The sequence below is a fragment of the Miscanthus floridulus genome, chromosome 13, assembly GCF_019320115.1.
Source record: "Miscanthus floridulus cultivar M001 chromosome 13, ASM1932011v1, whole genome shotgun sequence".
NCBI classification, from domain to species: Eukaryota; Viridiplantae; Streptophyta; class Magnoliopsida; order Poales; family Poaceae; genus Miscanthus; species Miscanthus floridulus.
Genome location: NC_089592.1, coordinates 5,120,252 through 5,191,978, shown reverse-complemented (window position 1 = coordinate 5,191,978; position 71,727 = coordinate 5,120,252). Strand labels below are relative to the sequence as shown.

At 46.0% G+C, this 71,727-nt stretch overlaps 3 protein-coding genes across 7 annotated transcripts; 1 reads left to right on the top strand and 2 right to left on the bottom strand.

The window, feature by feature from the left end:
• Window positions 1-29,093: 29,093 nt before the first annotated feature.
• Window positions 29,094-29,561, bottom strand: LOC136499316 (peroxidase 73-like). The gene has a single exon (XM_066495019.1). It carries the CDS (start codon window positions 29,559-29,561, stop codon window positions 29,094-29,096), a length of 468 nt encoding a protein of 155 aa, XP_066351116.1.
• Window positions 29,562-37,233: 7,672 nt separating this feature from the next.
• Window positions 37,234-43,782, bottom strand: LOC136498860 (uncharacterized). Of its 5 annotated transcripts, none has more exons than XM_066494574.1 (11): window positions 43,585-43,782; window positions 43,313-43,444; window positions 42,925-43,152; window positions 42,131-42,227; window positions 41,668-41,727; window positions 40,894-40,956; window positions 40,742-40,795; window positions 40,559-40,642; window positions 39,239-39,329; window positions 38,042-38,119; window positions 37,234-37,583 (listed from the first exon to the last, which is right to left on the bottom strand). In XM_066494574.1, the coding sequence occupies exons 6-11, from the start codon at window positions 40,945-40,947 to the stop codon at window positions 37,555-37,557; spliced, it is 390 nt and encodes a 129-aa protein (XP_066350671.1). In that variant the 5' UTR covers window positions 40,948-40,956; window positions 41,668-41,727; window positions 42,131-42,227; window positions 42,925-43,152; window positions 43,313-43,444; window positions 43,585-43,782; the 3' UTR covers window positions 37,234-37,554. The 5 variants fall into 5 exon arrangements, with proteins under 5 accessions (XP_066350671.1, XP_066350670.1, XP_066350674.1 ...); XM_066494573.1 differs by having other exon boundaries at window positions 43,107-43,152; XM_066494577.1 differs by having other exon boundaries at window positions 38,042-38,112; window positions 43,107-43,152.
• Window positions 43,783-50,090: 6,308 nt separating this feature from the next.
• Window positions 50,091-53,122, top strand: LOC136501843 (putative FBD-associated F-box protein At5g53635). Its single transcript, XM_066497371.1, has 5 exons — window positions 50,091-50,421; window positions 50,601-50,716; window positions 51,372-52,193; window positions 52,308-52,457; window positions 52,550-53,122. The coding sequence occupies exons 2-5, from the start codon at window positions 50,621-50,623 to the stop codon at window positions 52,937-52,939; spliced, it is 1,458 nt and encodes a 485-aa protein (XP_066353468.1). The 5' UTR covers window positions 50,091-50,421; window positions 50,601-50,620; the 3' UTR covers window positions 52,940-53,122.
• Window positions 53,123-71,727: the final 18,605 nt, after the last annotated feature.

Here is a 71,727-nt window from a genome sequence, read left to right as displayed (position 1 = left end):
CTAATGATCCTGGATGAGGGCCATAACACAACCAACTCCCATTATACTTAAGTTTCATCCTATCGAGGTAGTTTGGTGTACTGTCGATACTTGTGTTGCAGTGACATTTTTCCTAACTGCTGTATCTCATTATTTCGGTACATTATTCTACTGAATGTGGACTTATGATGATGCCATTTAATCAAAGGGGAGAATGTTGGAATTAAGTGATCTTTGGCTCATGTCGTTACGAAGGGGTACGCGGTCAAGGACCGTTTCCCCTGGCCGAGTTAGTCGGGGGCTCGGGGGAAACCCCACACGCACGACGAACGGTAGCGCCCAAACCAACCAATGGTTGCGGCCCCGAGTCTAGCAGCGCCATATTAAAAGGGGTGGCCCGGCTTCTCTTTTGGCCAACGCACAACTGAGAAACAGTCCACCCTGATACTTTCCAATCCTAAAAGGGCGCTGGATCGACCCGAAGGCCGCCACTGGCGTCCTAAAGGTCGATGCTACACCACCAAATAGCATCGTCCTCATCCTCACATCCCTACTCCACCGATGGCAGAACCCCAAGGTTTGTGTTTCATGATCATGATGTGATCTTTTGACTAGGCTAGATCATCATTTGTGTTGATCTCGATCTAATACCATCTACTGTTAAGCTGACAGTGGTGGAGCACTATACTCGGTGCTATGCTGATAACTTATCTGAATAGGTTAGATTTGGATGAACCATGCTTTTCTTTCCTGGATTGCATGCCCTGTTCAATGTTTATCGCAGATTCACAGTAGCTGTGTAATATTCCTATAGATGGATGAACCATGCTTTGTATCTTGTGTTATTGTACCCCTTCAGTTCGATGTCGCTTTTCTTTGGTACATCAAGCACATACGTGGTTTTTTTTATTTAGTTATTAATTTTGGAGATGAGCTGGGTTTTGTCTGTGGTGATAAGCTGGCATCCTACGTGGATTCAGACCTGAAAGAATCAAGATGCCCAAGAGGGATGTGAATTGGGTTAATTCTAAGGCCTTGTTTGGTTGGGCTTTTGGCTTTGGCTTTTGGCCCCAAAAGCCAAAAGCCCAACCAAAGGGGCTGCTTTTGGAGGGTGCTTTTTCAGAAGCAGCTGCTTTTCCGTAGTTCATTTTTGAAAGCTGGTTTGACCCTGCTTTTAGCTTTTGGCTTTCTGCTTTTCGAAATTGGTGGAATAAAAAGCTCTTCCATAGTTGTTTCAAGAGAGATAAAGATAAAATGTATATTTTATACTTGTTTAACCAAACAGCTTTCAGCTTTTCTACAGCTCACAGCCCACAGCAGCTTTTCCACAGCTCACAGCCCACAGCAGCTTTTTCCCACAGCCACAGCTTAACCAAACAGGGCCTAAATTCTTTGCAATAATTAAACCCTACACTTAGTCCACTTCAATCCTGTGCCTAGAATGTGATTCTATTGTTCTACCGCATAAAAGTTTTGCACCCTAAATTTTAATCATACTCTAGCATGGCAATTCTAGGAATGTAAAGACATAAAATGAATTGCTCAAATGTAAATGCTTAAAGTAAAGAGAGGGAAAGGAACGCGGCGATGTTTTGCCGAGGTATCGGAGAGTCGCTACTCCCCACTAGTCCTTGTTGGAGCACCGCGCAAGGGTGTAGCTCCCCCTTGATCCGCGCAAGGATCAAGTGCTCTCTACGGGCTGATTCTTCAACACTCCGTCATGGTGAATCGCCCACAACCTCTCACAACTTGAGTTGGGTCATCCACAAGCTCCGTCGGATGATCACCAAACTCTCAATCACCACCGAGCCGTCTAGGTGATGCCGATCACCAAGAGTAACAAGCACAAACTCTCACTTGACCACGACAAGCCTAATGAGAAGGGTGGATACACACTTGCTACTCTCCTTACACTAATGAGGACCTTAATCTTAGATTCTCAAATCTCAATCACCTCACTAGGCTCTTGCTCTCCCTTGCACTCTCAAGGTGTTTCTTAGCGGAACAAATGGGCACGAGACCTCCCTTGGATGAGTGGAGTTAGTATTTATACCCTCTTATTCAAAACATAACGTTTGGAGGCTGAGTCATCACTCTACGGGGTGACCGAACACTCCGGTCAGGGTGACCGAGCACTTCGGTCAGTTATCCCCGCCACTGTGTCAGAAAGAGCCGTTATGCTCTGATCGGACTCTGACCAGCGTCCGGTCAAGAAAAAATGCTCTCTAGAACCTTACTGATGTTGACCGGACGATAGCACCCAGAGTCCGGTCACTTCACTGTTCAGCGTCCGGTCAGTTACAGGATCCTGACCAGCGTCAGGTTAGCACTGACCTGACGTGTCCGATCAAGAAATCCCCTCTCCGAAACCTCTCTGGAGTTGACCAGATGCAGGCACCCAGCGTCCGGTCACTTTTCACTCAGCGTCTGGTCTCAACCAGACGACTTCAGTTGATCAAATGAACTGACCGGACTCACCCTCCAGCGCCCGATCACAACCAGACCAGCGTCCGATCAGTCATTTGACTCTCCATTCACTTCCAACTCAAAATCCTATGTAAATGAAGTTTATTCCAATTGATCTTAGGGCTACTCCTGAGCTACCTAGTGCTAGATTTGATCAGTGTGCACCACACCTAACCCACTAGACTCACCTAGGTTAAACTACTAGTCCATACCCCCGTTAATAGTACGGCCAAAGGAAAAACAAAGTCCTAAACTATTCTAAGTGTCTCTTCAATATCAAACGACACTTAGAACTAGTTCGTCCTTAACCTTGTCGTCCATCCTTTGAAAACCGAAACGATTTCCATCGTCAGGGGAATGACCACCATGATTGCCCAATCAATTGACATTACCATGACCTAACTTAAATTGCCTCTCCAAAACACACGTTAGTTATAGTAATCTCGTATTGTCATTAATCACCAAAACCCAATTAGGGGCCTAGATGCTTTCAAGACCGATGTTTGAATGTTCATGATTGTGGTCAACAAAGAAAAATGTGTTGTGGTTTGGTTGCTTATAAACAAACGCATCGTAGCTAATTTGTGTAATGAGATGGAGATAAGCCTTTGTGTTTTCTTAATGCTGGAACCTGAGAAGGCTTATTGCCTCAACTGGTAAAAGAAAGTGATCGCGTTACAAGATGGCGATGGTGATTCGATCTAAAGCTTGGCAAAACGATGAGAACTTCAATCCTAGATGAACCTTTCTGAGGTACCGATCGGCTCCTTATTTGAAATTCAAATTCTGACGATGCATGCAGGATTAGATTGCCAGCGTATTTCACCGTGACTGCTCTCGTTGGCTCGGGCTAATTTTCTTTTACTATATATGTTAGCGTACATACTACATGTTATTATGATCTATAAATAAAAACAAGAAAAAATTGTTTAATGCCCCATTTGGTAACACTCCGGGAGTAGCTTGACAACTCCATCTAACAAACAGGGTAGGGAGTGTTTGCTCCACTCTGCTCCTTCCAATTTGTGTATCGAGCTGAGTAGAAAACCTCCGCAGGAACTAAAAAAAATGGCTTCGCCAGACTCCTTCATCAGGGCGCGTGGACCCACCCCAGATCGCCCCTCATTTGTGTGGGCGAGGCACGACGGACAAAGGTGCTGGGCGGGCGTGGGCTTTGTTGGGCTCCTTCATCAGGGTATGTGGGCCCACCTCGAATCGCCCTCATCCGTGCGGGCGAGGCACGACGGACAAAGGTGGATGTGGCGCTGCAGTCGGGCAGAGTTGTCAGGGGCAAAGTCATGGTGTCAGGGCAAAGTCACGGGGGTGAACCAAAGCGGAGTAGCTGGGTCAGGGCGGGTGTGGAGTCAAAGTCACTGACGGGAAGGTAGATACGGTGACGGGATAAGCAGGAAGCTAGGTGAAGAAGGAAGAGAAAGAGGATGGTGCGTGGGCCCAACGTGTCAGAGTTCTCAACCCTCATCTATATGTCTCCGAACCAAACAAAAAAACTAGGAGGATTCCATCTCTCGGGCCAACCATGAGATAAGATGAACCCAACCCTTGCCGGTTCAGTTTCAAAAAGATGAACCCAACCTAAAAAACCAGGATGGAACCAACCCATCCCATTTCGTACTTAGACGACACGTGCTAAGTGTATTTTGCGCAGCAACAACAGCCCTCTGTTTACTGCCACGTTTGTTGTGCATTCGGCAGCTATGACCTACACACTATTAAAAAAAATTCAAAGTTTCGTACTTACTATCGAAAAACATCTGGATCCTACCTGTCCATGGAGTCAAAATTCTTAACGTCCACCCTCCAAAAAAAATTCTTAACGTCCATCTTGCCTTTGGCTCACTATGGGAAGGAAAATCCCACTATTTCCTCCAATGCAAGACGGGTACACTCAACTGCATATCAAAATTTGACATAGGGGGGGGGGGGGGGGGGGGGGGTACAATCTCAACTCACGATGGTCGCATACAAAATATAGTCAAGATAAGTCGTACCTGTTGAGAAATCGTTCTGCCGATTAGCACACACAACACACACAGAGCACAACAAAGATACCAGAATTAAGGGGAATGGGAACTCACTCTCTATTTTTCTTGTGTATTGTATAGTGTACATCTAATAATTACACACGCCAGGGCCTCTCCCCATTATTGACAAGGAGGCTGCCGGATAGAATTTTTTTTATTTTTAACACTTTTTTAAACTAATTTTAAATCTAACACTGTTTATTTTTTAAAAAAAAACTAACACTTTTGGCCGCGCCTATTGCCATGGCGTGGCGAAACGCCTGTGCCGCGCCATGCATGGTGGCACGGCGAGAGGGGTGACGTGACGACGACCAAGGCGCTGACCGGTGACATTATAGGGTCTGCCGCGCCACCGATCTTGGCGTGGCACTGACGCGCCATAGCCCACGACGCGGCAGGCTCAGCTAAATATCGCCCGCGAGCCACCACCCTCCCTCTGTCTGCCTGCCCACCGCCGCCCCTGCCCGCCTAGCCACCTGCCCACATCGCCGCCGCACGCCGCACGCCGCGCCTGTCGCCGGCCGCCACACTGCACGCCGTTCGCCGCACCGCACGCCACTCCCGTCGCGCCCGCACGCGTCCGCCGCGCCGGCCGCGCCACGAACGCCGGCGCGTCACAGCCGCTGGACGCCCGCCGTGCTCGCACGCCACCACCACGACGACGCCCGCACGACGACGATGACGACGACGACGCACCCCGGCATCGAGTAAGATTGATTAAAGTCCTAATTAAGTGCTAATTTTGGTTTAGGCATTCCTGTAATTAGGTTAATTAAGATCTTGTCTAAGTATAAGTTCTAACAATTGGTATCCGAGAAGCCGCTTAGCCTAATTCTTGAACCCTTAGACCTAATTAGTGTTTGGTTAAGATCTAAATAGCCTCGGATTTGTCCGATTCAAAGTTCTTTAAGCCAAATCAGAATATAGGGTTTCGCTTAAGCACCGAGAAGGAGGGGAGTCGAATCAACTTCAACACTAAGCCCCAGTTTTTGCCCAAATCCGAACCCTAGGAATGCAAATTACCCAAATCCAGTAACAATTCCCAACCCTAAGATCAGTAAGACGCTTTCACTTACCTTAAGAACTAAGATGGCGCCGTCGGGCTCCTTCACGAGTTCGCCGGTGGCCACAAAAGAGAGCCATGCCGCCGCCCTGCTATGTGCGCGTGTGGTCTCCACGCCACGGATGCCCGTCGCGCCACGGACGCCCGCAGGCATAGAAGACGAGGGCAACAGGTCCATACATAGAAGTTGCTTATTTTCCAAGCAACAGGCCCGATAGATTTTTTTTTATTTTTAACACTTTTTGTAAACTAATTTTAAATCTAACACTGTTTATTTTTAAAAACAAAACTAACACTTTTGGCCGCGCCTATTGCCATGGCGCGGCGAAACGCCTGTGCCGCGCCATGCATGGTGGCGCGGCGAGAGGGGTGACGCGGCGACGACTAGTGCGCTGACCGGTGACGTGGTAGGGTATGTCGCGCCACCGATCTTGCCGTGGCACTGACGCGCCATAGCCCATGGCGTGGCTGGCCCAGCTAAATATCGCCCGCGAGCCACCACCCTCCCTCTGTCAGCCTGCCCGCCGCCGCCCCTGCTCGCTTGGCCACCTGCCCACCTCGCCGCCGCCCGCCGCGCCGCACGCCACTCCCGCCGCGCCGGCCGCGCCACGAATGTCGGCGCGTCACGGTCGCCATACGCCCGCCTTGGTCGCACGCCACCACGACGACACCCGCACGACCACGACGACGACGCGCCCCGGCAGCGAGTAAGATTGATTAAAGTCCTAATTAAGTGCTAATTTCGGTTTAGGCATTCCTGTAGTTAGGTTAATTAAGATCTTGTCTAAGTATAAGTTCTAACAATTGGTATCTGAGGAGCTGCTTAGCCTAATTCTTTAACCCTTAGACCTAATTAGTGTTTGGTTAAGATCTAAATAGCCTCAGATTTGTCCGATTCAAAGTTCTTTAAGCCAAATCATAATATAGGGTTTCGCTTAAGCACCGAGAAGGAGGGGAGTCGAATCAACTTCAACACTAAGCCCCAATTTTTGCCCAAACCCGAACCCTAAGATCAGTAAGACGCTTTTCACTTACCTTAAGAACTAAGATGGCGTCGTCGGGCTCCTTCACGAGTTCGCCGGTGGCCACAAAAGAGAGCCATGTCGCCGCCCTGCTATGTGCGCATGTGGTCTCCGCGCCACGGACGCCCGTAGCGCCACGGACGCCCACAAGCATAGAAGACGAGGGCAGCAGGTCCATACATAGAAGTTGCTTATTTTCCTAGTGAATTTGTTTAATATGTCTGTTAAGGTTACTTTGAATATATACATGTGCTTTCATATTGTGTTCGTATTGCATAACAAGTAGTTCAAATTTTGCAATGCTACATAATGTAAATTTGAATATTGTTAACTTGAATACTCTAACCCTTTGTTTATCAATTTGTAACAGGATGGCCCCTCCCACGCAGCACTAGTTGTACCCCCTTCTTGAGGTGGAGTACGACGAGCCACACCGAGCACACTTCTTGACTGACACCGACGTAGAGGTGCCCTTGCCTCCTTTGAGGCCCCGCACGCACACCAGGGCACACCAGTGGGACGAGCGTTACGTGTCATACATATGGCGTGCCGGCTTCCTCGAGCTTGTTCGTATTGTCAACTACGGTCTTCCGCCCCTTGACCCAGCACTACTTACTACGGTTGTAGATAGGTGCGAGTGCCTTCAATGTACGTAAACATTCTTATAACAAATTTGAGGTAACTAACAGTTGTTCTATTCTTATAACAGGTGGAGTCCTGAGACCCACACGTTCCACCTACCTTGCGGCGAGATGACCTTGACCATGCAGGACGTGAAGGCTATCTTTGGCCTTTGGTTGGGGGGACTAACAGTGACAGGTATAGTTGATAACAATCACTAGAGGGAGCTGGTGGCTCAGTTCACTGGCTTTCTTCCACCGGACGACGAGGTTTCCAAGAAAAATAAGTGAGCAATTCAAGCCTATTTAATACTTGCATTGCTTTCCTGCAGCCATCGGGTCTCATTTTCTTTGGTGAATTTCAGGAAAAGTTTTGGTGTTTCGTCTTCGTGGATCACAGAGCGCTTTGATTACTTGGACCCACAGGCTGACGAGGCTCAAATCGATAGGTTTGCTAGAGTGTGGCTCTGGCACTTCCTTGGTGCTTTCCTATTCCTAGATGCCTCGGGCAACACCATCAGCTGAATCTTCCTTGACATACTACGCCAGCCGTGGGATAACATAGCGGCGTACAGCTAGGGCAGCGCAGTTCTGGCATGGACGTATCGACAGCTATGCGTTGCCTGCCTGAAGGGTCAAGATGGCGACTAGAGGGGGGGTGAATAGTCTTTTCTAAAACTTAATCGCGTCGGCTAACCGATACAAATGCGGAATTAAAACTATCGGTCTAGCCAAGACTATACCCCACTATATATGTTCACTAGCACCTTGCAAAGATAACAATTATGCAACAAAGGTGCCGGGCTAGATAGAGCTCTCCTAACCAATTCTAGAAGCAAGGTCACACAAACCTATGCCACTAGTACTTTAAGCAACAAGGGAGCTCCTACACTTGCTAGTAAGCAAAAGCACAAAGCTAACTAAGCTCACTAGCAATGCTCAATAACAAGGCGACCAATGCCTAATTAGAGAGCGCAAATACTTAGCTACACAAACTAAGCAATGTGACTAACAAGGTTACTAAAACCAAATTAGCCACTCAATGGAGCTACTTCTATGCTACACAAGCAAGAAGATAATTAGCAAGCTACACAAGCTATCTAATTACAAGAGCAACTAAACAAGCTTAATATGTATAAAAGTAATTGCAAGCTTGTGTAACGGGGATGCAAACCAATGGGAAGAACAAGGTTGACACGATGATTTTTCTCCCGAGGTTCACGTGTTTGCCAACACGCTAGTCCCCGTTGTGTCGACCGCTCACTTGGTGGTTCGGCGGCTAATTAGCATCACCCGCTAAGCCCGCACGTCGGGCGCCGCAAGAACCTACCCCTTGAGTGAGGGTAGCTCAATGACACGCTTTACTAGAGTTGCTCTTCGCGGCTCCCGCGGGGCGAGCACAATGCCCCTCACAAGCACTTCTCCGGAGCGCCGCACAAGCTTCTTGCGCGCTTCGACGGAGACCACCACCAAGACGTCTAGGAGGTGGCAACCTCCAAGAGTAACAAGCACCACCGGCTTGCAACTCGATCACCTAGTGCCACTCGATGCAACCTCACGATGCAATCGCACTAGAATCGCTCACTCACACAATCGAATGATCACTATCAAGTATATGTGTGATGGAGGGCTCCTAAGCACTCACAAGCATGGACACTAAGTCCCTTGAGGTGCTCCACACCAGCCATGGCCGAAGGCCACTTCTATTTATAGCCCCAAGGGCTAAACTAGCCGTTACCCCTTCACTGGGCAACGGTCGGGCCGACCGGACGCTCTGGTCGTGTTGACCGGACGCTGGACCTCAGCGTCCGGTCGCCCACAGACGGACACGTGTCCTGACTCCAACGGTCACTAGACTTGACCGGACGCAGTAGCTTCAACTGACCGGACGCTGAACCCCCAGCGTCTGGTCGTTTCCAGTAAGCTCCCGAGCATGACCGGACGCGTCCGGTCGAACGCGATCGGACGCAGCCAGCGTCCGGTCACTCTCTAGCTACTGCTACACTCCACGTCAGCGCGACTGGACGCAGCCTGCCAGCGTCCGATGCATTCAGATCCAGCGTCCGGTCAGTTGACCGACGCCAGCATCTTCTCCATTCTCTTCACCCTTGCTCAAGTGTGCTAACCACAAGAACTTGCATCCGGCGCAATAGAAAATAGACATTTCATTTTCCCAACAGACGGACATGTGTCCCATCTCACCCCTACAAACACCACCTCCTTTATAAATGTGCCAACACCATCAAGTGTACACCACCATGTGTATGTGTGTTAGCATTTTCACAATCATTTCCCAAAGGATGTTAGCCACTCAACTTGCCACGCCACTCGATCCTAGCGACAATGCAAAGTTAGATCACTCGAGTGGCACTAGATGACCGATATGCAAACAAGTTTGCCCCTCTTGATAGTACGGCCATCTATCCTAAACCCGGTTATAAACTTCTCTACACACCTATGACCGGTGAAATGAAATGCCCTAGGTTATACCTTTGCCTTGCGCATTCCATTCCATCTCCTTCAATGTTGATGCAACACATGCACCAACACGATCAACAATGATATGATCCACTTCATATCATCACATGATCATATTGGTTCATCGATTGTGACTCTACTTGCTCTTCACCGTTGCCATCGTCCATCGGCGCCAAGTCTTGCTCAAGCTTCACCGCCACGCGGTCCATCACTCCAAAGCCTTCGACTTGCCCTTCACGCTTGCAACCGGTCCATCAAGCCAAGTCTTGTCTTGATCTTCTCCACCTTGATCATATGACTCAATGTCATGTCTCATGTGCAATAAGCTCCTTCATCATCACATGTGTGAGCTTTGCAACATCTCCAAGCCATTTTCACCTCCATGGCATATGTTGCTCACACACATGTACCTGTGGACTAATCACCTGTGTATCTCACATAAACATAATTAGTCCACCTAAGTTGTCACTCAATTATCAAAACCAAACAAGGACCTTTCACTGCCGTCGCACCTCAGGGTATGCGAACCTTGGGTGTTACTTTTACCTACTCCAGGTTTGGTGTTGGGAACGATGGCCCATTGGGAGGCCCCTTGTTATTGGTTTACCGGTAAGTACTTCGGTTCACTATATTCTTTGAGGTAGTTACATATGATGAAATTATTAATGGCTAATTCATTATCGTGTTCAATGTAGCATTGGAACGGGCAGGATACACTCCCTACAGCTCTATATATCTGGACGCAAGAAGAGTTAGTTAGAGGGAATGCGAAACGCAAGTACAGGGAGTACACAGACTGTCTCGACGTCCTGACACAGCACCAGGTTACGCTCTCTTTACTATCATACATGTGTCTTGTTTGATGTACACAATATCACAACCTAACTCAATTATGAAATGTTCAGGTGCATTGGTGTCCTTGGGATGCTCCGGAGCTCTAGTACTATCTGAGTCCTGTCACTAGGGATGAGTCAGACGAGTATCACTGCAACATCCCTCTTATTTTCTTCCACGTGGTCGAAATTCACTTGCCCATCAGGGTTTGCAGGCAGTTTGGAAGAATGACAGGCTACCCACCACCGCTTTACTCCACCAACCAAGAATTGCATGGGTGCGTTATCGATTAATAACAAAGCTACAATTCAGAGATGTGTATGGTACAACTAACAATCTTTTTATTGCAGATATGACCATAGGAAGAGGTATAAGACCAAGGATTGGCGCGTGACACACAACACATATATCCAGCTATGGCAGAATAGGGACCGGCAGCCGATCGACATGGGTCCCCCACATGACCAGCACACCTTCAATGAGTACCTGCGGTGGCTTCACAGGTCTACGAGGACACGTATCAAGCCCTCGTACACTGAGGAGGCAATTGACGAGGACGACGAGGAAGATGTGATCAAAGATGTGTACGATGTTGCCACTGGTACGGCCAAAGGAAAAACAAAGTCCTAAACTACTCTAAGTGTCTCTTCAACACCAAATGACACTTAGAACTAGTTCGTCCTTAACCTTATCGTCCATCCTTTGAAAACCGAAACGATTTCCATCGTCAGGGGCATGACCACCATGATTGCCAATCAATTGCCATTACCATGACCTAACTTAAATTGCCTCTACAAAACACACATTAGTCATAGTAATCTCGTGTTGTCATTAATCACCAAAACCCAACTAGGGGCCTAGATGCTTTCAATCTCCCCCTTTTTGGTGATTGATGACAATACAACCTCGAGTATGTAAAAGAGATGAGTGAGGTTTTCAACATGCTTGGTTCATATAAGCTTTTGACAATAAGAACAAAAGGGTTAGACAAGCTTATATGACCTAAGCCAACATGGTGTACTCAATAGATATGAATTAAGTAAGAGTACATGAAGTAAAGCTCATTTGAATCGGAGTAAAACGCGGAAGCAAAGCAAATGAGCATAATCAAGAGACATGACATATATATAAGTATCAATGTAGAGAGTACACATGTCACAAGTCTCACCATCACAAGTATGTAATGCAATGCATGAAGGTAAACATGAATGCATAATGTATCACACATAAAGAACCAAAAGAAATGAATCATATGCTCCCCCTAGATGTAACGGTCCCCCTAGATCTGACATACTCGCTCCCTCTCCCCCTTTAGCATCAAGTACCAAAACCTAAGGGTCGGACGGTGGGATAGGAGCAGATGAGTCAAGCACTGAGGTGCGGTGAGAAATCTAGAACTGAGCAGTAGCATCCTCTAACCCTGAACTCTGAGCGGTCTGACCCTTTGTCGCTGGAAGTGAAGGTGTAGCGGTCTGGGTCTGCTCAGTAACTGGTGCAGCATGTGACTCTAGAAGTATCACTATAGGAAGTGGAACCACATCTACCGCTGTCGCTGATGATGCAACAGACGAAGGGATCATCTCTGTAGTCCCGGTAACAGGAGCAATTATGGTAGGGACAGGGACTCATAACTCTAGAGGTGCAGGCTACCCTATAAGCTCACTGAAGGTAGCACTGAGACTCATAGAAACTGGGGTGTCCATCACTAGCACCGAGGAACTCTGAGGTGGAGTGAAGTCTATAACTATAGGAGTAAAGTGAGGACCCTAAGCTATCACTGGTGAAGCAAACCACTGGGACACCTGCTCTATAGGTGAAGCAAACTAAGTAGCTGGTGGTCCCTGACTCTAAAGCCCACTGGGCTGTATAGCTAGAGTCACTGAAGTGGTGGTAGGCTGGCCGATCTGAGGTGTAGACTACGGAGGAGGAGCCCCGATAGCAGTAAAGACATGCTGCATGAAGCCAAGTAACTGCTGCTGGATCGTAAGCTGCTGCTGCTATCTCTGGAACTCATCCTATCAAGCCTGAACCTGAGCAAGTGCAGCTACGGTCTCCTATGCCTGGTGTGCCTAGTCCTACCTCATCCGCTCAAGTACAGCTAGAAGAGCTGGGTCTGTCTGTGGTGGTTGTGGTGGAGCGGAGCTAGAGCCACTGGCCTCTCTGTCGTGTGGTCGAGGTGCCATCTATGGAATAGGCTAATAGTCATCATCAGAGCTATCACAAGGGTCACTCTCAATCACATTCGCCTGCTGTGCATCAAGCTCCTCCTCCTCTATAGCAGTAATGCCCCTGATGATCTCATCCTACTGGGCTGCTGTCTCTGGTACCTCTGGGCGATGGATCGGCTGGCGAGGTGTCCTCGCACTACTGTGGCGGAGCATCTAGGTCATGTTATATGGCAGAAACTCAGTAGTAGCACCTGTATACTCTGCCATCATCTCAGGAGACTTCTGTGTAACTACCTTGCGAATAAAGAAGGTGATCCAATGAGCATACAGCAGCTGATGGTGACCTCTAAAGCTCGTTGCTAGTGTATCCTCCATCTCTGAAAGTATCACATCCCAAATATCAAAGACTGACTGAGATACCAAGTGATATACTAGCCACAACTGAATGCGAGTCAAGCCCTCGTGGTAACCCATCCTTGGGAGCAGAGTCCTCCTCATAATAGCATCAAGAAGCCGACCTATAGAACTAAGGTCATGTGGTGTCCTGCTCAACCCCTCGCCAAATGGCTCTGTGAAGCAAGGTCTGACAATATCTATAGGTCGCACAAGTCCACCGTGAGGGCGTCTCGAAGGCTCTGTCTGACCATAGCAAACCTCATGAAGGTGAATAGGTGACTCTAGAATTCTGAGAATCTCTTTGACCCTTGAGCTCTAGAGCCTATAGTCATGGCCTCTGAATGCAAAGTGAATGAATCTGTGCCTCGGGTCAATCCAAAGAGAGGAGTAGAACTCACGGACCCACAAAGGAACAAAGCAACCAGTCTATCCAAGAAGATCTATCAAGCCTAGCAGATATGAGAGGTGTGGATGGATCTGCTCGCTTATAGCTACAACAAGTGACTCTATGGAGCAAACTCTCTGAGATCTGAAGGCAACTCTACTGTTAAGATATGTATTATAAAAATCCTCCTGTAGTACGGTGTAGAAGTGCTCTGACGCACGCTCATCCCGCCTCAGCAGAAACCAGTCCTCAAACTGCACAAAGCGGAGCTACTGCACCTGTCTGGCTGTGGCTGTCCTCAGGTCAAGGTGAACCACCGGAGGCGGACCTTGTGGTCTAGGAGGTGGACGAGAGCCCCTCCTCTGTGTCTTAGGCCTCGGTGACACCTAGGTATGTGTATGACTAGAGCATCGAAGATATGGCTGTGCTGCCTACTCTGTCTCCTCGCTCTGCTCTTCCTGCTGAGTATCCTCTATTTGCTCAACTGGCTATGTCTATTGCTTAATAGTCTCCCCCTAAGGCTGACTCTCCTCTAAAGCGACACGCCATCCTCCAAGCATAACAGTCCTAGGTGGACTACCATGACGACTATCAACCCTCTCGACAGTGGCCCTCTGAACTGGTGATAGCTGATCGGCAATACGGATACCACTCCTAGCTCCACCTCTCTCCACTTGCTCTATGGCAGCTGCCACTGCTGCTGCTCTCTCTATTTCCAAATCAGCAAACTTTCGCTTCTTTGTTGTGGTCTTTTTTGCCTTCCCCTTTTCTTGAGCAGTCAGGCGAGGCAGAGGCCTTGGATCCTCATCGTTGGGACCACCTCTTGCATTCTTGCAATGTGCCATTGTTGTAGCTAAAGAGAATTACTGCCACTGACAATGCCAACTGACACTCGCGAGGCTTGGCCTCGATCCGTACTCGTGGGCTTGGCCCTGAGTTTACTGACAACTGCAAAGACAATCACAAGAGCACCGACTCGCTGCATGATAGAATAGATAGGATATATAAATAATCACTATATTCATCTAGAGGTGCGAAACCCTAAGAAGCAAGCAGTAGATACGAAATTAAAAGCGATGGCTTGCTACCTGATAAAATCCGACGATCCGGCAACCAATGAGCAAAGGTGAGAATCACGGGGCACCACCGGGATCGGCAATCTGACGCATAGGGTTAGGGTTGATCGACGCGAAGTGGTGCGGTAGCTGAGGAGACGCGGTGGCAGTGCAATGTAGTCGCGGCGAGGCAGTGGATGGTGGCTAGGGCAATCGACAGTGCAGGCAAGCTAGGCACCGGCATGGAGCGCAATGGCAGGGACCACGGTGGTGCCACAGGCGGCGCTGGTGCACCCGGTGAAGCTGTGCGGGCGTGGATGTGGCGGCGCAATGGCTGAGGCATTGAGCGGGCGTGGCGGTGCAGGCGCGACTATGGAACAATGGCATGAAGAAGATGCGTGCGCTGGTGCGGTAGGTATAGGCGCGGCAAGGCTGCTGTGGTGCGGGCGTGGTAGGTACGGGTGCGACTATGGAGCGAGGCAGGCACGATGCGGTGGTGGCGCGGGCACGGCTGCGTGGCGGTGTTACGATGAGCGACGTTGCGGGCGCTGCTAGGTCAAGGCTGCACGAGTTCGGGCGATGCGAGGTCAAGGCGGCATATGGAGATAGATATATATATGGTGGCCCCCGTGTCAGATAAGAAAGGGAAAGAAATCTGGATCCACACGATTTTCACTAGTCGAATGCACCGGTGGCAATGACTGGACGCTGTCACCCGGAGTCCGGTCGACAATAGAGATGTCCAAAACCCCTCAAATCACGACTGAACGCGTCTGATTACTCTTGACCGGACGCTGCTAGAGTTTGGTCGATCTTGAGTTCGTCTTCTTCGTTTGATCGGACGTAGGGTCACCATCACACCAGACGCAGGATGAGTACTATTTCAGCGTCCGGTCACTCCTGTGCTGCTTCTGTTCACCTCCTGTGAACTGACCGAACGCTGGAAGCAGAGTCCAGTGCAGTGTTCAGTCACCCTTTTTTAGTGAATCTTCAAAGTTCCTTCGCACTACCTGTTCCCAATCAAGTCCCAACTTCAATAAATAGGGACTGATGTGAGTGACCTCTCTCAAACCCTCAATTTTTTCAAAATATTTTGCCTTGGACTATAATTCTTTTTAAGAAAATAGGGAATAAAGTGGCTAGGAGAAACATGTGGTCACACAATAGGGTTTTATGATCAATGGAAGCTTCAAATGCTCTCCCTATTTGTGGACAAACACAACGGGTGCTCAAAAGATAACCGAAAAGAAACTACAAAGCAACACACATGCATATGCAATGCAATACTTGAAAGTAATTCTAGTTGCTTATCAAGTTTGATCCAAGGTTAAGCTTCTTCACATGCTTTTTGGCTGTTATCTTAACCATGTTAGACAAGCCCAAAGTGCATTCCCAAAAATTAAACATGTTGTATATTACAATGCAATGCAAGGGACAACACAAGCTCATTTTTTAGTGAAGTTACTAAAGTCAAGCACATTGAGCTCATTCCTCAACCGACAAAATGTAGCCTCATCTAACGGTTTAGTGAAGATATCCGCCAATTGATCCTCAGTCCTTACACCTTCTCTTGATATATCATTTTTTGCAACATGATCTCTAAGAAAGTGATGGCGGATATCTATGTGCTTGGTGCGAGAGTGTTGAACCAGATTATTAGCAAGCTTTACCGCACTCTCATTGTCACACCACAAAAGAGGTACCTTTTCTAGAACTACATCATAGTCTAGCAAAGTTTGCTTTATGTAAAGAATTTGTGCACAGCAAGCACCTACAGCAATGTATTTCGCTTTGGCGGTGGACAATGCCACACTATTTTGCTTCTTGGAGGACCAAGACACTAGTGATCTACTAAGCAAATGGCGGCCTCCGGATGTGCTTTTTCTATCAATTTTGCAACCGGCATAATCCGAATCAGAATAGCCAACTAGTTGGAATCTAGCTCCTTTGGGATACCAAAGATCAATGCTTGGTGTGTGCTTAAGGTACCTAAGGATTCTTTTAACGGCAACCATGTGAGCCACCTTAGGACTAGCTTGAAATCTAGCACACATACACACACTAAACATAATGTCAGGCCTAGATGCGGTCAAGTATAGTAAACTACCAATCATAGAATGGTAGAGAGTTTGATCAACCGATTTACCTCCCTCGTCTAGGTCGAGATGTCCATTAGATGGCATTGGTGTCTTGATTGGCTTACATTCATCCATTTTGAACCTCTTGAGAAGATCATTGGTATATTTCTCTTGAGAGATGAAAATCCCCTCTCTCATTTGCTTGACTTGAAAACTAAGAAAAATATAAGCTCTCCAATCATTGCCATCTCAAACTCCTTCGACATCAATTCACCAAACTCTTTGCAATAATCTTCATTTGATGATCCAAATATGATATCATCAACATATACTTGACAAATGAAGATTTCTCCATCAAGCTTCTTGGTGAATAGTGTTGTGTCAACCTTCCCAATGGTGAAGCCTTTCTCAATAAGGAAATCCCGAAGGCACTCATACTAAGCTCTTGGGGCTTGCTTAAGCCCATATAGCACCTTGGACAACCTATAGACATAATTAGGATATCTAGGGTCTTCAAACCTAGGGGATTGATCAACATAGACTAGTTCATTTATGAAACCATTTAAAAATACACTCTTAACATCCATTTGATATAATTTCATTTCATGATGCGATGCATGTGCAAGGAGGATACGAATGGCTTCAAGTCTTGCAACCGATGCAAAGGTCTCTCCAAAATCCAACCCTTCAACTTAAGAGAACCCCTTTGCAACTAGTCTTGCTTTGTTCCTCACTACAATGCCTTGATCATCTTGCTTGTTGCAGGAACACCCACTTTGTTCCAATGACTCTTGCACCTTGTGGTCGCTCTTCAAGAGTTCAAACTTCATTGTGGGTGAAGTTGTTCAACTCTTCATGCATGGCATTTATCCAATCTGAATCTTGAAGAGCTTCTTCTACATTCTTAGGTTCAACGCAAGAGACAAAAGAGTGATGTTCAATAAATGAAGCAAGTTTTTGAGAGCGAGTCATTACACCCTTTGAAGGACTCTCTATGATGAGATCTTGTGGATATGCTTGTAGTAGAGGTGAATTTCTTCTATCAACCACTTGAGGGGGAGGTTGTGGAGCATCAATATCTTGAGCTTGTGCCACCATTTGATCATGAGAGACATGAGTATCTTCATTTTCTACTTCTCCCATCTTTATCACCATCTTGTGGCACATTTGATGAAGAAGGTGGATCAATTCACTTGTACATCATCTTCATCATATTTGGGCTTGATGTCTCCAACCGGAATGTTCTTCATGGTTTCCCTCAATGGTTCATCACCTATATCATCAAGATTCTCATGTGCTCCTTGGGAGCCATTAGATTCATTAAATTCCACATCATATATTTCTTCAACCAAGCCGGTGGCATGATTAAATACTTGATATGCTTTGGACTTTGATGAGTAACCAACAAGAAAGTCAATATCACAACGTCTTTGAAACTTCCCTAGGTGTTGCTGCTTCTTGTAGATGTAGCATTTGCAACCAAACACCCAGAAGAATGATACATCCAGCTTCTTCCCATTGAGCAACTCATAAGGGGTCTTGCCAAGAAACTTTTGAAGAAATAGGCGGTTGGATGTATAACATGCGGTGTTGATAGCTTCCAGCCATAAAGCTTCGGGTGTATTGTACTCATCAAGCATTGTTCTTGCAAGTGTGATGAGTGTCTGGTTCTTTCTCTCTACTACACCATTTTGTTGAGGAGTATATGTTGTGGAGACCTCATGCTTGATTCCAACTTCATCACAATATGCTTCAATGTTTGTGTTGTCAAATTCTTTTCCATTGTCACTTCTTATCTTCTTGAGCTTCACTTCAAATTAATTTTGCGCTCTCTTGGCAAACTTCTTGAAACATGATGCCACTTCAGTCTTGTCATGAAGGAAGAATACCCAAGTATATCTAGAGTAGTCATCAACTATCACAAGACAATAGAGATTTCCTCCCAAACTCTTGTAAGTTGTTGGTCCAAATAGGTCCATGTGAAGGAGCTCTAGCACTCTTAGTTGTTGACATGTAAGCTTTTGTGAGGATGAGTGTTTGCAACTTGCTTGCCGGCTTGACATGCACTACAAAGCTTGTCCTTCTCAAATTTCACATCCTTTCAACCCTCTCACCAATTCATTCTTCATTAGCTTCTTGAGTGAGCTCATCCCAACATGAGCAAGTCTTCTATGCCATAGCCACCCAAGTGATGTTTTGGTGAATAGGCATGTCTTCAAGTTAGCATCTTCGGAGGTGAAATCCACTAGATATAGGTTGTTGTATCTAAAGTCCCTTGAATATGACTTGATCATCATCTTTCTTTGATACAACCACTTCCTTCTCGGTAAACAAGCATTGAAAGCTCAAGATCACACAATTGACCAACGGATAGCAAGTTGAAGCTCAATGAAGCAACATATAGCACATTTGAAATTGAATGATTATTTGATATTGCCACTTTGCCCAATCCTTGAACTTTGCCCTTTGAATTATCACCAAATGTAATTCTTTCTTGACCATCAACTTCTTCATCTAGTGAGGTGAACATACGAGGATCACCGATCATATGTTGAGTGCAACCACTATCAATAACCCAATGACTTCAACCGATCTTGTAGTTCACCTACACACAAGAGATTAAGCTTGATGTTTAGGGACCCAAACTTGATGAGGGCCCTTGACTTTCTCAACTAGTGACTTTGCAACCCAAATTTTCTTAGGCCTATTCTTGTTGGGAGGTCCTAAGAACATGACTTTCATTTTTCTACTAGAGTCCTTTCTAAGCATGTAATGAGCATTGAAAGCAAAGGGTCTAGCATGCTTGGGCAAGGGTTGTGGTGGTGGAGCTTGACACTCATGGGCAAAGTGACCTTCTTGTCCACATTCAACACATCTCTTTGGCTTAGGCTATGACTTGTGTTGTTGTTGGTGTTGTGCTTGAGCTTTCTTCTCTTGATGTGCCAAATACCCAATGCCACTTATATCCATCTTCATTACGGTGTTCATGAGTAGCTCACTTTGAAGATATTGACCTCTTGTGAACTTGCTCAAGCGGTCTTGAGATGTTCTTTCTCCAACTTGAGCTTCTTGTTCTCTTCTTTAAGTTCATCATGATTTTTCTCCATCTTGAGTCTCTTGTTCTCTTTCTTTGAGCTTCTCATTCTCAAGAGCTACATCACAATCATGATCAAGGTTCTCTATCACAATAGTGTTGGTGGTTGATAGCTTTTCAAGATCTTTCTTGAGCTTTTCATTCTCATGCTTGAGCTTGACATACTCATCATAGTTGTCGGTCTCAACTACTTTCTTGCCTTTGCCACTAGATCCTTGCTCAATGCTCTCAACAATTAAGTCATCACATGATGTAGCTATATCAATCTTAACAACATGGTTAGTAGCATCATGTGGCTCATTGGATAATAACTCATGAGAGACAACAAGATTATCATGATTAACCTTGAGATTTGTATACTCTTCTTTTAGCATATTGTAGCTAGTGGCTGAGCTCATTATGTATCCCCTCAAGTTTATCATATTTTTCTTTAAGCTCCTTTTTAGATGATTTGAGCTCCTTGAGTTTGGATGACATAGTTTTATTTTCTTCTCTAAGCTCAACACTAGCTTTTTCTGCTATGTCATATTTAGCTAAGAGTGAGTCATTCTCAAGTTCTAGCTTTTCATTTTTAGCTCTTGTCTTTCTAATGATTTTAGTATATTGATTGAGCAACTTGACAAGATCATCATAAGAAGGTGATTCAAATTTCATCATCACTATCACTATCATCATTGCTAGCATGATCATCACCACTACTATCATCATCATTTTGTACCTTTCATTCACCCTTGGCCATAAGGCATAGGTGTGTAGAGGATGACGGCGGTGGTGTCGATGAAGATAGTGAAGAGTCAATTACAATAGCGGCCACCTTCTCGTTCTCACTTTCATCATCGGATGAGCAACTTGATGAATCAATATCCGTGAGCCAATCACCAATGATGTATGCCTTGCCATTCTTCTTCTTCTTGTGGAAATCCTTCTTCTTGCCATCCTTCTTCTTGTATGGCTTGTTTTTCTTCTTCTCATCATCATCTTCATCACTTGAGTCATCTTTCTTGCCCTTGTACTTCTTCTTGTACTTGTCTTTCTTGGGCTTGGGGCATTGATGAGCTAGATGACCAAGTTCTCCACAATTATAGCAATCCATCTTGGAGATTGGCTTCCTTCTATTGCTAGTGAAGAATTTCTTCTTCTTGCCATCAAACTTGACACCGTTCTTAGTTGAGCTTCTTAAGCATCTTGGTGGTTCTTCTCACCATGAGAGCAAGACTTGCATCATCAATTTCATCATCACTTGAGCTCTCATGTTCAACTCTTGCTTTGCCCTTCTTCTCTTGGCTAGCCTTGAATGCCAAGTCTTTCTTCTTGGTGGAAAGAAGAGCCATCTTGTGGTGTGATATGCATATACATCTCATGTGCATTGATCTTTCCCAATATTTGAGTTGGTGTAGTGGTGGAAAGATCACCTTGATGAAGCACGGTCACAATATGCCCATATTTGTCAATGGGGAGGACACTCAAGATCTTTCTTACAACATCGGATGGTTGCATTTGAGTGAGTCCAAGCCCATTTACTTCCTCTACTAAGAACATTCAAGCGTGAATACATCTCATTAGCACTTTCTTTAGGAAGCATCTCAAATGAATTAAGCTTTTTCCATAACAAGATGATAGCGTTCCTCACGCTCACTCTTTGTTCCCTCATGGAGCGCACAAATGTCCGACCATAGTGCATGGGCGTCCTTGTGGTTCCCGCACACGGTTAAAAACATCTTTGCAAATGCCTCTAAAGATGGTGTTTCTAGCCTTTGCATTCCATTTCTCGTAATTAACTTCATCGCCTTGAAGGTGTGTGGGATCCTTAGGTTTTGGGAAGCCTTGTGAGGCGGCTCTAAGAATTCCAACATCTAAAGCTTCTAAATAAGCCTCCATGTGGATTTTCCAATAAGAAAAATCATCTCCCTCAAAGATAGGAGGAGGTCCATCCCCATGGGACATCTTTCTCTAGGCGGTTAAGCCTAATTTAGCGAGCACGAGGACTCTGATACCAATTGAAAGGATCAAGATGCCCAAGAGGGGGGTGAATTGGGCTAATTCTAAATTCTTTGCAATAATTAAACTCTACACTTAGCCCACTTCACCCCTTGTGCCTAGAATGTGATTTCTATTATTCTACCGCACAAAAGTTTTGCACCCTAAGTTCCAATCCTACTCTAGCATGGAAATTCTAGGAATGTAAAGACATGAAATGAATTGCTCAAATATAAATGCTTAAAGTAAAGAGAGGAAATGAATGTGGCGATGTTTTGCTGAGGTATTAGAGAGTTGCCACTCCCCACTAGTCCTCGTTGGAGCACCTGTGCAAGGGTGTAGCTCCACCTTGATCCGCGCAAAGATTAAGTGATGTCTACAGGCTGATTCTTCGACACTCCGTCTCGGTGAATTGCCCACAACTATTCACAACTTGAGTTGGGTCATCCGCAAGCTCCGCCGGATGATCACCAAACTCCCAATCACCACCGAGCCGTCTAGCTGATGACGATCACCAAGAGTAACAAGCACAAACTCTCACTTGGACCACGACAAGCCTAATGAGAAGGATGAATGCGCACTTGCTACTCTCCTTGCACTAATGAGGACCTTAATCTTGGATTCTCAAATCTCAATCACCTCACTAGGCTCCTGCTCTCCCTTGCACTCTCAAGGTGTTTCTCAGCTGAACAAATGGGCAAGAGACCTCCCATGGATGAGTGGAGTAAGAATTTATACCCCTCATTCAAAACATAAAATTTAGAGGCTAAGTCATCATTCTGCGGGGTAACCGGACGCTTTAATCAGGGTGACCGGACTCTCCGGTCAGTTATCCCAGCCATCGTGTCAGAAAGAGCCACTATGCTCTGACCGGACGTGTCCGGTCAAGAAAAACACTCTATGGAACCTTACTGATGTTGACCGGACACTGGCACCCAGAGTCCGGTCACTTCACTGTTCAATGTCCGGTCAGTTACCGGATCCTGACCAGCGTCTGGTCAGCACTGACTTGACGCGTCCGGTCAAGAAATTCCCTCTCTGAAACCTCTCTGGAGTTGACCGGACGCAGGCACCCAGCGTCCGGTCACTTTTCACTCAGCGTCCAGTCACAACCAGACGACTTCAGTTGATCAAATGAACTGACCGGACTCACCCTCCAGCGTCCGATCACAACCAGACCAGCGTCTGGACAGTCATTTGACCCTCCATTCACTTCCAACTCGAAATCCTATGTGAATGAAGTTTATTCCAATTGATCTTAGGGCTACTCCTGAGCTATCTAGTGCTAGATTTGATAAGTGTGCACCACACCTAACCCCCTAGACTCACCTAGGTCAAACTACTAGTCCATACCCCCACGGCCAAAGAAAAACAAAGTCCTAAACTACTCTAAGTTTCTCTTCAACACCAAACGACACTTAGAACTAGTTCGTCCTTAACCTTGTCGTCCATCCTTTGAAAACCGAAACGATTTCCATCGTCAGGGGCATGACCACCATGATTGCCTAATCAATTGACATTACCATGACCTAACTTAAATTGTCTCTCCAAAACACACGTTAGTCATAGTAATCTCGTGTTGTCATTAATCACCGAAACCCAACTAGGGGCCTAGATGGTTTCAAGACCGATGTTTGAATGTTCATGATTGTGGTCAACAAAGAAAAATGTGTTGTGGTTTGGTTGCTTATAAACAAACGCATCGCAGCTAATTTGTGTAATGAGATGGAGATAAGCCTTTGTGTTTTCTTAATGCTGGAACCTGAGAAGGCTTATTGCCTCAACTGGTAAAAGAAAGTGATCGCGTTACAAGATGGCGATGGTTATTCGATCTAAAGCTTGGCAAAACGAAGAGGAGTTCAATCCTAGACGAACCTTTCTGAGGTACCGATCGGCTCCTTATTTGAAATTCAAATTCTGACGATGCATGCAGGATTAGATTGCCAGCGTATTTCACTGTGACTGCTCTCGTTGGCTCAGGCTAATTTCCTTTTACTATATATGTTAGCGTACATACTACATGTTATTATGATCTATAAATAAAAACAAGAAAAAAATGTTTAATGCCCCATTTGGTAACACTCCGGGAGTAGCTTCACAACTCCGTCTACCAAACAGGGTAGGGAGTGTTTGCTCCACTCTTCTCCTTCCAATTTGTGTATCGAGCAGAGTAGAAAACCTCTGCAGGAACTAAAAAAAGTGGCTTCGCCAGACTCCATCATCAGGGCACGTGAACCCACCCCAAATCGCCCCTCATTTGTGTGGGCGAGGCACGACGGACAATGGTGCTTGGCGGGCGTGGGCTTTGTTGGGCTCCTTCATCAGGGTGTGTGGGCCCTCCTCGAATCGCCCTCATCCGTGCGGGCGAGGCACGACGGACAAAGGTGGATGTGGCACTGCAGTCAGGCAGAGTTGTCAGGGGCAAAGTCATGGTGGCAGGGCAAAGTCACGGGGGTGAACCAAAGCGGAGTAGCTGGGTCAGGGCGGGTGTGGAGTCAAAGTCACCGACGGGAAGGTAGATAGGGTGACCGGATAAGCAGGAAGCTAGATGAAGAAGGAAGAGAAAGAGGATGGTGCGTGGGCCCAACGTGTCAGAGTTCTCAACCCTCATCTATATGTCTCCGAACCAAACAAAAAAACTAGAAGGATTCCATCTCTCAGGCCAACCATGAGATAAGATGAATCCAACCCTTGCCGGTTCAGTTTCAAAAAGATGAACCCAACCTAAAAAACCAGGATGGAACCAACCCATCCCATTTAGTACTTAGACGACACGTGCTAAGTGTATTTTGCGCAGCAACAACAGCCCTCTGTTTACTGCCACGTTTGTTGTGCATTCGGCAGCTATGACCTACACACTATTAAAAAAAATTCAAAGTTTCGTACTTACTATCGAAAAACATCTGGATCCTACCTGTCCATGGAGTCAAAATTCTTAACGTCCACCCTCCAAAAAAATTCTTAACGTCCATCTTGCCTTTGGCTCACTATGGGAAGGAAAATCCCACTATTTCCTCCAATGCAAGACGGGTACACTCAACTGCATATCACAATTTGACATTGGGGGGGGGGGGGGGGGGGGGGGGGGGGTACAATCTCAACTCACGATGGTCGCATACAAAATATGGTCAAGATAAGTCGTACCTGTTGAGAAATCGTTCTGCCGATTAGCACACACAACACACGAGCACAACAAAGATACCAGAATTAAGGGGAATGGGAACTCACTCTCTATTTTTCTTGTGTCTTGTGTATTGTATAGTGTACATCTAACAATTACACACGCCAGGGCCTCTCCCCATTATTCTTATAGACAAAGAGGCTGCCGGATAGATTTTTTTTTATTTTTAACACTTTTTGTAAACTAATTTTAAATCTAACACTGTTTATTTTTTAAAAAAAACTAACACTTTTGGCCACGCCTATTGCCATGGCGCGGCGAAAGGCCTGTGCCGCGCCATGCATGGTGGCGCGGCGAGAGGGGTGACGTGGCGACGACCGAGGTGCTGACCGGTGACGTAATAGGGTCTGCCGCGCCATCGATCTTGGCGTGGCACTGACGCGCCATAGCCCACGACGCGGCAGGCTCAGCTAAATATCGCCCACGAGCCACCACCCTCCCTCTGTCTGCCTGCCCACCGCCACCCCTGCTCGCCTGGCCGCCTGCCCACCTCGCCGCCGCACGCCGCGCCTGCTCGCCTGGCCGCCTGCCCACACCGCACGCCGTACGCTGCACCGCACGCCACTCCCGCCGCGCCCGCACGTGTCCGCCGCACCAGCCGCGCCACGAACGCTGGCGCGTCACAGCCACTGGACGCCCGCCGTGCTCGCACGCCACCACCACCACGACGCCCGCACGACCACGACCACGACGCACCCTGGCAGCGAGTAAAATTGATTAAAGTCCTAATTAAGTGCTAATTTTGGTTTAGGCATTCCTGTAATTAGGTTAATTAAGATCTTGTCTAAGTATAAGTTCTAACAATTGGTATCCGAGAAGCCGCTTAGCCTAATTCTTGAACCCTTAGACCTAATTAGTGTTTGGTTAAGATCTAAATAGCCTCGGATTTGTCTGATTCAAAGTTCTTTAAGCCAAATCAGAATATAGGGTTTCGCTTAAGCACCGAGAAGGAGGGGAGTCGAATCAACTTCAACACTAAGCCCCAGTTTTTGCCCAAATCCGAACCCTAGGAATGCAAATTACCCAAATCTGGTAGCAATCCCCAACCCTAAGATCAGTAAGACGCTTTTCACTTACCTTAAGAACTAAGATGGCGCCATCGGGCTCCTTCACGAGTTCGCCGATGGCCACAAAAGAGAGCCATGCCGCCGCCCTGCTATGTGCGCATGTGGTCTCCACGCCACGGATGCCCGCCGCGCCACGGACGCCCGCAGGCATAGAAGACGAGGGCAACAGGTCCATACATAGAAGTTGCTTATTTTCCTAGTGAAGTTGTTTAATATGTCTGTTAATGTTACTTTAAATATATACATGTGCTTTCATATTGTGTTCATATTGCATAACAAGTAGTTCCAATTTTGCAATGCTACATAATGTTAATTTGAATATTGTTAATTTGAATACTCTAACCCTTTGTTTATTAATTTGTAACAGGATGGCCCCTCTCACGCAGCACCAGTTGTACCCCCTTCTTGAGGTGGAGTACGACGAGCCGCACCGAGCACACTTCTTGACTGACACCGACGTAGAGGTGCCCTTGCCTCCTTTGCGGCCCCGCACGCACATCAGGGCACACCAGTGGGACGAGCGTTACGCGCCGTACATACGGCGTGCTGGCTTCCTCGAACTTGTCCGTGTTGTCAACTATGATCTTCCGCCCCTTGACCCAGCACTACTTACTACAGCTGTAGACAGGTGCGAGTGCCTTCATTGTATGTAAACATTCTTATAACAAATTTGAGGTAACTAACAGTCGTTCTATTCTTATAACAGGTGGAGTCCTGAGACCCACACGTTCCACCTACCTTGCGACGAGATGACCTTGACCATGCAGGACATGAAGGCTATCTTTGGCCTTCGGTTGGGTGGACTTCCAGTGACAGGTATAGTTGACAACGATCACTGGAGGGAGCTGGTGGCTCAGTTCACTGGCTTTCTTCCACCGGACGACGAGGTTTCCAAGAAAAATAAGTGAGCAATTCTAGCCTATTTAATACTTGCATTGCTTTCCTACAGCCATCGGGTCTTATTTTCTTTGGTGAATTTTAGGAAAAATTATGGTGTTTCGTCTTCGTGGATCACAGAGCGCTTTGATTACTTGGACCCATAGGCTGATGAGGCTCAAATCGACAGGTTCGCTAGAGTGTGGCTCTGGCACTTCCTTGGTTCTTTCCTATTCCCAGACGCCTCGGGCAACACCATCAACTGAATCTTCCTTGACATACTACGTCAGCCATGGGATAACATAGCGGCGTACAGCTGGGGCTGCGCAGTCCTAGCATGGATGTATCGACAGCTATGCGTTGCCTGCCATCGCAGCTCTGGGTATGCGAACCTTGGGGGTTGCTCCTACCTACTCCAGGTTTGGTGTTGGGAACGATGGCCCGTTGGGAGGCCCCTTGTTACTGGTTTACCGGTAAGTACTTCAGTTCACTATATTCTTTGAGGTAGTTACATATGATGAAATTATTAATGGCTAATTCATTATCGTGTTCAATGCAGCATTGGAACGGGCAGGATACACTCCCTACGGCTCTATATATCTGGACGCAAGCAGAGTTAGTTAGAGGGAATGCGAAACACAAGTACAAGGAGTATACGGACTGTCTCGACGTCCTGACATAGCACCAGGTTACGCTCTCTTTACTATCATACATGTGTCTTGTTCGATGTACACTATATCACAACCTAACTCAATTACAAAATGTTCAGGTGCATTGGTGTCCTTGGGATGCTTCGGAGCTCTAGTACTATCTGAGTCCTGTCACTAGGGATGAGTCAGACGAGTATCGTTGCAACATCCCTCTTATTTTCTTTCACGTGGTCGAGATTCACTTGCCCATCAGGGTTTGTAGGCAGTTTGGAAGAATGACAGGCTACCCACCACCGCTTTACTCCACCAACCAAGAATTGCATGGATGCGTTATCGATTAATAACAAAGCTACAATTCAGAGATGTGTATGGTACAACTAACAATCTTTTTATTACAGGTATGACCGTAGGAAGAGGTACAAGATCAAGGATTGGCGCGTGACACACAACGCATATATCCAGTTATGGCAGAATAGGGACCGGCGGCCGGTCGATGTGGGTCCCCCGCACGACCAGCACACCTTCAACGAGTACCTACGGTGGCTTCATAGGTCTACAAGGACACATATCAAGCCCCCGTACACTGAGGAGGCGATTGACGAGGACGACGAGGAAGATGTGTACGATGTTGCCACTAGGGACGACACACAACTACAGAGAGCCCTGCTTCAAAGATACGTGGTAAGATACTCGAATAGTACAATTTGTTATCCATTTGGTATTAAGTATGTGTACTAAAACTATCCAACCATGTTTCTATACCCAGGCGACACAATTGTCAAGGATGTCCAACAAAGCAACGTTTCGGCTTTACGAGTCTAGAGGGCAGGGGCCAGACGTTCTCGAGGCTTTTGTGGAGGTAAACATAAACTTGTCCATTCTGAAAATATTTCTTTAGTGTATATGTGTTTGGAAAATGCACTAACTTTAATGTCTATTTATGCAGAAGGTGAAGCAGAGCTACAGGAAGCTAGCTCAGAAGTTGAGCTGCATGGACACTCCTTGGGTGGAACCTGATTACCCGGCGCGGTCTAGTGGCACGTCTTCTGGCTCTTTGAGGACACCAGCTGGCTCTTCTCAGCCGGTGATAGGTGTCACTTCTGTAGTGCGTACACCACCACATCATAGAGCTAGGAAGGACCCTACAAACGAGGACGACGACAACAAAAACCCCCCGGGCTTCCGCATATAGCACCACCAGTGGGACGATTGGCAGCAGGACAAGATAGGTATGTCTCAGCTATGTGGTACCCCACTTGGTACCCAAGGAGCCTCACAGGTAGTAACAAAGGTAGTTTCTTTAAATACGTAGGCTCCATAAACTAACGATCATAAAGATTATAAGTAATCATGCATATCATATACTTGCAGGGTATGAGCCGTACGCACCGGCAACGCGACCACACCGATGTTGGCTACATTCCGAATGTGTTGCCTACAAATCCGAAGAGACAGAGGCGTCCGAGGGATCCTTACACTCCTGAGAATTAGTTGGTTATGTCGAACTTATGTCGAACAAATATTGTCGTTCGAAACTTGCAGACTCATGAACCAATAAAAATGTTATGTGGCAACTTGTCAACTTGCGCACGGACTCCATTTATTTGCTTCATATTCGTTTCAATGCGTCGCAGCAGCACTGTCAGCGAGATTAACTAGCAACTAGTTCAGGAACCGGCAGTCCCGGCATATCTCACCGCCGGTGGCCGGCGTCTTAACCCCGATCCTCCCGAGCTTGGTCATCGCCGCCACGAAATCGCCGAAGAAGGCAACCTGGTTGGATGCGTAGTAGTTGACCGTGTTGTGTGACCGCATGTCGGAGTAGAGCACCTGGTCGGAGCCCAGGAGGCCCTTGCCGACCTGCAGGTTCTGATAGAAGGCGTTGTCGAAGCCCACCGACCAGGGGTCGAGGAAGGTGAAGGCATTGGGGTCGGAGCTGTAGGTGTCATTCAGCTGTGACGCGAAGCCGGGGTCCATGGTCGCGTCGCTGTCGATCCTCACCGACAGCAGCTCCCGTTCAATTGCAATAGAGGCTGGTCTTCTGTCTGTGTCCAGGTCCTGCCGCGCCGTGGTACTTGGCACGTCAGTGTCGCGCTGTGGTCTATGGCGCGACAGACCCTGCCACGTCATCGGTCAGCGCCCCTGTCGTCGCCACATCACCCCTCTCGCCGCACCACCATGCATGGCGTGGCATAGACATTTCTCCGCGCCATGGCAATAGGCGTGGCCAAAAGTGTTAGTTTTGAAAAAAAAATAAACAGTGTTAGATTTAAAATTAGTTTACAAAAAGTGTTAAAAATAAAAAAAAATCACCGGATAAGAGCTCATCTAGAGACTTTTGATTTCTCCCATTGACTTTGCTCCCATGCACCATCTGCATGCCTCATGTATGTGGGTGAGCGTACGATCATTTTTTATCATATGATTCGCCCACAAGTATTGTTTCAAAACATTAATGCCATGTTCGTTTCGCTGAAATTTGACTTATGCTAATGCTTATGCCATTACTACACAAATTTTTTTGCGAGGCGTTTTGAATTTGGCCTCGGAGGCGGGGGGATTTTAAACTGCCTCGGTTAATGCCTGGATTAACCGAGGCAGTCATTTTTTATTAACCAAGGTGGTCACAGTCAACCGTCTCGTAAAATCGATTTACCGAGGTGGTTCTAAAATCAATTAACCGAGGCGGGCCTTATAAGTGACCCGCCTGGGAAAATCAGGCCATTTTCGGAGGCGGGTCTTATAAGTGGCCCGCCTCGGTTAATATGGCCGAGCACTAGCAAATCCATGAAAACCGTGGCCCATACTGTCCTTATCGGGCTTATATATATATAGAGGGACTTGGGGTTTGCTCTCACTGCCTCTCATTACCTCGCAAAATCGATGCACTCGCCCCTTCCTTCGACACAAGTCGTGCGCACCAGCGGCGCCTTCCCCCCTGGTGCATCTCTCTCTCCCTCACTTGCCCTTTCCTCCCCTCACCTCTCCCTCTCCCATGGCAGCCCACCGACGGCACCTCCCTCTCCTCTCCCTCTCACCCACCGACGCAAACAGGGCACTGGCACCTCCCTCTCCTCTCGATCTTCGGAGACGGTGGCGCATGCCTCTCCCTCTCCCTCGACATCAAGCTTCGCCGGCGCACAGGGAGGCCGGATCTGGCTTCGGCGCCGGCGGATCCGACAACGGTGGCGCATGGGGAGGCCAGATCCGGCCCTAGTGTGGGCAGATATGGCTGCAGCGCATCCCTCTCCCTCTCCCTCGAGCTCGGTCGGCACATGTGGAGGCCGATTCGGCAGCAGGAGCTCCTCCCCTTGCGGCATGGCGACTGGAGCTGTAGATACGGCGGTCGGAGCTCCTCCCCTCGCAGCATGGCGGCTGGAGGCGTAGATTCGGCGACCGGAGCTCCTCCCCCCGCGACATGGTGGCTGGAGGCGCAGATCCGGTGACCGGAGCTCCTCTCCTCGTGGCTAGAGGCGCAGATCCGGCGGTTCAGCGAGGATGTAGCACCGGCGGCGCATCGGGCGGCGGGGAACCTACGGTGGCGGCGGTGAGGAGCCTACAGGGGCAGCAGCGGGGAGGCCCAGTTGGGCTGCGGCTTTTTTCTTTTCTTTTCCTTTTTAATTTGATTTATCGAGACGGGTATTTCAACCGCCTAGGTAAATACTTGATTTACCGTGACCTTTCGGCCGAGGAGTTGTGATGCCCGCCACGGTAAATTCAATTTGCCCGCCTCGGTAAAATTTTTCTGTAGTAGTGTGCTGAAATGCTGTGAGAAACACTGTTGGTTCGGCGAAAAGTGCTGCTGAAGTAGTGCAGCAGAACATGACGGACACGTCTATACTGATGTCACTTACGTCACAGTTGCCTCTCTAAAATAAAGTGGAGCAAACCTTTTACTCTAAAAAAAATCCTGTCCACGATCGCTGGAGACCTCATATCGGATAGACACATGGTCTATCACTATGTATATATAAATATATAAGTCAATATATTCACATAAATGGCATAAGCCTTTTATTAGAGGGAGCACGAGCAAGATCCATGGAGGTGGCGCGACATTGTTGCAGGGGAGTGGGCGTCCGTGCCCCACCCCAACATGGCGCTCGCCACACCCCCAGTGGCGCCCTCTCTCACCCCAACACGGCGACCGAGCTCCGTCTCACCCCAGCGGCCAGAATCGACTGGCTAGCCTTCCCTTCCCCTACGTTGCATATGTATGTTTCAAGTGTTTTAGATGTATGTTGCATTTGTTTTATAGGGATGTTGCAAAAGTAGATCGGGGGATGTTGCATATGTTGTAATTATTTCAGAGGCATGTTACAAGCATATGTTTCGAGTGTTTCAGTTGTTTCAGAGGTATCTTTCATCTGTGTTTTCTGGATGCATGTTGCAAGTGTGTTTATCTGGATGTTGCATGCATTTTATTTGGATGTATGCGTATGATTGCAATGGTTTTCAAGTGTTTTAGAAGCATGTTTCAAGTGTTTCAACTACCTTCAGACGTATGTTGCAACTGTTGTATTTGGATGTTTCAAAAGTAGATCGAATGTTGCATCTCTCCTTCCCACCTTCTACTGCATCGTCTCTCCCAACGCCGGCAAGACATCCATACGATGTCGTAGTCGGGTCCTTCCGAATCGGAGACGCCGCGCGCCCTTCCCCTCTTGTCGCTAGGGTGGCGTGGGCCCGCGTGGAGCGTGAAACGGAGTGTAGCGCGGTGTGGACGCTAGCACTTACACCGAGGGAAACTGGGCTGCGGAGAATCGATCATGCAATCGGCACAATTTATTAGTGCACTGCTGCTAATATGCATGCAATGCGTCATATTCAGGACAGAATCCATCCTCCTGACTTAAAATCGCAACTCCACTCTGTGTCCCAAAGGGCAAAGGAAGTTACTGCCGCCGTGAACCACGAGCTGGAAGTGTGACGTGCGAGTCTGAGGCTGAGCTGAGGGGATCCAACATCGTACAACACTAGAGAAGCCTGCCATTTTTTTTCTCTTCTTTTTCCCGCACCTGGATCTCGGCCTTGGCCTATTGGCAACCCACTCGGCCACACCCTTCCCTCTCTCCCGCAAGCCATAGCGCCGGCCCGTCCCTTTCTTTTCCCCTTGCGCGCGCTTGGGCCCATCTTGGTTTTGCCTAGGCCCAGCAGCGTCGCCCCGCTCGGCGGCTGAGTGGAAGTGGAGAAGCCGCTCCGCCCGTGCGCCCCCCTCCTTCTCTCTCTGTTCAGCGGGGGCCACCCGTCAGCCGTTCCAACCGAGCTGGAAGTCTGACGCGTGAGCCTGAGGGGATCCAACATCGTGTCGCTGGGCTCGAGCGAGCTTCGTGATCACCGGTGGGAGAACAGATTGGATGGCCTTAGCAAGGCATCTGTATTATGAGGTGTTGTGTAGCCATATATAATGGCATCGTTCGTTTCGCTGAAAAAACAAACCAAAACACTGTTCTAACTGATTTGTTACGAGAGAAAAATATTGTTCCAGCTAAGAAAATAAAGTGAAAAATACGAATTATAAGACAAGCGAACACGGCTAATATAACCCAACGATGTACGTATATAGTAGTTCCTAGTCTGGCTCCACCATAGTCCACAGAGACAGCACAGGTGAGGATGCAGCGAGACACGAACCCAAGAACGGTACGCTGCAGCAGCAGCAGCAGCACGAGCATGAGGAGTTTTTCTTTCTGAGTAAATCCATATTATTATTATGAGTATATTATACTATTATTATATGGTCGGTGTACAGTGTTTGCGTGCAATGCAACACGGTGTGAAATGGGGAAGGAAGTTGCTTTCATCAGCTTTCACGATACCAGTAACCTTCGGTATAAACCTTCCCGATCCGAGATTTTTTAGAAAAAAAAAACTCATCTTCAAAGTATCCAATAGACTTTCTCAATTTTTTGGCACTTGAAAAAAAATCCCTCCCTTACGCGTAAAAATGCGCGCACCCATGCCGCGTGTATCCGGAGTTTCTCCGCGCTGTCCCCTCCTTCGCGCGCTTCACCGCGACATTTTCCCGTGACTCTTCTCCTTCGCGCCATAGCCCAGACTCCATCTACGGAAGCCGATCTTGGCCGCCACCGACCTAGGGTAGAGGTAAGCCATTGATCTACTGCTTCCACTTTGCTATAGTGTTGTTTTTGCTAGCCCTAGGGTTTCCTACCGACCGGAGCCACTGCCTGGAGGCGACGACCGTCGCTGGCCATGCCATAGGCAGCCACAACCGCCGCCTGGGAGGGCCATGGCTGGGTGGCCTGTCGTGGCAGGCGGCCGATTGGGAGGTCGTGGCGTCCGGCTAGGAGACATTGCCGGTCGGCTGGGAGGCACTGCTGGCAGGGCTACCGGCCTTGTCTGGCTACCGCCAGCCAGGGCAGGCTAGGGATTGGCAGTTTGGTACAACCGTGCAGGGAGGCGGCGTTGACGTAGGTGCGACTGGTGTTTGGATCTTCGTGTGAAAAAAACTGCCGCCAACAAAATTGTGTGCAGGACCAAAATTTTGATATTTTGGAAGCCCATTATTAGAAACTCTTGGAGATGGTCTTATTTATTACTCCCAATTTTTTTAGAAGTTGGAAAACACGATGTTTTGGGGAATAAATTATTGGGTACTCAGATGTTGTTAATTAGAGCGCCCAAACATACCAGGTTAATTGTCTACACGTAACTAAAAAAAAAACCAAATTTCATAACTACCACTAAAAGCTTATTAACATGTCATCACTATCCAAACTTTACTCGTGACATCTTTGCCACTGCTGCCGTCAGATTCAGAGCGAACTGCAGCTAGGCACAAAGTGAAAAGACGATTTGCCATTGGTCAAAGGTGGTGAATAATAGCCACTTCTCTCCTAATCTCTCCTCTGTCCGGCTGTCCCCACGTCCACTGCATCTCTGATCTCTGCCTCATCCTCTTCTGACTACTCTACCCTCCTCGTTGTGTGGCGCATGGCGAGCGCGAGGTGGCTGAGAGCGCGAGCAGAGCGCAGCGCGGGCGTGTGATGAGGCGTGGGAAGGGCGGCGCAGCGTGGGCTGGCTCCGATGTCATGTGGATGTGGGCGTGCATGTCACGTTAACAAAGACGTAGTAGAGTTTTAATAGCATGGCAGGCACACAGTAGTGTTCAGGTCACACCTCACACAAGCCATAACCCTCGGCCAAAACAAGTTGGTGTAGCTGAACCTCACCACAAATCAGAAGGTAGCAACACGCGAAGCACCAAAGGTAGGAGGAATACGCAGGTACAGTGCTTTGGCCGCTGTGCCAACTCAAAATTACCCCAGATAAAATGACGCTTCGTGTCACGGTAAAACAAAAAGAAAGGTTCCGTGGCATGCTAAAAAAAATACAGAGCACGTAATAACGTAAACAAAAAAAGAGTTACGTGGCATGGTAAAAAAAAATACAGAACGCGCAATGATTATAGCAGCCACACGCAAACTCCAGAATCAGGATGGTAGATGCATGAGTCACCGGTTACGGATCACAACTTCATAGAGAGAAAGGATGGTAGATGCAATCATACACGAGAACACAAATTGGTCACAGGAAGCTCATATAGATGTTGATCATTAACTGCAGATGCCATTACACCATTTGAAGTTCATCACGAGATCATCGCCATCCAGGAAACTAAACTTTGCAAGACGAACAGAAAAAGTAACACGTGGCTGCCTCAAATCAGGCACGAGACACCACCGCCACCAAAACGTCCTCTCGTTCGCAGCGATCTGCTGCTCTGCACCAGAAACGACTACTCCAGTAAAACTACTACTACCTCGCTGCTCTGCATCAGTAAAACTACTACTACTAGGTTCACAGAAACCAACCTCAACAGGAATCATTCACAGAACCTGACGGACTATGCAGTCGAACAGGGATTCATTGGACTCTACAGAACTCAACAGGAATCATTCACAGAGGGATTCATTGGGAAGACTACTCTGCGTTGGGGGAAGGGTACCGTGAGGGACTATGCAGGCGTGCTCAATCCTTGAAGAAGGCGGTGCTGACCTTGAGGGCCCTGAGGTCGTCGCGAGCACTGTTCAGCTTCACTACCAGCCACTCCTCCGTGCGAGCACGACGCACACTGAGCGCCCCAGCGATCACCTTACGAAGCCCTTGACAGATGCTTTTCACGGACTTGCACTTGCTGAATAAGCCTGCACTTGCTGAATAAGCCTGGGCAAAATATCCGATACCCATTACCCCGTACTCAAATTATCTAAACCCGGACCCGAATTATCCAAACCCGAGGTACCCGATCCTAAATTCGGATAGCGATTTTGATTACCCGAAATTAGTTTGGGTAATTCGGGTAATATCCCCCGGTACCCAAACTACCCGAACTACCCAAAGATTTGTTTTTGTCTATGTATTTATCATGTGTTGTTAGCTGAACCATTTAACTTATCACTTTATTAGAATATAATTCTCTCTATTTGAATGAGTGACTGTAATATATTATTCTCTACAAATTGCTATTGAAATTCTATACAAATTGCTGCTGAAATTATGTATAGATCGCTACTGAAATTTAGTGTAGTTTGTTGTTTTCTGTAAATTTGGATATATCGGGTAATACCGAACCCGAACCCAAATTATCGGATACCCGAATTTATGGATAGTGTTTTTTCGAGGTTAATATCGGATAGCAATTTTTATTACCGAATTTTGAATTATCCGAATTACCCGACCCGAAAAAATCGTGTAACCCAAACGCTCAGGCTTATTGCTGAAGGTTCCCCCAAATGCTGTCGCGGCCGTCTGCAGCTCCCAGGTCCAATCCCGGCACGCCTCCAGGTACTCCACCTTGTAGAGGTTGGCGAAGAGGATTGGGAGGTGTGCGTCGATGCCGAGTGTCAGAAGCCGATCGACGCGGGAGAGGGCGGTGAGGTTGTCGAAGGCAGGAATCACCCACGGCTTGGCAGGGGCCTGCTGCTGCTGGACGAAGATGGACTCCATAGCGGCGGCGTTGTTGACGGCCACCGCACGAAGACGGAAGGTAGCAGCAGCGATGTTCACGGAGAAGACCTGGCCGGCGCGGAGCGACCACACCTCGACGAGTGGTGGCGGCGGCGCCATCTCCTCCTCGATGTCGGGCTCCGGCTCCGCGTCCTCGATGTCCTCGATCTCAGCATCCGCGAGCGCCTCGTCCGCCTTCTCCTCCTCGAAGATGGCCTCGCGATGCTGCTCGGCCTCCCGCTCCTTCTCGGCCTCCGCCATGGCCTCCCACTGCTCTGCGCTCATCGACTCCCAATCCATGATCCTCCGCTCCCCTCCCACCGGCAAAGCCCGCTCTCTCGGTTAGTGGAACCCCTCTCTCTCGGCACGAACTGAATTTTGAATCTGTTGTTGCGTTTGCGTGGCCGGATACGAGACACGGCTGTGTTTTTATAGACTAGGACACCGAGCCTCGCCGGCGCGGAGGGAACTGCAATCCGGCCTCACCCGGCCACGCTTCGGCGCGCTCCGAGCGGGGACGGGCCCACTCGGGCTTTCGTGCGACGCACGGCGAGCGGGGGTGGGTCCACTGCACGCCACGCCGAGCGGGGGCAGGCTTCGCCGTTCACGGCGAGCGGAGGAGGTGGGCCCATCGCGCTTTGAGGCCCCCGCTCGAAGCACCGAGCACGGTGTTGTTGGGTGGAAACTACAAAGGCTGCGCTGCGCCGGTGGGGCACCGGCGGCCGGGCGGGTGAAGAGCCGGCGGCGAGGCGGCGTACTACACGTCTACTCCTAAACGCATCAGGCCGAACATGAAGAATGCATTTTGCAAATGAACGTTAACAGCTGAGCAAAACATACAGAGGCCGTTATATCATACACATGCATGGAATGTTGGCAAGAACGGCCATACAGATTTCAGCAATGTTTACATGCCATTCATCAATCTGCATATATCATAACTTTCCAAACGCTTGGACAGAGAGCACAACAGTTTCAGATTTGCAGGTAAAGTAGACGGAGGCACTGATTCGCTGAATCTGAAGAAACCCTTGCAGTTGATGGGAGGTAGTGTAGTGAAACATGCAGCTGATCAATGGCTGATCTAGCAAAATATGAAGAAATTGCCCATATTTGACGACCCTCTGATGCTCTTTGCAGCCTTACTAATCAGTTATTTCCACAAACAACTGATGTGCATATCTGCAACCAAACCTCATTAGGAAAACACAATGCCACCACAATCACAAGGTAAAAACGATGAATAGCAATCAGGGAAAAAGTACATTACCCAACAGCATGACAGATATTAGCTCTCAAATGATTTAATAAATATATATACACATATATGTAGCCTCAACAGGTATTGGCACCATAGGTTATGCTAAAATATGCAGGTCTGAGCACAAAGAAAGCATATGGGGACAGTTTTGTAAATTTTCTCTTGGTTTCACTGTTTTTTAGTACAAACAACATCTGAATAATGTCAGCTGTAAGTAGCCATGAATAAAAAGCGCCAAACAGTTGCGATTGGAAAAATGAGAAACTAAACAGCGCAATCTTCTTTTTACAGAGAAGGAGAACTATTCGCAGTAACAAAACATTTGAAGTCATCAGTCATAAGCTGACAACATTATAGTCCAAAAGTCTGATGGTCATACCTATATTATGTAAAGTAGAATGGTGCAGGATGATAACAGAGCTATTGTTATGAGGCAGAATATGCCAGCACCTGCATTCTGAAAAATTCATATGGTTAGTTTAGTTTCTATACGGGCACAGGGTTATTTATAAGCTGAGATAAGAGAAAACACCAGTTCTATAACACCGTGCGATATTTCTTGCATACTATGGAAAAATAAAGTCAGATTAGGGTTGAGAACATCTATTTGTGTAGACAAAGGCTAAACACCTCACTTCTATTGTAGGTACAGCTATATCTGACTTAAGTTCTGCTAACTACATATGAATATAAAGACAATAATCAGCCATTTGAAGCTCAATGAGAAATTACAATACTACAAAACAAATAGACATACAATCAAACTCTATGGTCCTTATCATAAACTAGGTAAGTAGGCACGCTTCGCTGCGCCCTATCTTATTTGTTCATACGGTGATCATGTTCTGTTTGTGATCCCACACACTAAGCACACACATTAGCTATCTTTAGGCACTAAGCTGCATAGTCTGAGCCTCAATGTATTTGAATGCCAAAGGGCGCCTAGCTCAAACGGTTAGGTGACCCAGCGGCACTCCTCAGGTTCTGGGTTCGACTCTCCGTGGGAGCGAATTTCAGGCTGAGGTTAAAAAGAATCCCCTCGTCCGTCCCCATAACAAGCAGTGGGGGGCACCGGCCCAATTCTCACTTGGGTGAGAAGGTCCTTCTTCTTATTTGTAATGCTGCGGGGACAGTCTTAACCCCCCCCCCCCCCCCCCCCCCGTCGAGTTTTTTTAAAAGGGAGGAAAATATACTGCAAATGGTTGTTTCCTCATACATTAGTTCCATTTCAAGTAAAAACAGATCTGCTACAAACTATCTGTTGAGTAAAATCTGCAAGGAATGTGAGACTTTTTGTCATATATCCTAAATAGTTCGGTAAGCATAAAGCAGCGGCTGTGGCTGCAGCTTTTGCTCCTTTTCATCTCAGCAATGCACTGTGCTAACAACCGCTGTGGATTAAATCTATATGCTAGTATGAAACATAGGCCACATTAGCAAAATTGTCCATAGTGTGCCTCATTAGTTATATTATCACAATAACTGTCATACAGATTTGCAACCAAAAAAAAAAGATAGGCCACACATAAGCAAAAAGGAAAATTAAGTCCACAAATCAAAAGGTTTAGGAGAGCACCTGAAGTCTGGAAGGTCAAGTAACATTGTTGGACGAACCTTGTTACATAATCTATGGAAAGCCTCCTGCGATTTCCATGGTGATACATTAACTGCCAATGCGTGAAAGAGTATGTCAGTAGCATTTTGCTGCTTAACTCCAAAAAAATGGATATGCATGCGATGTACGCGGTATTTATCATTTTTTTTGCACATTAACCACATCACAATTCCAAGAAGTAGTCCTAAAACAGAAGATGGAAACAAATAGTTTATGATTATCATTTTTCTCTTGACATAAAGCAATTAAGCAGTTACTGGTAAGACACGGACCAGAACTACAGGGACAGAAAAATTTACATCTCTTAGCAATCTTGAATGCTTACCATGTGTTAGTAGGAACATTAACACGCTTAGGCACCTAGGATTCATACCATCTCAATGAGCAACAATTTAAATTGTGCAACAGCGTTAATTGCAGTGATGAAACTATGAGCCCTACTTCAACAATTGGAAGTAGATGATTTAGCAATGGCTGGAGGGTTAGCTCACCACGAGAACTGCAACGGCGAACACTGCCACAAACTGATATGCTAGGGCTATTTGACGGCGGATGGACAGCACGCACAGAGGCACGTCAACGCACGGCTCTCTTGGGATGCATCGGCACAAGGACAAAGACACAACACTACACTACAATGGAAACAGCAAAACGGCACAACAGGAAAGCACTGAGAAGAGAGAACAAACGACCAATCCACTGACTGAAACCATGTAGATTATAGCATGGATGCCGAAGCTACGATAGATCAAACAATCATTACAATGTATACAGGATGCACATGACGTTATAGGATAGGATAATATCAGGCTATAAGATAGGATAATATGAGATGGAAAAAAGAACAAAGGCAGGTTAGCCAAAAGACCAGAACAAAGCAACCGAGTGAGGCTACAGGCAACAATGGAGTGACCGCAGGGGACCAAGTCAGTTGTACGAAGTAGGAACAGGAAACTGCAAAATAAAGACATGCAGATTGGCCGTTATCTATTATTTATTAGAGTCTGGTATCACACTTGGTAATCCATCGAAGGCACGTTTGTGGTCATGAGGCAAAATGTAGCAATCGGCAGCAAACAGGTAGGCTAACAAAAAGGGAACATCGATCAAAACAGCAGAGCTAATCCAGGAGGTCGTAGCCAATCCATATTCATTCAGTAGGGTTCAGCAACAGTAGGTTATTGACAACAGTTGCACAGCATGAATGACATGGCACCAAACAATGGACCAAACAAAATTAACATCAAAAGGAGCCAAAGAGGGAAGATGCACTATACTAACCTGGCACGGGATCGGGAAAGGTCGCGAACCGCGGAGCCGCAGCCACAGGCTGGTGTGATACCTGGCACAACTCGATGAGGACACCTAAATTCCAGTATAAAGCAAACACGTTGAAATTTAATAGCGCCATAAGGAACTGTAATTCACTATGGATACATAAGCTATATGGCCTTAGCATCGCACCTGAGGTGATAGCAGAGTGGCTGGTGTTGTTGCTGTCGATGACGTATCCGCCTTCTGAGAAAACAATTCGGTAAGAGAGAGGGGTATATTTGTTTGTTTGAAGAATATGCCTTGTTGATAGAATTGTGTACTGACCACCTAAAAAAACTTACATTGAGCTGAGGCTTAAACATGGGGATCCATTTCAACGGGATCTGATCTTCCATGGCAGTTCCCTGGAAAGGCGGTCAACAATCATGCACTTAGATACACATAGACATGATAATTTATGTTATAACTAAGAAGACAGGGATCGGCTCATCTAGCAACAACAAATCCATCCGCAACAGAAACCGTGGGGTTTTGTTGCTCAGATAGTCACAGGACCTGACTGTTCTCACTTTGACAGCTGCCTGGACAGATTCAGGAGCAACATCCTTCAGCAATATGTACTCCATTGTTTGTGCAGGATAAAAAAGAATTGAAGTATATATCACAGGGAAGCAAATTTGATCTGATGCACATAACAAAAAGAAATGTAAATGTAGGTACATTCCTTGGACACCGTGCATGATTGAATACTGGTAATTGCTCGTCTGAAGTAACACAAATACACTATATATAGATGGCTGAAGAGTAAGCGCAGGTGAGATAACTTAATTAAAATGACAAAAGGACTTCACTTCTATATTTATGCCCAGGAGAACACATTGGAAGAGAATATCGAGCAGAAGAAAGCATGCACTAAACAAACAAAAAGCAAGTGACATCCTTTTCTGAATCTGTGAAACCAACAAATGCGATATTCTGGACATAGTATCCTATATGAGTAAGAAATGATAGGTCATAGAATATCACCTATGCCCAAATAAGCAGGACATGCCTCCCAATCTAAAAAGGCACATGCTACAAACAGCAAAAAAAAATCATGTTCCTCTGGAACCCACCTGAACGTGTGGCAGACCAGGATGCAGGTAAACCAAGCTGAACCAGAAGCCCCAGTGAACCTGCAGCATAATTCCAAAACCACAGTAAGTGCCTGTTTAGTTGCACTTCATTTTGCAAAAATTTTCAAGATTCCCTGTCACATCGAATCTTTGGACGCATGCATGAAGCATTAAATATAAATAAAAAATAAAACTAATTACACAGTTTAGACGAAATTCACGAGACGAATCTTTTAAGCCTAATTAGACTATGATTGGACACTAATTGCCAAATAACAATGAAAGTGCTACAGTACCATTTATCAAAAAAATTCGCCAACTAAACAAGGCCTAAGAAACAGGAAATTCTTCCAAGATCAGTTGGTATAAAAAAGGTCAAAGTTAACATGGAATTGTGCCCAGGCGGCACAGCAATCCATTGCTCTGTAAATATTTCAGCCGGATTGAGTTGAAGCTGTCATACCTGAGTTAATCACAGTGGCAGCATAGAGAATAAACCATCGAACAATACACACTCCAGGTAACTCAATGTGGGACTGTACTATCGACAACAGCATCATCTGTAAATTATCCAAAGACCATGAAACTGTTAAAAGAGTGAGGAATAGCATCTGTGCTAATAAGCTAACCAAAGTGTATTGCTGATATAGAATAAATGTGCATCAGGAAAAAAAAAGAGCTTCATGCAATATTGCCAATTGGCAGAAACATTGTGAAGTCAACATATAGAAATGGATGAGCAAAGTGACTGATTCTTTTCTATATCCGTAATGTCCAGAACCATAAAATAAATGTCAAAGTCGTAAATATATCTGGAAAAATATTCAGCCAATATGCTAAAAGAAAATGGCACAGGTCAAGCAAATATGTTATCTAGTAAATGGAAAGAGCACAAAGAGAACTGACATGAGCTATTTATAGGAAGTTGTTAGCTAGCGAAGGCATTAGGCATATAAAAAATCAGCTCATGACCTGAACAGGGCATAAGTATTTGAAAATGTTTTCCAAAAATAGCTCAAAAGCATGAAAAGTGGTCTGAAAAGGCAATGGGATCATTTGGGCAAGGGATAGTAAGTGGCAGGAAGACATTAAAATACAATTTCCTATATAATTTGGTGATTCCAAAGTGACACTGTGGGAGAGAAATATCTTTTTCATGATCAGTTTGCATAAAGTAGAATAGCATATAATCTAAGATTAATTGTGCTATGAAATGCCAGGAAGGCATGAGCCATGGAAATTAGGTAAAGCATATACCATTATAATGATCCACCTGGTGTGTGACATTGTTCTCCAAAGTCATAAATGGGAATTTAGAAGGGTATTCAGACTCAGGAAATAATTATCGCTGCTATTGTTGGCGTAGGCTATCTTGGTTTGATCCAATGTGGATCTACAATGCCTTGTTGGAATAAAGCTGTAACAAAGGGGAGACCGACCTACTGATGCCTGATTGATGCTGAACATCGCGCGATAGCCCTATCCCTGTACATAGAAGAAACATTAATAGAGATGAAACCAAAAGAACCACTTAACTACATGTGCTGGACCAGTATTTAGACTGACTGGAAGATAAAAACGAAATTCCGTGGCCAATTGAGGGCTAAAGGGTGTGAAGAAATAGTAATATTTCTTTGTCGCCCACCGGATCGGCGTCGGACTGTCGGAGACGGATGATTCTGTGGCTGTCGAGGTAGCTGCAGCGGTGATGTTCACATGCTCGCGTGATCCGTTGCTGCTGCCAGCGGGCAGCTTCGTCGCGGCCTCGTGGCCCAATCTGCCGGAAGATTTGGGTCATGGAGTTGGAGACAATCGATCTATCCAAAACGAAAGCAAAGATAGAGAAAGTGAGGAGACGATGGTGCACCATCCAGCCTCTCGTCACGGAGGAAGGCAAAGGGAGGAGGCCGAGGTCACCTTGCGTGATGCCCGCCAGCACGCCGGTGAAGGAAGAGAGGCCGGCGGCGGCGCATGCCACCACGCCCCCGTCGTCCACGTCGTGGAAGAGGAGGCCGCCGGGCGCCAGCAGTGAGTGCATGGATCCGGCGTGCTAGCCACAGGATTTGGGACGGGAGGGGCAGAACCGATGCCGGCAGCCCACTGGTGCGGCCGAGTGGCAGGGTTTTGAGGACGGGACACGTAATAAGGAGAGGAGAAGCAGAGGACGCTAGAGTGATTCGACAAAAGGCATAGCAGATACTGTGCCATGGGGGCTCTAGAGGTTAGGCACATCCGCACATCAAGGTACCATCATGTCATAATTTACGAGCCAAATTCCTTCTCTCTCGATATCTGCTGGAAAATGTATATGTCATCCTAATCAGGGGCGGATCCAGCGGTGGGGCGGGGGGGGCTCAAGCCCCCTCTACCCAAACCGAATCAGTGTAAATTACTGTAGAGCCTCTATAAAATATAATTTTCAGATACTAGCACTTGAAATTCTTGTGATTATCATTAAAATGTACAAGGTTATTACATTAACAAATCATATGTTGTAATCTTGAGAAAGTTGTATACCATGCTCTATGCTGGTTCTACACCGATGATTGGCCACAGACTCATTTGGAAGACATGGGCACCGCTAAGAATCAAGATATTCCTTTTGCTTGTTTTCAAGCGCATTCACTGGACCAGGGATAGAAGAGCAAGGCATGGTTTAGAAGCAAGGGGGCTCTGCTGTGATCAAGGGCAAGAGACCGCAAGGGAGCTCTGCTGTCTCTGTGATCAAGGGCAAGAGACCATCGACCATATCCTAGCGGCTTGCCCATTCTCCAGGTTCTATATTGTAACGCCCCGACACGAGATGACGGCTAAAAGATCCACTCAACATGTTGAATAGACCACACACCTGCTAATTAACTCTTTTGCGCTTTCGTCCTCACTTCGTGCAAAAAGATCGATCCGAAGTTAATAGCCTCCCAGGTCCAGGCTTTTAAGCTGGTTCGGCACTGCCTCTGGTTCCGATGTAGGATTAAATTCTCGTAACTACGGTGTTCCTCGATGCTACAGTACTCGCATCACCTTATCGCTACAGTGCTCGCCCATTCGGACCAGCCCACCAGACCGGCCCAACTTGGCCCATTTAGTGAGGTCTCACATATATCCCGCATGTTCTTGGGCGACAAATCCCCCAAAACCGTGGCAACAACAGTGCGCTGGTGGCGGAGACTACGCTCCTTCTTATTTGTGCTGGTCTCATGGCAAATTTGGAAAGAGCGCAATGCGAGGTGCTTCAGAGGATCAGCAGCAAAAGTCAATGATCTGCTGCAACTCATCAAGGGCGAAGCCGATCGATGGATCGAGGCAGGCGTGGGCGGCCTGGGAGCGCTGGCGCGGACATAGCACGGCAAGGATTCAGTAAGAATCTAGGATTAATGGCTTCCAAAATGTAGTGCAAAGAGAAAACTAACGGACGAAAACGGCATTTTTGTAATATAAACTCTTTTATCTTCTAATACAATGATATGCACACCCGTGCGTGTTTGAGGAAAAAAATAAGTTGTAATCTTGCCATCTAAATCTAACAGGGCTGAGTCGACAAATTCTAGGCCCTGTGCCAAACTCTAAAACAGAGTATTTTTTTTCCTTCAAAGATAGGACTATAATAATACGTGTGCACTCTCATGTTTGACTGTTCAGGCAGTAAAGAAATTGATACGAAGCCAATGCATGGCACAGGACATCTCAACTTACTTAGTTACTTGTTTGATGTGGTAAATTCTTCCCATATATTCACAACTGGAGATGCATCTACCATGGAACCCCGGTGAGTCATAACACTTACATTCACCATGAGTTCAGGACTCATGGTTATGTCCTAGCTCCATTATTTATTTTAGAGTTAAATGCAACAGCGGTCCTCGAACTTGTAAGCGTGTCACATAGGTACATGAACTTTGAAAATGCATTTTTAGATCCCTAAACTTGTTAGGTGGTGCATCATAGGTCCATACCAGCCACGTGGACCTGTTTTTGCTGACATGGCAGGCTAACGTGGCACGAATTTTTCACTTAACCTCTTATATTTATTTTTCTCTTAAAAAATAAATATAAGAGGCTAATTACAAAACTAATTATACAGATTGAGGCTAATTTACTAGACGAATATATTAAAGTCTAATTAGCTATGATTTTGATAACGTGGTGCTACAGTAAATATTTACTAATTATTGATTAATTAGGTTTAATAGATTCATCTCGCTAATTAGTCTACTCCTGTGCAACTAGTTTTATAATTAGCTCATTTTTAGTCCTCCTAGTTAAGGAATTCCTAAGGTTTTGGGCGGAATTGGTCCGATGTGAAACGGACTAAACTTTAGCACACGATCCTGAGCAATATGAATAGTGTGTGGCAGAGTGCCGGTAGATACTGGGTATTCGGAGGTGAGCCAAGTGATCCTCTACTCGAATTAAATCTAATATAAATACATTGCCTATGTTTGCATCCATGTTTTGTGTAAATCCCAAAGATTGATGGCGGGGTACTGTGTTTGAGCAAATCCAATGGTGAGTAATATTGGTCCTGTTTGTCAGATTCTTAAAAACCAAGAAGTTGTTGATATCCAGCTTTTGCTAGTTTTATTGTGACCCTGTGAGCAATAAATAAAGCCGGATTCTTAAAAATTGGGGATCCAAACACCGCCACCAGTTTTTGTTCAGAATCTAGATTTTAGAGGCTAGAGGCAAAAACTGTTTTTTTTAAGAATATGAAACTCATCAAAACAGGCCCATTGCCAATGCTCCAGTTTAGAATCCAACAGCTATGAATTTTGAAAATATGTGGAAAGTAAGCTAAGACAAAGAGACTTGATTCCTGGGTCTTGAATTCAGCCAAGACTACTCTAACCAAGTGATCATGTAGGCTTAGGTTCATGGATTCTATTTCTTTTGTTCTGAATCTCTCTGCTCAAATTTGTAGGGTTGAATGGAATAAGGAAGGAGGGTGATCAAGCCTCCTATAGCCCTTGTTGAGTAGCAAATTATGATATTGTGGTAAGATTTTTTTTAGAACGTGCTTAGCATGTGTTTCTAGGCCTGGGCGTTCGGGTTACCCGATTTTTTCGGGTCGGGTAATTCAGGTAATTCAAAATTCGGGTAATGAAAACTGCTACCCGATATTCGTCCTGAAAAAACATTACCCGTAATTTCGGGTACCCGATAATTCGGGTTCGGGTATTTCCGATATACCCGAATTTAAAAAAACAACAAAATACACAAATATTCAGTAGCAATTTATATATAATTTCAGCAGCAATTTATATAGAATTTCAATAGCATTTTGTAGAGTAATGTATTAAAGTCCGTTGTTCAAACAAAGAGAATTATATTCTAATAAAGTGATAAGTTCAAGTGTTCATCTAATAGCACAAAGACAGAGACAAATGTTTGGGTAGTTCGGGTGTCGGGGGGTATTACCCGAATTACCCAAACTAATTTCGGGTAATCAAAATCGTTATTTGAATTTGGGATCGGATACCTCAGGTTCGGGTAATTCGGGTCTGGGTTTGGGTAATTCGGATATGGGTAATGGGTATCGGGTATTTTGCCCAGACTTACGTGTTTCATTAAGAAGTTTGGAAAGCTTACATGTCCGTCATCACATCACAACGAGATGCCATAAGTGATAGGGTTGAACACTAACAAAAGGCACCGCTAGATGATGGAACACACGCTGTTATGACTAACTAGGAAACTAATTGTGCGATCTAAGATCTTGCCCTACAGCCCTAGGAGACAACAACGAAGCGACGTTGAGCAGACAACGCTCAATCCGACACCGGTGTCGCCCTGCCCCTGCGCGCTCTTCATCGGAAAGAGCTCACGCATGGCTGCCTCCTTGGACGCTAACAACGGCTCCGCGAACGTCTTGTGGAACTTGTCCGCAATCGACGCATCAGGCGAGTTGAGGCTCTGGCCCTGTTTGCGCGGCTTCCACTTGCTGAGTAGTACCTTCTTCGCTTGCACCTCCGGCTTCGGTAGCGGGACTTTGCGGCGAGTCTATCGCTCCGGCGGGGGACGAGGGAGGAGTCGACGGCGTGGCATGGGGGCGACTTGACAAGGGCATCCTCCAGCGGTAGCCTAAGCCGATTGATGAAATCAGAGATGACCCGAACGGGGGTGTTTGTCCGCGACTATTGGCGGTCCGGCAACGGTGGTAGTAGGCCGCCCTTCCTGAGGCCCCTCCGCTTGGGCCAGCTCATCCACCGCAGCCTGGTTGTCCCCATCCTGGGCCGGTATGTCCAATGAAAGTGAGCCCACCTCCAGAGCAAAAGGGCGAGGCCCAGGAAGTGATGCAGTCCCATCCCCTGGCTCTTGTGCAGCTATTTTAATATAGACATAATGGATACATGTGATTCAATATATATGTAAAAAAAGATTCAAATACCTTGTTGACAAGCACAAGGAGCAATTGACCCATTGGAAGACTGATTCCAACCAACACTTGGAACTTGAGAGCTATTGGTTAGGACCAAAAGCGACCACGACAATGTGTCATGATTCATGAAGAGATTCAGAAATAGTGACAGAGCAGGACATGGTAAATTTGACTAATTTTTTTTTTCACGCAAAGCTTCTCTTTTTTGTGCATATTCAATCAATTAATATTTTTAATTATCTTTGTATGAAATAACTAGACTGTGAATGCTTAATTGTGATCCGAATTCGTAGAATGGTAATGCCATCTCATCTCATTATTTTGAACAGATTGATTTGCTCCATGTCAAATGATAAAAAAAATACTTTTGGGGAGGGCATATAACATCTATATCTTTATTTGAATGAATACATGCCTTGTAAAAAAACCACTGTAAAGTTGGATTGAGACTTCTTTTTGTTGAGCTGATTATGCATACATACAAGGTAAGTAGTATCCTGTAGCAACGCGTGGGTGTTATGCATACATGAACTGTTTGCTCCCGTTTGGCTCTGGTTTAACTGAGTACGAGGATACCATGCCCTTATGCGGGACCCACCTGGCAGACACATTCATCCATCTCACGTTAAAAAAAGCTACCGTACTATACTAGTTAAAAAGTATCAAGACGAAATACAAACACGACCTCTCCACTCATTTGGCCTCCACTGCACGTCGTGTCCTTCAGAAGCTTATGTGGAGTACTGTTGTCTGGTCCGTACCTCTAGTGAGTGGAGGCATTTATGTAAGACGTTCGGATGCCCGAGCCTGGTGTTGCTGCCTTGTTTCTCTGCACCCTGTTTTCTGTGCCTGGTTGTTTCGCCCGCCCATGCAGGGGCCAATGTCACCAGCAGGTCTCCCGTAGCGCCTGACCGCATGTGGGACAGCTCGCGCCCTCCGCTCCCTACGCGCATGCACGTAAGACCGTCTGCGCCCAGGATGCGGCTATGATAGTTGGGTTCCATTGCAATATGTGCAACGTCAGTTGCAACATACGTCCGAAACAGTTCTTGCAACATACATTCGAAACAGTTGCCAAAACACCTAAAAACACTTGAAAGCCATTGCAAACATAGGCAACATCCAGATAAAACACTTGCAACATGCTCCTATGTGTGAAACATATGCAACATAGGTCTGAAAAATAAATAAAACATTTGAAACAGACGCTCGCAACATATGCAACATCTGGATCTACTTTTGCAACATCCGTATGAAACGCCTGCAATATACCTATGAAGCATCTGAAATATACGTTTGCAACTACGCTTTCAGCGCAACATCTCCTTGCTGCTTGGGAGAAATGAAGGCTCGTCGGCGTGTGGAGCTCACCGAAGGCAGCGGCCCCGCAGCGGGGCGGTGATGGCGGTTGCGCGACGTGGCGGGGAGGTAGCGGGCGCACGACTGGGAGACGGTAGCCACGCGCCACGCCTAGCGGGCCCAGTAGCCGAGCGCCGTGATTCGGAGGCGGCCACCTGCCTCGCCTGGCTGGGCCAGCGGCCGAGCGGTGCGCCTTGAAGGCGGCAGGACGCGCCACCCTGCACCTAGGCGGTGGGTGGACGCTGCAGGTGCCGCGTGCGCTGCCTGGTCCTTGCGGTGGCCATTGCCCCTGGCCTAGGTGCCTCCTAAGCACCGGTACGAGGGATGAGTTGATGAGCGGATAGGAGAGGGTCATTGGGCTGGTGTCGCGGCTCATCAACGGGAGCATCCGCCGTTTTATGTAATTTGCCATCGGTTGCTCAAAGAAAATGTAATTTGCCATCAATATTGGGAAGTCCCCAAGTTTTATAATATCAGTTTTTTTTTTAAGAACGGATGGAGTATATCTCTTCTCAAAGCAAAAGAAAAGACAGAATAGTATTGCGCGATTTCTTTGGCGTTTATATGATTCGAATTCGAATCCAAAAGTCAAGCGTCTCCGAGGACATAAAAAGAGGGCAGGGCTGCCACGTAGAGAGAGTCCTAAAATCTGACGGAGAGCAGAACAGAACTATAGCGATTTCTCGTGGAGATCCGTCGGCGAACCGGCGAGGTAGATAGGGCGGATTTAGGCCCGGAGCTGCAGCCCAAGCAACATATATCTTCTCTTCATACGAGCTTATCTTAGCACGAGTCCCCGACCCCGACGCCGGTCGCCCGCCTCTCCTCGTCCGGAGTCGCGGCCCTCGCGGGTCACAACATCGCCGCGTCGCGCCCTCGCATCGCATCAGATCCCGCACGGCGCCGCACCGTGGCTGGCTCGGCTGACCGCGGCCCCACCTACCGCGGCGCGCCCGCCCCGTCCGGCCCCGGCGACCGCCGCCCCTTCTGTCGTTCTGTGGTTCTGCCTTCTATCTCAGGTGTGACTGGATTTGCAGTGTCTGCTCTAGACTACATACACGATTTGGTCAAACTTGAGGTTGATTGACTCATCATGGAAAAACGAGTTTTACATTCATTTTTGGACGGAGTAAAAAGTTATTTGAAAAAGATTGTCTTTTTTTCCCATTCTTATTCATATTCAATTTTTGGTCTGCAGACGGATCGATTGATTCATCAATGGATATAAGAAAGGTCTCACCCTGTCAACAAGATGCTCATGGTGATTCTCACGCCGCCAAAAGAATGATGTGTTCAATCCCAACCCTTCCCGAGGTACTCGACATAAATTTTAGTGTCTGTTTGGTTGCCGCTGCAGCTTGCCACGCTGCGTTTTTGGTGCGCCGCAGGCCTGTTTGGTTGCCACCACGGATCTGGCGTGTCGAAGAATCTGTGGCGCTGTCTCTGCATTTTTGTGCCAACGCTCGCCAAATGTGTGCCGCTGTTTTTCTCCGCCACAAGTTAGGTGTGCCGAGCGTGGCGCTATGTGGCGGGGACCATAATATCCCCATGCCAGCTCTAGCCACACAGATTCTTTGCACTATGTTATCTTAATATATTATCTATAAACAGAGAACAGAGATCCTAGTTCTGCAATTGTTCAGTCCTGCACTCTGATGGTCTGTTCTATTTCTTAGGTATACTCACACACCGACATAAAATAGTGGGCTCTAAGCAAGCCCATGGGCTAATTACAATTTACAACATTAGGCAGCCCAACACTCCCCCATGTGTGAGCTCTTCGCTTTGCAGATTCTTGGCATATGTGCAATGTGTAATGCAATATACCATGTGCACTCATGTGGAGGATTACCTAGGGTAGAATATTACCTCCATGTTCTGCTGTTTTCCTTTCTCTTATAACTTTATAAGTAACCATTTGGGTTTACAATCCCAATGTTTGACTTTTATCCCATGTGTGTGCATGCAGGACATTTTGCACCATATATATTCCCTGTTGCCACTGCGTGATGCTGCCCGTGCTGCTTGCTCGTCTCATGCCTTTCTACGTTTCTGGAGATGTCATCCCAATCTAACCTTAAACTGGCATATCCTTTGCTCAAATGCAAATGCATCTCAAGAGAATTTCATCTGCATAATTGACAACATCCTGAGGAACCACTCAGGCATCAACATTAAGATACTCAAGCTTCAGTTATATGGCATTTATGATGCCTACCAGTATCTGGACAGTTGGCTTCAGGTTGCTGTTAAACGTGGGATTGAAGAACTCACCATTGAGCTATGTTATAGAGTTGACATGAAGCATAATGTCCCATGCACACTTTTAACTGATGGTGTCCAAAACTCAATCCGGTATCTTCAACTTTCCTGCTGCGCCTTCCATCCCACACCTGAACTTGGCCCCTTCAGAAACCTAAAAAGTCTGCTCCTGCGTTCTGTGCATATTTTGGATAATGAGTTAGAGGGCTTTCTTTCCAACTCCCATGCTCTGGAGAAGTTAGACCTCAATGGTTGCGAGAAGATAACGTGCCTGAAGATACCTAGCATCCTGCTGCAGCTCCATAGCCTGAAGGTTTCTTGTTGCGTGAAGCTGCGAGTGATAGAGAGCAAAGCTCGAAATCTCTCCTGTTTTATCCTTGAAGGACAGAGTGTAAAAGTCTCCCTTGGAGAAACACTGCAAATGAAGAACCTGCGCATGGGCCGTTCCAACCTCGTCTGTTACGCCCGTGTTAAATTGTCATCCAGTATGCCAAACCTCAAGACTCTTTCCATCAGCTCAGATTATGAGGTACGGATTTCCTAAATCATTGGTTTTTGTAGACTAGGGGATGTATATATGAATATTACTATAGTCATACATTTTTTTTTTGTAAATCTAATCTGAAACATCTTTACCTTGCAGAGGGTTAATACACCAATGCTTCGTACCAAATTCCTATTCCTTAAGTGGCTGTCTATTTATCTGAGATTGACCTCTTGCCCATCCTATGACTATTTTTCTCTGGTTTCTTTCCTTGACGCTTCTCCCTCCTTGGAGACTTGGCTGTTGGATGTAAGACGCTGTTCATTCCATCCTGCAAAATATTTAGTAACTGCTGGATCCATTTTCACTCTATTTTATGATGTCTTTTCCACCCCACACAGGTAGCTGAGGAAAGTATGCAGCATGAATCAATTTTCGGAGGCGGCTCCTTGCAGTTGAGGCAGATGCCTATGCAGCACCATGGCCGCCTTAAGACTGTGAGGTTCAAAGGCTTCAACTCAGCCAAGAGCTTGGTTGAGCTAACGTGTTATATTCTCAGGAACGCAAAGTCACTTGGCCGGCTCACACTGGATACCACTTATGGTGATCCTAAGTGTGATAGCGCAATGTCCGGTGGCAGGTGCACTCCCATGAGTAAAGATTTTCTCATGGAAGCACGTAGAGGGGTTTCGGCAATTAGAACGTATATTGAAGATAAGGTTCCTTCTACTGTTAGGCTGACGGTGGTGGAGCACTGTACTCGGTGCCATGCTGATAACTTATCTGAATAAATAGGTTAGATTAGATTAGATTTGAATGAAGCTTGCTTTCTTTCTTGGAATGAATTGGATTGCAAGGCCTGTTCAATGTCTGTCTCATAATCAGAGTAGGTATGTAATATTTGTAGGCATGGATAGACCATGCTTTGTATCTTGTGTTATTGGACACCGCCCCTTCAATTCAGATCAGTGTCGTGTCGCTTTTCTTTGGTATCTGTCACATACGTGGATTTTTTTTGTCTGTGGATGGAGATTTGTGGTGATGTACGTTCTCAGTCTCTCTTTTCTTTTCGAAAAGGAAGCGGGAAAAGAATTAGAAATACCCATGTTTCTCTATTATCTACACATGCCATTATTAAACAATTATCCTCCACAGCCCGTTAAGTAAAAGCTAATAAAAGTGCACATATACCCTATTTCTCTAATACCTACTCATGCATGCCAAGCCAACCATCCCATGCACTTAAAGTGTTTAAAGTTCACCTAGAAAATATTCATAGTTGCAATTTATTTATTTATTTGTGTCAAACATAGTCGAAAAATGAAAAATAGCTCAACAAACGTTTGAAAATAAAGATTAAAAAAAAGCTTCTTGATCAGACAAGGGTTTGAAGCATTGCAAGGTATGGTTCCAGGATTGCCACCACACACCCGCAGGTTTGCATTGCAAACCAGCTTGCACATCATGTAAACTTTTAATACCAAAATTATTACAGGCACATACAGGACAACGGTAACATAATTCTTCAGAGTTCTTAAAAAACATAAATTCTTCAGAGAACGGATACAATTTGTGTGAAAACAACACTCCAATATATATGTTCCATAAAAAAATAGCGAGAAATGAAACAAAGCAAAGCACATACATACATGGATACATGCGACAACAAGAGATACACTAGTGTCTCGTGCCGAAGCATGCATGGAACAGTGCAAAGGGTTTACCTGTCATAATTTAGTGGCTACATCTCTGGACAAGTCTTCTCAATTTCGGAAAGGAGCGGCCTGACGGTCTTCCTGAGCCCGAAATCAGTCCCAATGAAAAGCATGCAGCTTTCAAGTTCAGACATGGTTTTCGAAGCTTCATAGTGAACTCTTAAATCCCTTGTTTCTAAAGATTTCCACATACTGTTCGCAGCGCATCACTGATTTAGCAATCTGACTGCAAAGCTTCACAATTCTCAGACTGTATGCTGTTGGATTATGCATTGCCGCACTTGCTGTAACAGCACAGATCAGAAAGACACCACACAGTATGTGATACATATAAAGATATACATTCTACACAGTATGTGATACATATAAAGATATACATTCTAGCACAATTATATCACGAGCGACAACATAGATTAATATATGTCCATATCCTACACATATATAAAGTACTTAAGTAGTATTATTACATAAATAGAGTTTCTAATGGACTCTCAAACTCTCACCTAACGAAGACTACTCTAAACGGATACGAACATGACTCTAGCTGCAACAACCTTCTCTCCATGGTGTCCAATCTCCATGGAGTCAAAAAAAGTTGTTGACCCTCTCTAATTTATCCCCCTTTGGCATAAAGCACCAAAAACAGAAGAAAAGAAGAAAGATCAACACTCACTCCTCATCTTCTTGGATGGTGTCCCAATCGACATCATCCCCACCAGCAGCTCCACTAGCACCCGCAACGTCCTTCTCTCCACCATCATCATCATCATCGTCGGAGGAGGAGGAAGAAGAAGACACCACAGCTCTCCCTTGGCGATGAGTGGTCGAAGTGTGGTGCTCACGCCTGGTGCTCCTCATGGACTGCAAGGTGGACCTCAAATTCGTGTGAGGATCAAGCTCTGGCTGGTCCTCCTCCTCTGTAAGGAAAATGAACCCTAGGCCCATTTATTTTGGATTTTGGCATTTGATGACCAACACAACCAAATTGGACTAATAAATTTGTAAGTGATTATTTTGTAGTTCAATAGGATGCAAGATGTAACTTGGACGAAGACGACGTGATGATCCGATGATCAACTCCATAAGCAAGACCTCAGAAGCACAAGAGAAGACCCAAGATATCAAGCAAAGTCCAAGCACCAAGACAGAAACCAAGCCGGACGCAAGATCGCGAAAAAAACGAGCTCACAGAAGTGACCGGACGCTCCGATGCACAAGACGTTGCACAGGACGCTGCACCGGACGCTGCACCGGATGCTCCGATCAAGAGGCTCGGCAACATCAGAGTCAGCAGCAGCAACCGGACGCTATACAGGACGCTGCATCGGACGCTTCGATGCACAGGACGCTGAGTGCCAGAGTCCGGTCAACATCAGTAAGGTTCCAGAGAGCCGTTTTCGTGGCCGGAGGCGTCCGGTCAGTACTGACCGGACACTGGTCAGAGTCCGGCCAGTAGCAGAAAAGCGAGATTTCGTCACCAACGGCTACTTTCTCAGTGTGGCTTATAAATAGACCCTCCAACCGGCCATTTGAGGAGTGTGGAGCTGAGGAAACATATCTAGGGTATTGATACACCATTTTAGTGATCTCCACTTGCATAGTGCTTAGTGTTTCATTAGGTGATTAGCGTAGGTGCTTTGCGAAGTGCTTAGGTTGATTAGACCACCGCTTATGAGCTTGCTCTAGGTTTAGGCCTAATGTTTAGTGAGGTTTGTATACCTCTTACCACTCGGTGCTTGCGCGCACCATTGTTGTACATCGGAGAGGCTTGTAGTCTTGCGAGATCATACCAACCGTGTTTGTGGTGTGGCCGCCACCGTGTACCGGAGGGAACAAGGTCCACGGCGTTTCGGCCGGAAGCTTGTTAGTGAAGACGGCGGGGAGCATCTAGGAGAGGCTTGTCGGAAGGCACATCGGAGACCCACTTGTGTGTGGGGAAGGCCCGAGGCTATCCACAGAGTTACCCGACCGGGAGCTTGGCCCTTGCGAGGGATTCCTTGCGAGGGGCTCCAACAAGGACTAGGGGGAAGCTTGCGCGCTTCTCGATACCTCGGTAAAAATACCGGAGTCATCGACGGGAGTTTGCATATCTCTACCTTGCTCTTTAGCTTCCGCATTTACATTGATTACATTACTCCTTTTGCGGTAGAGATAGCAACACATTAGCAAAACCGTAGTTGCACATTTAGATAGTTTATCTTTTGCATAGGTTTTGCTAAGGGTAGAAAAGAGGCCATAGTTTAGAGTTAGAATTTTAAGTTGCCTAATTCACCCCCCCCCTCTTAGGCGTCACGGTCCACTTCAATTGGTATCGGAGCCGGTTGGCTCATTTTGGACCTTTGGCTTAACCACCGTTGAGCCAACGCTATTTAGAGTGGTTGGGACGGATACCTCTAGGCCTCCACACTTTGACGGCACTAACTTCTCTTATTATAAAGCTAGAATGGCTTGCTACCTTGAGGCGGTTGATTTGGGTGTTTGGAGAGTCACTCATGACAGGATGAAACCCATTAAGAATCCCAAAAAACCCACAAAGAGTGATGAAAAAGAAATGCATTTCAATGCTAGAGCTAAGAATTGCTTGTTTGAATCTTTTAGTAAAGATGTGTTTAACCAAGTGTTCACTTTAAATACGGCACATGAAATTTGGTTAAAAGTCCAAGAGCTCCATGACGGCACAAGTAATGTCCGTGAGCAAAAATATTGTCTAGCTAAGCAAAATTATGATTCCTTTACAATGAATGATGATGAGCTTGTTCGTGATATGTATTCTCGTTTGAATCTAATTATCAATGAGCTCCATTCTATAGGATTAACAAAGCTAGATGATGCGGACATCGTGAGGAAGATCATCTCCGTGCTACCACAAAAGAAATATGCAAGCATCATCACCATCCTTCACAACATGGAGAACTTGAGCACCATGACCCCGGGCATAGTCATTGGCAAGATAGTGGCATTTGAAATGTCACGTAAGATGGGTCAAGAAGAAGCCTCTTCATCGAGCAAAGGCAAAGCTCTCGCATGTAGCGAGAAAAAGAAGATGAAGGGCAAGCAAGTTGAGACAAGCTCAAGCTCAAGCTCCTCAAGTGAAGATGAAGAAGAAGATGAGGATGATGATGATGATGAAGGTTCAAGTGATGATGATCAATCTTCCTCCTCCACCTCCGACCTTGATGAAGAATCAATCAAACTTATCAACAAGGTGGAGAAGATGATCCAAAGACTCAATGTCAAGGGTGTGCCCATCCAAATCCAAGATCTCATTTTCACTAATCAAAGAAATGAGCAAAGAAAGAGAGGATGCTATGGATGCGGCGAGTTGGGGCACTTTATGGAAGTTTGTCCAAACAAGCCCACACCCAAGACAAAGAAGAAGGCATGCAAGAACCAAGCCCTCACATCAATAAGGTCATGGGACGATTCTTCAAGTGAAGAAGAACACCATCACAAGAGGCGAGGGTGCAAGCACTCATCATCAAGCTCTTCTCGTATGTGCCTTATGGCACGAGGTAACAAAAGCTCATCCTCTAGTGAGAGTGATAGTGATGATGAAATGCTTTTTTATGATGAAATTGTGCAATAAAATCTTAATTATGCTACAATTTGCACTAGTCAACAAAAGAAGCTCGAAAAATTAAAAGGGAAGCTAGATAGTTCACAAGAAGCATATAAAACCTTTCTTGAACAATATGAGAACTTTGCTAATCTCAATGTTGAACTATCTACTAAAATTGAGCAACTTAAGGCTAGTGCAACAACAAATGCATGCGCAATTAATGATGAGCAACTTGTGAAGAAAAATGAAAAATTAAAAGAAAAGTTAGCTAGCTCACAAGATGCTTATAAAAGTTTGCTTGCTAAAATAGAAACCATGTGCAAACATTGTGATGAGCTAACTAACAAAGTTGCTAAGCTTGAAGCCATTAGTACAACCCCCACCAAGGCATCTAAAAAGAAAAGTTCTATCTTTAACATGTCTAAAAAGGATACCTCTACTTCTTGTAATGATTTATGTTTAGACTCATCTTTGTGTAACCAAGTTTGTGTTCAGAAAGTTATTGTAGATACATGCACACAAGAGGTTGCAAAGGAGAATGAGCAACTCAAGCAAGAAGTAGCTCGCCTCACCAAGGACTTGACTCAAGTGAAAGGCAAGACGAAGCAAGCCCAACTTCATCAAGATAACACCATCAAGGGAGTGAAGAAGCTTGATGAAGGACAAACCGTGGTTTGCTACGTGTGCCACAAGGAAGGTCACAAGTCCTATGAGTGCAAGGTGAAGAATGGGGGAGGAGCAAAGAAGAAAGAGAAGAAGCAAACAAGCAAGCTCTCGAACACCTACACCAACAAGGTGGACAAGAAGGCCTCCACACCATACTTGTTAAAGAAGAAGAAAAATGACAAGGTGGTGGCCATCAAGGTGAACAAGCAAGCCAACAATGGAGTCAAACGCTTTTGGGTGCCAAAGAAAATCATTTCCAACATGAAGAGCACCAAGAAGGTTTGGATCCCGAAAGGGAAGTGAGAAGTCCAATGGATTTCGGGGAATTTAGAGACTTGGCAAAGTATGGGTGCATTTCATGGGGTGCATCATGATGGAAAAAGTCATTGCCATGTGGGTAAGTGAATACTATGGACCCAAATTCCCCTTCCCATGTTAGGTAACTAGATGTTATTATTTTCAAGTGGTATTTCTTACAAAATGGTATCCTTAAGCATCTAGTTGTTTTTCATGCCTAGGTTTGGATTTGCATGCTTATATCTTTTGTCATGTATATACTAGGTATATCTTATGGTAGGCTTGCTCGGTTTTATTCTTAACCCTTAGAGCAAACATACATGGTTTAAAATTATTTAGGAGCACGGCACATAGCTTGTCTTACAATTGTTCATCTAATATGTGCCAAAGTCTAAATTGTAGATAATCTCTCCCGAATATCATCTTTGAAAATGACTCTCACATTCATGTGATGTCATCTTTCAAGTGGTATTTTGATCCTAAAATCAATGTGCATGATTCTTACAAGTATTCCACACTTGTATGCACAAATTTAGGGGGATGTTACTCTACAAGTTGGATGCCTTGAGACTAACACCTTTTCAAGCTTATCATATGTGTAGTAGTCTCATTGCAAGGAAAATGGAGTCCCCAGAGTTAAGCATCATACTTCAAATATCCACCACCTATTGCAAGTGGTAGAAATCAAATTTTGTTCCACATGTGGTATTTCTAAATCAATATCATCATGTTGATTTCATTTTGATATTTATATGCTTTCTCCATGCATTATATAGATTAAATTCCCTTGAGCAATAATTTGTCAATTATGGATATGCTTTGCCTTCTACCATATGTATGCATATATTTAGGGGGAGCTTAATCTATATAATGTGAGAGTCAAATTTGGTGATCTATTCTACTCTATACACAAAGGATCACAAAGTTTGACCATCACTTGTGCTACTAATGTCTTCCTTTTCGGTGTTTGATTCCAAAGGGGGAGAATTTAGAGGACCAAAAGCAAGCATTAATTTGTAGGACCCAAAGCTAGACTATAATGGTCTACAAGTGGTAATGGTCCGAGAAAGGGAGGAGAGTGGATTATGGATTGCCTATGGAATGGGGAGAATTTATAGAAAGCAAGGTTTAAATCCATAATGCCACATGGGGACATTTGTAAGGGCAAGATAAGTTTTTATGTGATATTCCTTAGTTTTACGAGAAGTATCTTTTAGCATCATATAATCTTGCCCCTTGCATTGCATCCTAGCAAGTAGGTAGTTTTTTAAATTTCAAAATTCTATTATTTGCTTGCTTTGGTCGTGTTGTCATCAATCACCAAAAAGGGGGAGATTGTAAGGAAAATGGACCCTAGGCCCATTTACTTTGGATTTTGGCGTTTGATGACCAACACAACCAAATTGGACTAATGAATTTGTAAGTGATTATTTTGTAGTTCAATAGGATGCAAGATGTGACTGGGACGAAGGCGACGTGATGATTTAATGATCAACTCCATAAGCAAGACCTCAGAAGCACAAGAGAAGACCCAAGATATCAAGCAAAGTCCAAGCATGAAGACAGAAACCAAGCCGGACGCAAGATCGCAAAGAAATGAGCTCACAGAAGTGACCGGACGCTGCACAGGACGCTACACCGGATGCTCTGATGCATAGGATGCTGCACAAGACGCTGCACCGGATGCTCCGAGCAAGAGGCTCGGCAACATCAGAGTTAGCAGCAGCGACCGGACACTCCGATGCATAGGACGCTGAGTGCTAGAGTCCGGTCAACATCAGTAAGGTTCTAGAGAGCTATTTTTGTGACCGGACGCGTCCGGTCAGTGCTGACCGGACACTGGTCAGAGTCCGGTCAGTAGCAGAAAAGCGGGATTTCGTCCCCAACGGCTACTTTCTCAGTGGAGCTTATAAATAGACCCCTCAACCGGCCATTTAAGGAGTGTGGAGCTAAGGAAACATATCTAGGGTGTTGATACACCATTTTAGTGATCTCTACTTGCATAGTGCTTAGTATTTCATTAGGTGATTAGCGTAGGTGCTTTGCGAAGTGCTTAGGTTGATTAGACCACCGCTTATGCGCTTGCTCTAGGTTTAGGCCTAGTGTTTAGTGAGGTTTGCATACCTCTTACCACTCGGTGCTTGCGCGCACCATTGTTGTACATCGGAGGGGCTTGTAGTCTTGCGAGATCATACCAACCGCGTTTGTGGTGTGGCCGCCACCGTGTACCGGAGGGAACAAGGCCCGTGGCATTTTGGCCGGAAGCTTGTTAGTGAAGATGGCGGGGAGCATCCGGGAGAGCTTGCCGGAAGGCACGTCGAAGACCCACTTGCGTGTGGGGAAGACCCGAGGCTATCCATGGAGTTACCTGACCAGGAGCTTGGCCCTTGCGAGGGGCTCCAACGAGGACTAGGGGGAAGCTTGCGCGCTTCTCGATACCTCAGTAAAAATACCGGAGTCGTCGATGGGAGTTTGCATATCTCTACCTTGCTCTTTAGCTTCCGCATTTACATTGATTACATTACTCCTTTTGCGGTAGAGATAGCAACACATTAGCAAAATCGTAGTTGCACATTTAGATAGTTTATCTTTTGCATAGGTTTTGCTAAGGGTAGAAAAAGAGGCCATAGTTTAGAGTAAGAATTTTAAGTTGCCTAATTCACCCCCCTCTTAGGCGTCACGGTCCACTTCATCCTCTGAATCTATCTCAGAAAGGCTAGGAAGGTCATCAAACCTCGGTGGTGACTGAACTGGTGAAAGGGGTGGCAGCCCTGCACGCTCTCTAGCCTCTCGGTTGGCTTCACTGTTTTCCAACCGGTCCTCATATGCGGTCCTTGCTGCATAGGTGCAAGTGGTGAAAATGACCTTAATCCATCTCCCAAACATCTCCATCTCACTGCCCTGCTAGCACCTGAGGCTTGGGTCTTCTCAATCTTGTAGACGGTGTGGAGACCATCTTTATCAAACTTGTAACCGGTGACCCTCTCAATCATAAACATGAGATAGAAAGCATAGGGTATCCCCTTTTTCCATCCTCCATGGCGTTTCTTAGCTCACACCACATGAAGCGAGGGACATTAAACATGTCACCTACAGGAGCAAATCTAGCAAGCGCATTCCTCACATATCCATTAAGATCAGAAGCTGCTCCATCCTTGGGATTGATAGTGTGCCTGATCAAATTGTTCAGAATGTAATAATAGCTCTTCAGGCCACTGACCTTCCCATCTGCACTTCTCCTGTCAATCCACATATAGGCAATATCATGAATCTCAACTCTAGCCTCATCATGAATGTAAGTGAAACCCCGCTCCTACTCTCCAAAACCAAGGATCTAGCTGAAAGTCACAAAATCAACTCTATAATGCCATCCCTTAGTCATCCAGTGAATCTCATCAGTGTAGACGCTATAGAAGAAAGTAGCATGTAACTAGGTTAGCACTTCTTCATTTCAATTATATCTGAAGCTCATAATATCAGTGAGGCCAAACAACTCACAAACCTTGATCACCTTATTGAACTTAGGTTCATTCTTTGCCTTCATCTCCTTCCAATCAACATACTACATCTTGACAACCTTGGATTTCTTAGAGTCGAAGTTCATATATGCATTGAAGTTGGAATGAAACTTATTCCAAAACATGTAGTAAATCCCCAAATCATTTGGCTGCTCATAGGGATTTGTTTTCCCGTGCTTCTTCCACTATCTTTAGCCTTTCCGCATAATTGAGCATGGGATGAGGACGTGTGTCAACTGGACGCTTCATAACTACAACCTCAGAATACTCTCTGATGTAGCTCCTATCAAACTCCTCAAGATGTGGTGGTGTATCTAGGCAAGCACCTAGAGGAATGGTGCGACCAGCCCTCTCCAGGTTCTCCTCATCCTAAATTATCTGATCTCTCCTCTCCCTGTCTCTAGCAACATCTCTGCCTGCTGCACTACTGTTGCATCTACTTATCCTGAGGCTCGGTCATCTTCCTCTTCCCCTTCCGATCATCACCACCTCCATAGGCCATCTATGCAAATAAATATAGGTCCAAATGAGAAACTATACATAAGGGGTATAGAAGAACACTTATATAATACTATAGATAGATGAGATGATTCAAATCTTGGGTTAGGAAAGCACCCTGAACCAATCTGGTCAGAGGGTACGGCACTGCCGCACCCTACGAGCAGCACTGCCGCACCTAGTGCTTCACCTCTCCCATGATTCATTTCTTCTCAACTATTTAGACTATTTCTCAACCATTCTCCTAAACCACTAGAGAATCTCAGAATGAGTAGACCTAAACAAATACATGGAGTTGTCTACAATGTAGGTAAAGTAGCTACATGTTTTAGATAGAAATACATCTAGTGCACAAATCCAACCAAAACAGAGAGTCATCGATGGAACAACATATGTATTTACATATTCATTCTGTTGAGTGCGGCACTACCGCACCCAACATGCGGCACTGCCGCGGGTATAGATGAGGATCAACCAATGAATCTTTGTTTTGATTCAATTCATTCATCAAACTAGTTTCTACCCTAATCATGTAGTCACTAGAAACCATCATTCAACAAAGATAGAGCTCCATAGCATAGATCGAGACTAGGTTAGGGTTTCACCTTGATTTATGTGGATTGAGGATGAAAGGAAGAGAATGGCTCCATCCAAGATTTTAAAGCACTTGTTTCTTATGATAAATCATTTTGAAGCACAATATTTAAACCTTTCCAATTCATTTCTCCTATCCATACTAGTTCATCAATCAAGGTGTGCTATAGTTCAAACAACATTACGAGAATCAAGTATATTTAGCTCACTACGCAAAGCACAAAATCATGACTCATCTAGAGGCTTAGTAAAGATATCGGCTAGTTGCTTTTCGGTGCTCACATAGTGAATTTTGATATCTCCTTTGGCTTCGTGGTCTCTCAAGAAATGATGCCGGATGTCTATGTGCTTAGTTCTTGAGTGGCTTATAAGATTGTTGGCTAACTTTATGGCACTTTTGTTGTCACACAAGAGTGGAATTTTGGTGAAGTGACATCCGAAATCTTGAAGGATTTGCCTCATCCAAAGTAGTTGAGCACAACATGCACCGGCTGCAACATACTTGGCTTTGGTGGTGGAAAGGGCAACACAATTTTGCTTCTTAGAACTCCAAGACACTTGGGACCGTCCAAGGAATTGACATGTCCCTGAGGTGCTTTTTTATCTACTTTGCAACCGACGTAATCGGAATCCAAATACCCAAGTAGATCAAACTTAGAGCCCTTAGGATACCACAAGCCAAGGTTAGGAGTGTGTACTAAATATCTCAAGATTCTCTTAACGAACACTAAGTGGCACTCTTTCGGGTTAGCTTGAAATCTAGCACACATGCACACACTAAGCATAATATCGGGCCTAGATGCGAATAAATAAACTAGAGAGCCGATCATGGAGCGATATACCTTAGTATCCACAGCTTTTCCTTCATCATTGAGATTTAGATGTCCATTGGTTGGCATAGGAGCTTTGATAGGCTTGGCATTCACCATGTCAAACTTCTTGAGCATATCATGGGTGTAATTCATTTGGCTAATAAAAGTTCTATCCTTCACTTGCTTGATTTGAAATCCAAGGAAGAACTTTAATTCACCCATCATGGACATCTCAAATCTCTTGGTCATGATCCTACTAAATTCCTCATAAAAAGAATGATTAGTATTACCTAATATTATGTCATCAACATATATTTGTCACACAAATATATCTTTGCCAACTTTGTGAGTGAAAAGGGTATCATCGGCTTTGCCTATTTCAAAGCCTTGTTTAAGCAAGAATTCCTTAAGGCATTCATACCATGCTCTTGGTGCTTGCTTAAGCCCATAGAGCGCCTTTTGGAGTTTGTAGACATGGTTGGGAAACTTATGATCTTCAAAGCCCGGTGGTTGCTCAACATAGACAAGTTCTTGAATAGGGCCGTTGAGAAATGCACTCTTCAAATCCATTTGATATAGCTTGAAGTCGTAATAGGCGGCATAGGCTAGAAGCTGTCGATGTTTGACCACCGATAGCCTACCACGGGGGTCCCCGGGGTAGTATTGTTCGGGCTTCAGCGTATGCGGAACTCGACGGTTAACGCAAGAGACAGTCGATTTATCTTGGTTCGGGCCCTCGATCGTTGATCGAGTAATAGCCCTACATCCAGTTCGGCGTTTGGCCTTTGCGTTGGATTGATTATAAAGTGTTGTGTTGTACAATTGTTTTCTGAACTCTCTATCCAAGGAGCCCTGTCCTCCTGTATATAGTCAGGAGGCCAGAGTCCTAGTTGGTTTACAATGAGAGTTCCTAGTAGGATTATAGAATAATACTACTGCTAAGATTATAGGGGAAGAATCCTAGTTAGACTAGTTCTTCTCCCTTCCTTGCGGGGTATCCCATGGGTCCCGCACCGACAAGCCCTCGAGCACTTCATGGTTGAGTTCTAGAAGCATCGTCTTGTTCCTTCAAGTCTTGTCGAGCAGGAACAAGCATCGTCTGAGTGCTTTCTTGAGTGAAACCATATAGCGCTTTGTGATATCTTCGCGTGGCGTGTACCTTTTTGAAGAAAAAAGTACTCCCATTTGGATGTAGCCCCCGAGCCTCTTGTTGTTTGGCACAAGGAGCTTGAGGGTCTTTTCTTGAAATTGCCCTGATTCTTTGTCGAAGGGCTCCCGAGCATATACCCGGGGTTCTTTGTCGAAAAGAGCTTGGATTTAGCTATACCCGGGTTCTTTTTGTCGAAAAGAGCTCGGATATAGCTATTTCTGGGTTCTTTTATCGTGTGGCCTTGAAGTCGTCTGTCTTGAAGAAGTCTTCTGAGTGACATGCGCTTTTTTGAAGGAAAAAGTGCACTCACTGAGTGTAGCCCCCGAGCCTCTTGCTATTTGGAACAAAAAGTTGGAGGGTCTTGAATCTTATGCTGTTTGAGAAACTGTTGTCTTGAAGTAGTCCTCTTGGTGATGTGCGCTTTTTTGAAGGAAAAAATGCACTCACTGAGTGTAACCACCGAGCCTCTTGCTATTTGGAACAAAAAGTTGGAGGGTCTTGAATCTGAGTTGTTCGAAAGAACTGTATACCTCTCCTGTTGCAGCCCCCAGGCATATATCCGAGTTGTTTTATTCAGGAAGAACTCGGATGCAGGGTCCTGGCATATTCTCTGATAGTCTGCTATTGTTAGATGTAGTTGTATGGTGGTGGTTGAGTGTGAATATTGTTTGTTCATGAGTTGTACAGTGTTGGTATATTCTTCCGAATATGCTTGTCCTTGAGTACTGTTCCTTCACGCCTGAGTCCTTTTTCATTGAATTCTGTCTTTTCACTATGTCCTTTGTTAGGCTAGTTTCATTTGTGCTCCTAGTCCATGTGCACCGTTCCTTCAGTCTATAAATACCCTCCTAAAGTGCTGTTTTGATTCGTTGAGCATTTTGTTGCTTGTTCTGAAGTCTCTGTAGTCATGAATATGGTAGTTTGTGAAGTAGAGCAGCCTCGGGTTTATTTTGCAGTTCTTGTGTGTCTTGCCATAGCTGGAGGGAGTCTTGTGATAGGGATTAGAGGTAGGCTAATCCCGCAGCAGCAATGTAACAGGATGTATGTGGCGGTAGTTGGAGGAAGTCTTATGATGTGGGCTTTGTTCCTTCATCTGGCAGTTCTGGGTTGATCCTCATCGCCTGCCCTGAGACTGTCCGGTGCAAATCAACACCATATCCAGCATCACATCAGTCTTGGGTAGACAGATGCCTGCCGGCCTTCTCTACTCCATGTTGTCCTACCGTGCTGCTGATTTCCACCTTGGATGCACTGCATCCGTCCTTTGAAGAAAATAGTGTAGCCGAGGGCGGTTTGTCCTTCTGAGTAGCAATTTGGAACACGTAGTCGTTCCAGAGCCTAGCCATGTCCGGGTTCCTCTTTGCTACTTTGCTTTTCATGGCACCGAGTTCGTTGGGTCTTGTAAGATGTGTAATCTTCTATTTTTGAAACTAGTTATAATGGAAAGAATCATGTCTTCTGAGTTGCAATTCTTTATTTTCCTATTGTCCTGGTTGTTGATGAGATTTTCGAGTTCTTTCTGTAAGGACCGGGTTGTTGCGCTTCCTGTGAGATAACCCTTTTTTGCTTTATTGTTGATGAGTTCTTTTTGTGGTGATATGATAATTCTACCGTGGTGCTGGATGGATAAGTCTGAAATCTACCCGTTGAATTGTACCATTGTGTGGATTTGAGCCGTCCGTCATTTTAGCTGCGTCGGTAAATGGACCGTTGCGTCCTCATGCCATGTTAAAGCAGGCCTGGTGGGCCGCGTTTTTACCGGTGTAAAATCTATTTAAAGGCCTTTGTCCTCCTTTTCTTTGGTACCCTGCCTTCGCCTTGAAAAAACCCTAGCCTTCGCAACTCCGCCGTCGCCATTGCCGCCGCCATATGAGCTCCGCCGTCCGAGCCTTCTCTTTCCCTAGTGCTTTTTTGCCTCCATTAGTACATGGGTTGGAAGAAAGCCGCGAGCAAGTCCCAGGCAACCTTCATGGATGAGGAGTCATCTCTTTCCGTGATCGAGAACCAAGAGTTCGTGGCCATGAGGGCTGCTCAAAAGGCTTGGCCGGCTCCAACAACGACTGAAGACCAGCTTCGCGAGCTTGTTGGCGACGGCCTGATCCAGAGCAAGGACATTACTGAATGGAGCTCTCCGGGCGAGCATCGGGTCCCTGCTCCAGGTCCTAGTGAGATCATTCTCTTCATTTCCTTTGTCCGTGCTAGACTTTGCCTCCTAGCTTCTGCTTTTCTTCATCGGTTTCTCGGCTATTTTGGGATTAGCCTGAATCACCTTGCTCCTAATGTTGTTCTCCATCTTTATGTCTTTGTTCATCTCTGTGAAACCTTCCTTGGAATTCCTCCTTCTCTTTCCCTCTTTCGTTACTTCTTTCATCTGAAGCCCCAACCTCACCGCGATGACACCAACATTCTTGGTGGCTGCGGAATTCAGTTTCGCCAGGGTTTTAGAAGTAAATTCTTTGACTATGACCTGGTTGATTCTATAAGAGACTGGTGTGCTGACTGGTTTTATGCTGCCAACTTGATTCCTCCTCTTTCTGTTCACTCCGGGTCTGGTCCCTTGGTTAATGACCGATGGGAAAAGAACCCGGTGACGACTGCTGAGCTCCAAGTGATCCAGCCGTTTCTTGAGAGGATAAGTACTCTAAAACAGCAGGGCTTGACCGGCTTCGGTATCATCTCGAGTTTTCTTCATCATCGTGTTCAGCCTCTGAAGGAGCGAGAGAACTTCGGTTTCGAGTACTCTGGGGCTGAGGATCCTTCTCTCATGGTCCCTGTCCTTAAGTTGACCGACGAGGAAGTGCTCGAATGTCTCAAGAAGATGTTGAAAGGAGTGAGCGTTGTTCCGCTTGCTGTCCCTGAGTACAGCGCAAAGAACCCGCCCCCTGCTGTGAGTTGTTCTTTTCTTTATTCGGGTACTTTTGATTTTCTTTCGTTGTATCCACTTTTGCTTAATCTTCTTTGTCTCGTTGTTTTATACTTTTATAGGAATTGGGGCGTAATTTTGCTGATCCAATTCCCCTTGATGATCTCCCTGCAAATGTGGATGCTGGGGGTAGTCTTGCTGGTGCGTCCTTGACCAGTAAGTTTCAAACTGCTATTATGCTTCCTGGTGTTTTTTCTGCATTTTCTGACGTATATGAAGAGTATGTTACTCGTCTAGTTCCTCGAGGCCCTCGTAGTGTCGAAAAGAGGGGTTGAGCTGAAAGTTCTTCTGGTTTGTCTTCTGCCAAGAAGTCTCTCCAATCGAGTACTCGTCTAGGTACTCTAGTTGTAGCTAGCATGCTCTTAGGTGAGCATATTAATGCGCTCTGTCCCTTTGTTTTCTGTTTTTGCCTTTAAATGAGTAGTTTTGTCCTTTTTTCAGCTGGTGCTTTGGCGACCTTGGTCGAGAGCGAGGAGGAAGAGGACAATGATGTGCCTCTTGTCGCGCGTCGGTGAGTTTTTTTTCTTGTTTTCCTGTTGTTGAACTCCTCCTTTGTTCTGACTTTGGTCTTGATTTCTTTATAGTAAGCGGTCGTCGAATACCAGTTCTTCTAGGGCTCCGGCACCGAGTTCTTCTTTAGCTCCGGCGCCGAGTTCTTCTAGGGCTCCGGTACTGGCTACGCCGCTTCTGTCGCAGGGAGGCGGTGATGTTTTTGCCGATGTGGTTCCCCCTGCGAGGTCTTCTTTTGGCTTTATGAAGAAGAAGATAGCTGGGTGAGTGAATTCTAGTTTTATTTCTTTGCTTCTATTTTCCTCTTTTTTTTCTTATTCTTTTTTGACGAGTTTCCTTATCAACTTTTAGGCCTTTGTCTTCCTCGAGCCTCCAGTCGACTTCTTGTCAAACCTCTAGTGCGGCCTTGCGTACTGAGTCTCAGGACTCGGAACGTATGGTCGCCGAGGTGGCTATGAGGGGTTCGGAGTCCACTGCTGCTGAATTGTTGGCTCCCGAGGTGACCATGGCCATGGCGGTGGGTTCATCTGAGGTGTTGGCCGTTCTGACTCCCGAGGTGACCGTGGCCATGGCAGTAGGTTCATCAGAGGTATTGGCCGTTGCTTCCCAGGAGATTGCCCTAGTCGTGCCTTCTTTGCCTCGGCCGTCTTCTTCCTCTCCTCTTCTTGCTTTTGGTGGTCCACCTTCGGCTGATGATGTGGTGCAGCAGTTTGATGCCACTCATCGATTGTTGGAGCTAACTGCCGCCTAGGGAAGCTTGTCGACCCTTGCGACTTCTTTTGGGGAAAGGCTCCAGGTAAGTTCTTCTGCAATTCTTTCTTTGGGTGTTCGTTTTTTCTGCTGTTCTCATTTCTTGTTTATCTCTCTTTCTTTTTGCTCAGTCTTTTTCTCATGATCATACCGGCTTCTTTTTATCTTCTGAGAACGAGAAAAAGTTGTCTTCTGAGGTGAGTACTCTGAAGGCTGAGCTTGAACTCTGTCGGGCCGAGTTGAAATCTGAGCGTCAGACGCATCAGAATGAGGAGAAGGCCCTCCATGCCCGGGCAGTTGAGGTGGAAAAATAGCGGGATGCGGCTGCCCAGGAGGCCCTAAAAATATGGAGGCCATGAAGAAAGAGTGCCATGGTATCGCGAGTTCTTTTTCGCTTCCCTTTGTATTCAAATTTGCTTTTCTACTGACTTGTTTCTATTGCCTGGTCTAGCTCTTCGAGTTGAAAAGCAGAAGCTCTCGGAGGGTATCGAGGAGATGAAGACACTCGTCCGCACTAACCACAACAAAGCTGAGGAGGTAATTACTCGAGCTGAAGAAGAACTCGTGCTTGCTAAGTTGATTAGGCGTGGAGCTGACAGGGATCTTATGCAGGCCCAAAAGACTATTCAAGACTTGACTGGTAGGTTGGCAACAGCTACTGATAACTAGAATGCTTTGTGAAAGTCTTTTTGGTCAGTAGCGGACCTTCTCCGGACTCCAGTGGATGACGGTCAATCTTGGGCTCAATTTATTCCCCAAGTGCCGACTCGTTTCTAGGAGTTCGTGAAGAGGTGTGCCCATCTGTGTACCAGGAACGTCCTTGCCCAGGTTCGGGTTCTTTCTCTGGACTTTCCTTTGTCCAAGGTTGCCGATGAAGCCGAGAGCCAAGAGTACTTGGATGCTGTTGAGAGGTTGGAGCCTGAGGTCAATGACTTAGCCAGGAAGATTGTAGATAATCTTAACATTGATGTTTCTTCTCCTGATGACAATGCCTGATGTAATCGACTCTTGTATTCTAGCTTCTATAACAAAACACTATACTTGAAAATTGAATGGAGATTTTTTGTTCTTTGTTGATGTCTTCTTTGCTTGTATTTCTTTGTCTCGTAAACAACCCGAGTTGGGTAGATCATTGATCTGTCGTGTTCTTCTCTGGCTTTAGTTTGCGCCTTGCAAACAACTCAGTGTATGTAGGTTGGTAGGCTTCCTTGATCTGTCGAGTGCTTGTCTAGCTTTTGTCTGTGACTTGTAAACAACCTGGTGTAGACCGTTGTCTCGATAAACTTTGTGTTCTTGTTAGTACTGAAAAGGCTTAGGATATCTCTAGCTTCTTCTTCTCGGCTTGGCTCGTAGTGTGGTCAGCATCTGGTCCTATCTCTGGTTGCAAAAATATCCTAGGACCGGCTAGCCCTCGAGCACTTCATGGTAGAGCTCTAGAAGTCTCGTCTTATTTTCTTCAAGTCTTGTTGAGCAGGAACAAGCGTTGTCCGAGTGCTTTCTTGAGCGAAACTATGTAGCGCTTCTTGGGATCTTCTGAGTGTAGCCCCCGAGCCTCTTTCTATTTGGAACAAGGAGCTTGAGGGTCTTTTCTTGAAGTTGCTCTGATTTATGTTCAGGCTTAGTTTCTGTCATTTTGCTTTTTGGTTTGGGTGTTAGCTTATTAGCTACCCTCATCGGCGGGCTCAAGCATCTTTTCAGCTCTTTTGCTCTTGGCTGGTATGCTCAGGCGTCTTTTCAGCCATTTTGCTTTTTGGTTCGGGTGTTAGCTTATTAGCTACCCTCATCAGCGGGCTCAAGCATGTTTTCAGCTCTTTTGCTCTCGGCCAGTATGCTCAAGCGTCTTTTTAGCCATTTTGCTTTTTAGTTCGGGTGTTAGCTTATTAGCTACCCTCATCGGTGGGCTCAAGCATGTTTTCAGCTCTTTTGCTCTCGGCCGGTATGCTCAGGCGTCTTTTCAGCTATTTTGCTTTTTAGTTCGGGTGTTAGCTTATTAGCTACCCTCATCGGCGGGCTCAAGCATGTTTTTAGCTCTTTTGCTCTCGACCGGTATGCTCAGGCATCTTTTCAGCCATTTTGCTTTTTAGTTCGGGTGTTAGCTTATTAGCTACCCTCATCGGCGGGCTCAAGCATGTTTTCAGCTCTTTTTCTCTCGGCCGGTATGCTCAGGCGTCTTTTTAGCCATTTTGCTTTTTTGTTTTTATTGGAAACAACTCGGGGAAGGCCATAATGAGACATATGTTTGTCGAGAAAGAACCATCTTTATTGATCATGAATATTGATAGGTCATGATAGTACATATGTTGTTGATGAGCGCTATCTTTGTTGATCATGATCGTTGATCTCTTATGTCTTGTATACATATTTTCCCTTGAGTTGTTTTCATGCGTAGAATCTTCATAGCTGACTGATGTGCCATGTATTGTTGACTTCTTTTCCGTCTTCAGTTATCAGCTTGTATGTGCCTGGTCCGATGACTTTTGTGATGATAAAAGGACCTTCCCATGGACTGAGTAGTTTATGGCGTCCGTCAGTTTTTTGTATTCTTCTTAGTACTAGGTCTCCGACTTGTAATGATTGAGATTGGGTA

Bases quoted from the DNA above. Each gene is read 5' to 3' on its own strand.
- LOC136499316 (XM_066495019.1), bottom strand. From the start codon at position 29,561: ATGACGTGGCAGGGTCTGTCGCGCCATAGACCACAGCGCGACACTGAC.
- LOC136501843 (XM_066497371.1), top strand. From the start codon at position 50,621: ATGGATATAAGAAAGGTCTCACCCTGTCAACAAGATGCTCATGGTGAT. The intron at 52,194-52,307 runs GTACGGATTTCC...TTTACCTTGCAG, and splicing joins CCATCAGCTCAGATTATGAG to AGGGTTAATACACCAATGCT. The intron at 52,458-52,549 runs GTAAGACGCTGT...CACCCCACACAG, and splicing joins TGGAGACTTGGCTGTTGGAT to GTAGCTGAGGAAAGTATGCA.
- LOC136498860 (XM_066494574.1), bottom strand. From the start codon at position 40,947: ATGGAAGATCAGATCCCGTTGAAATGGATCCCCATGTTTAAGCCTCAG. The intron at 40,643-40,741 runs GTGCGATGCTAA...ACTGGAATTTAG, and splicing joins CCACTCTGCTATCACCTCAG to GTGTCCTCATCGAGTTGTGC. The intron at 39,330-40,558 runs GTTAGTATAGTG...ACGCATTGGCAG, and splicing joins CTTTCCCGATCCCGTGCCAG to TTAATGTATCACCATGGAAA.